The sequence below is a fragment of the Malania oleifera genome, chromosome 1 (genome assembly GCF_029873635.1).
Source record: "Malania oleifera isolate guangnan ecotype guangnan chromosome 1, ASM2987363v1, whole genome shotgun sequence".
Lineage (NCBI taxonomy): Eukaryota > Viridiplantae > Streptophyta > Magnoliopsida > Santalales > Ximeniaceae > Malania > Malania oleifera.
The window spans coordinates 43,342,764-43,414,852 of record NC_080417.1 but is presented as its reverse complement, the minus strand read 5'-3'; the positions used below and the strand labels follow the sequence as shown (position 1 = coordinate 43,414,852).

The 72,089-nt window shown below is 36.8% G+C and overlaps 3 protein-coding genes across 3 annotated transcripts; 2 read left to right on the top strand and 1 right to left on the bottom strand.

The window, feature by feature from the left end:
* Positions 1–40,450: 40,450 nt before the first annotated feature.
* Positions 40,451–60,513, top strand: LOC131152229 (uncharacterized). The gene is made up of 7 exons (XM_058103984.1): positions 40,451–40,875; positions 45,976–46,370; positions 46,443–46,473; positions 57,201–57,274; positions 57,376–57,563; positions 58,088–58,168; positions 60,226–60,513. Exons 1-7 carry the CDS (start codon positions 40,710–40,712, stop codon positions 60,278–60,280), a joined length of 990 nt encoding a protein of 329 aa, XP_057959967.1. The 5' UTR covers positions 40,451–40,709; the 3' UTR covers positions 60,281–60,513.
* A 1,392-nt stretch (positions 60,514–61,905) lies between these two features.
* LOC131152224 (uncharacterized) lies at positions 61,906–62,733 on the bottom strand. Its single transcript, XM_058103971.1, has one exon. It carries the CDS (start codon positions 62,525–62,527, stop codon positions 62,048–62,050), a length of 480 nt encoding a protein of 159 aa, XP_057959954.1. The 5' UTR covers positions 62,528–62,733; the 3' UTR covers positions 61,906–62,047.
* A 1,570-nt stretch (positions 62,734–64,303) lies between these two features.
* Positions 64,304–69,427, top strand: LOC131152775 (RNA demethylase ALKBH9B). Its single transcript, XM_058104634.1, has 6 exons — positions 64,304–64,643; positions 65,558–66,139; positions 67,767–67,852; positions 68,064–68,374; positions 68,523–68,594; positions 68,681–69,427. Exons 1-6 carry the CDS (start codon positions 64,397–64,399, stop codon positions 68,937–68,939), a joined length of 1,557 nt encoding a protein of 518 aa, XP_057960617.1. The 5' UTR covers positions 64,304–64,396; the 3' UTR covers positions 68,940–69,427.
* Positions 69,428–72,089: the final 2,662 nt, after the last annotated feature.

Here is a 72,089-nt window from a genome sequence, read left to right as displayed (position 1 = left end):
TCGACCATACTTCTATGTACAAATACACCCGGTCGACCGAACCTGAACCAGGTCAATAGTTTGACCACAATCCGGTTGACCGAACTTGTTAGTTCAAAAGTTGTTGGTCGACCGAACTCGGACCAGGTCAACAGTTTGACCACAGTACGGTCGACCAAACTCATATAGTTCATTTACATCCGGTCGAATGAACTCCCTTTGAGTCAACACTTTGACCTCCTAGTCGACCGAGCCCAAAATGAATGCCAATGCTCTAGTCGACTGAGGGTCCTTGGGAGATGCCCCAACGGTTTGGTCGACTGAACCATCTAGCTCATTTCTTCTCGGTCAACCAAACCGCGTTGTTTGGAAATTACCCTTCCCGGTCGACCGACCCTGTAGTTCAAATTTGGCCCGGTCGACCGAACCATATGAACTTCGGTCGATCGAAAATGTCTATGGTTGACTGGACCTCTTGGGTTGCCCCTAATTTTTACCGCGGTTAATATTTTTAAACGAGGTTAATTTGGTTAAAATATATTAAAACTTTCCTAATAATTCTATATGTGTCTTTAACAGTTATATTTTAGGGGTTGTCTATATATACCCCCTCATTTGGAATAATTCATAAGAGATTAGCAAATATAATTAACCAATATCCTCTCAATCTCACAAAGCCTATATTTCATATTCAAGCTTTAAACTCTCACTCTTACTCATTCATATTGCAAATACCTCTTTGTAAGAGTATTCTTGTGCTTATCTCACCAAACTTAAACTCTCTCTTAGTTGCTCTATTTGAGATTTATATTTCATAGAGAGTAAGCTGCAAGTTCTCCAATGGGGCTTCATAAATAAGCCTTCCGTAGGAAAACTTCTTTGGGCTTCTGAGTTTTGCATTCTCATTGCAATACTCAAGAGTTCATATTGTGTTTTGGTTGCAAAAATATTATATATCATTTTCAAAAATATCTCTTGTGCATAATTTGAGAAATCTATTTTGAGATATTTTATTAAGTGCTAAAAGATCTTTGTTGCTACACCTTTGATTGATTATATTATCTTGAAACAAAGATCAAATATTTTATAAACAAATTTCAAGTATCTCTTGTGATTTATCTTGAGAAAAATATTTTGAGATATTTGTTAGCATATTGAAGATCTTTGTTGCTATATCTTTTTATCTTGATGCAAAGATCAAATAAATTTGGCAAACCATTTTTGAATATCTCTTGTGGTTTATATTGACAAAAATATTGGTTGAGATATTTGAAGTGTGCTTGTGATCTTTCCTTGTGCATTGTGACTAAATATATTATGTGATACAAAGATTATATCATTTGTACTCTCACGCACTAATTACATCGCTCATATAATTATTTGAGAGTAAACACTTAGACTACACTGAGCTTGTCAAATCCTATCTTTTGGTAGTGTATTGATTATACTGTGCGTATTGTTGTACATATTTTCTTTACATGAAAACATAATCACTGTACCATTTGATTTTATTGAGAAATCTATTGTATTCCAAGCGTGGCCTGAGGGGGCGATAATCCAGCCCGGAAGGATTGTGTAGGTTGAGGTCAGTTCTGTGTTAATTGACCTAGTTGTAAAGGTTGAGGTCAGCCCTGTGCTAATTGACCTAGTTCTTTAGGTGTCGCTCCACCCGTTAAGTGAGCCTATAGTGGTAATCCTTGTGCTTGTTGGCCAAGGCGGGGATGTAGGCAATTTGGCTGAACCTCGATAACATTTCTGGGTGTCGTCTCCTTTACTGCTTTATTGTGCATGCTTGGTTAAACGTTTATTGCAGTTTAAATTCCATTGTATATAATTTATTTTACATGCACTAGATTGACCTTAGGATTGTGTAATACTGTTGTTAGTGGATTGACCTAAGGCAATAAATTTTTAAATACCAATTCACCCCCCCCCCCTCTTGGGATTGCACCAAAGCTAACAAATTTTCATTTTTAGCTTTTATGAAGAGTGTGGTATCAATCTTTCCTTTAGTAAATCCATTTTCCAGTAGAAAACAGCTTAACCTTTCATACCAAGCTCTAGGAGCTTGTTTTAAACCATACAAGGCTTTAGTTAGTCTACAAACGTGATTTGAATACCTATGGTTTTCAAAACCTGGGGGTTGTTCTAAATATACTTCTTTACTTATGTAGCCATTTAGAAATGCGCTTTTGACATTTATTTGATACAGCTTGAAATCCTTAAATGTAGCATAAGCTAAAAGCATTCAAATGGCTTCCATTCTAGCTATAGATGCGAAAGTTTCCTCAAAATCTATTCCTTCCTCCTGATTATATCCCTGAGCTACTAGTCTTGCCTCATTTCTAAGAACTATTCCATGTTCATCTTTCTTGTTCTTATATATATTTATTTTGTTCCAATGACTGTCTTATCCTTAGGTCTAGGAACTAATGTCCAGAATTTATTTCTCTCAAACTGATTTAATTCTTCTTGCAAAGATATAACCCATGATTCATCCTCAATTGCTTCACTCACATTTTTTGGTTCTTCTTGTGATAAGAAGGCAAAATGACTAATCATATTTCTAATTGAGGATCGTGTAGTTACTCCATAAGACAGTTCTCCTATAATTTGATCTATAGGATGATTCTTTATGTACTTCCATTCTCTAGGAGGTTCATTAATTTTTTTTCTACTTGAATATCTTCAGTGGATGTTTCCTTAACTTCAGTGTTCTTATCAGAATTATCTTCAATAGATAATTTTTCAAATTCCTTAATAATCTCAAGTTCATCCTCATCAGTCTTTTAAGAAAATGGATTGGATTCATCGAATACAACGTGAATGGATTCTACAATGGTTAATGTTCGTTTGTTATATACACTGTAGGCTTTACTATCTAAGGCATATCCTAGAAAAATACATTCATCAAATTTCACATCAAACTTTCCTAATTGTCCATTGTCTCTAAGTACAAAGCATTTGCAACCAAAGACATGGAAATATGTGATGTTTGGTCTATGGCCATTCCATAATTCATATGGAGTATTATTTAGGGTTGGTCTAATCAAGACTCTATTTAGAACATAACACGCGGTATTAACTGCCTCTACCCAGAAGTAATTAGGTCGTTTGTGTTCGTTAAGCATAGTTCTGGTCATTTTTTGTATAAACCTATTCTTTCTTTCAACTGCACCATTATGTTGTGATGTTCTAGGAGTTGAAAATTTATGAGATATTCCTAATGAATCACAGTATTCTTCCATACCGTGATTTTTAAATTCTCTACCCCTATCACTTCGGATTTTAGTGATAGTATTTCCCTTTTCTCTTTGAAATTGTTCATATGCTTCATCTTTGTGACCTAAAAATAGTACCCATGTAAATCTAAAATAATCATCAATAATGACAAATGCGTATGATTTTCCTCCTAAACTCTGAATTGGGTTTGGACCAAATAAATCTAAGTGCAGCATTTGGAGTGGCCTATTAGTAAAGATTACTTTTTTCTTCTTAAAACTAGATCTTGCTTGTTTTCCTAGTTGACATGCATCACAAATTTTGTCTTTTACGAATTTTGTTTTAGGCAATCCCTTAACTAAGTCTCCCTTAACTAGTTGAGATATTAAGTCCACGTTTGTGTGTCCTAGTCTCCTATGTCAAATCCAACTAATTTCATTTATAGCAGAGAAACATGTCACACGTTAAGAAGTTAAGTTATCAAAATTGGTGGTATAGACATTTTCATGACGATCAGCAGTAAATAATATTTTGTTTTCAGATTTGTTCTCTACAATGCATTTGTCATGTTTAAATGAAACTTTATAACCTTTATCACACAGTTGACTTATGCTTAATAGATTATGTTTCAATCCATCAACTAATAACAGTTTATCAATAACAAAGGAGGGCCCCTTATTGACCTTACCAACTCTAATGGTTTTACCCTTTGAGTTATCCCCAAATGTAATGAATCCTCCATATTTGAATATAATATATGCAAATTTATCTTTATCTCCTATCATATATCGCGAGCATCTGCTATCCATATACCACTTGTCCTTCGAAGAGGATAATCTCAAGCACATCTACAAGACATAATCAGATAACTACTATTGGTACCCAGATTTTCTTGGGTCCATGGAGGTTAATACTAGACTGTCCTTTGACTTTCCAGACTTTCTTAATTTTGACATCTTTGTTTTTAAAAGGACAATCAAATTTTATAAGACCTAACCTCTTACATTTAAAACACGAAACATATCTATAAGAATCTTTAGTTAGAACATAAGATTTGGACTCTCTTATAAAATATCTCATGTAAAGATGTCTCTGTTTTAGGTTTTCCTTTCCATTAAAACCAAAACCTTCCTTTTCTAGGGAATTTCTTTGAGCTCCAAGGAGTTTTTTAAAATATTTTGTCCTTTTGTAAATTTACAGATAATCTTAGATTTATCTTTCAAATTCTTTTCTAACTCCTCAATTTTCAAATCCTTGTCTCTTATTAGGGATGCATGAGATTCATTTTGACTTTCTACTAGTTTCAAAAATTCTTTCAATTTTAATTTCAAATCTGAATTTTTCTTATTCATTTTCTCAAGCATTTAAGGGTATACAAATATTCTTGTTACAGTTCATCATAAGAAGGCATGCAATTTTCATTTTCTGAATCACTGAAATAATAAGATGACGCAGAACAAAAGGATTGTACCTTGTGATCTTCGTGAGCCATTAGACACAGATTTGCAGTCTCGTCATCACTGGATTCAGATTCTGAACTATTGGTATTGTGAGTATCCTAACCAACCTTTAGTGCCTTCTTCTTCTTCTTGGACACTTTCTTCAACTGGGGACAATCTGGCTTGATATGCCCAACTTCTCCACAGTTATAACATGTAGGAAGGTCATCCTTTTGCTTCCTTCTGCTTGACTCTCCCTTTTTTTTATTTTTGAGCCCTTGAATTTTCTAGTGTATTTCTTGTTCTTTCTCATGAACTTTCCAATTCTTAGTGAGAAGAGTCATGTTATTATTCGATTCTGAATCACTTCCTTCATTAGAGTTGTTAGATGATGCCTTAAGTGCTGTAACTTTCTTTGCTTTATTTTACTCATTCTTCCTTTCATTTATTGCTAGTTCATAAGTAATGAGTGATCCGATCCATTTATCAACTGACATCTCCTTCAGATTCCTTCCTTCTACTATTGCAGTAGCCTTAGCTTCCCAAACTGGCGGTAGTCCCCTAAGTAATTTCTTGATCAACTCATACGTAGGGTAAGATTTATCGAGAGCATTTAAAGAATTTGTGATGTGTAAGAATTTAGTGTACATAGATTGAATAGATTCATCAGCAATCATTTGAAATGCCTTATATTCACTAGTAAGCATGTCTATCCTACTATCTTTTACTTTCTTAGTACCTTCATATGTGACTTCTAATTTTTCCCAAATCTTTTTAGCAGTGTTACAGGTCATCGCCCTATTAAACTCATTTACATCTAGTGCACAGAATAGCAAGTTCATTGCAGTAGCATTTATTTGCACAGATTTGCAATCTTCCTTTGTATACTCATCTTCAGTCTTTGGAACATTTACCCTGTCAACTACTTTCATAGGAACATGATTTCCTTTAGATACAATTTTCCACACTTTCCAATCAACATTTAAAAGATATATGCTCATTCTTATTTTCCAGTAGGTGTAATTTACACTACAGAAAATTGGTGGTCTAGTGGACAAGTGTCCCTTACTGAATGGGATTACACTGATGTGTGACATGTGATCTTTTTTCAAAAATAATGGTTAAGTCTATATAACCTCACTCTGATACCAAATGTTGATTTAGGTGTACTCCCAAAGGGGGGGGTGAATCAGGTATTTCAAAATTATTTAAATTTATTTTACTACTTAATCCCTATTTCAATATTTAACTAAATAATCACAAGGGTCTGAAATTAATTCAAATTATTATTTCAATAAACTCAATTATACCCAATTAATTTTCAAGTAAGTGTAATATTAATCAACATACAAACATACAAAATTGACAATAAAATGCAAGCGAAAATTAAAACGAGTTAAGGGAATAGAGAAGGCAAACACGATTTTATGAGGTTCGGCCTACCCCAACCTATGTCCTCACCTTGAGTAACACGCTCAAGGATTCCACTAAAAAAAATAGCTCCTTTAACTGGGACAGAGCTTCCCGTACAATCCGCTGCTTACAAGAGGCGTAGCTACCTCCTCAATCCTGGTTCACAACCCGAACTGTGAATACAATATAAAATTACAATTTTTACAAAAACTCAAATGCTTCTACACAAAGCTCATGAGTACAATAGAAATCTAATACATACTCATATGATAAAAGTTGAAGCTCAGTGTGTCAGTATGATATTCAATGATATTTCTTGAATTAAGTGATGAATGATCGTTATATAAAATATGTAGGACAAAGATGCTCCAACAATCTAATCAACTATATGATTTTTATAAAATTATTTGAATAGTAGGTATAGTTTGAAAATCTAAATCAGATTTATGATCTTCACAAAAATTACTCAAACAATTGATTTTCAGTACAAATCAAAACTATAGTCTTTATCAAAATACTTAGTCAATAAGTTTTCTATAGAATATTAAATCAGATATTTGTATAAATATGCTAAGATGAAATCTTTGAATAAATAATAAGCTTGATAGTTTTTCAAAGATTTGAAGCCTTAACAAAAATATGCAAAAAAAGTGAGGCACTAGGGTTTTTAGGCTACTTTTATAAGTGTTCTCAACCCTAGATTTAATCCTGGTCGTTAGATCAAATAAAAATAATGGTTTTCATCCGTGTTCACGCTGACTCGCATTTCAGCGTCCGATATTTGTCGACAAATGGGTAATTTCATCGACAAGTGTATAACACTCGTTCGTCGACGAGAGCAATGTCTGAACTTTTTGGGCTCTCGATATTTGTTCGTCTACGAAACAACACTGTTCATCGCCGAGTGGCCTTCATACGTTCGTTGACAAGGCCATTGAGTTCATCGACGAGGCCTCGAAAAATTTATTCAACCTAGACTAATGTAAATGAATTTTTCATGAAATGCATGAGTCCTAAGGTCTGTCTAGGGTATATTTGAGTTACAAATTATATCATATGAAATATATAAATACATTCAGTTCTAAATATCCATTCCCAATGAATATTTTGAACATGAAACTTGTTTCTTCATCCTTTTATTCTTCTAGATCTATGGATTGAGCCAAGTGGTATGTTCTCTAGATTCCCCGCGACTTCCATATCAAAATTACTGTTTGTGCATTCTTAATCATAATTGTAAGAACCTGAACCGTGAAAAATGAGTTTAATTAAATAAGAGAAGGGTAAAATTAGAATTTGAGTAGGCTTCGTCAACGCAGCCAGATTTCATCGACGAAGGCTTTGTTATGCTCGTCGACGAAGTTCAGAGGCTCGTCGACGAGGAGAAGCCGAGAGATTTTGGGAAATCGGGGACCTCAGGCTCGTCGACGAGGTCACCATCTCTTCGACGAGCTAACTGTATGGCCTCATCGATGAGGACGCCATTCATCGATGAGGACGCCTGAGTCAAAGGGTAATAAATATTCATTCTTTTGCTTCCAAGTTAAGAAATCTAAATATCATCTCTCCTTCTCTCGCTAAAACTCGAAGGGCACTCTCTCTCTCTAGATTTCTTTGTCATTCGTCACTGAAATCATAGATCCAACGTTACCACGAGGATCACGAAAGGATTCTCTACAAAACTTATGGATCGGAATCTCGTTTCAGAGATTTTTGTGTTTCGGCTTAAATTCGAGGTAAGACTCGGTTTTCTTTTCTGATCTGGTAGTTTGGTAAAGGATGGAGTTATGAGTATATTCTATACTGTGTTTTGTAGATTTTGAGAACTCAGTTCGTTGTTTAGGAGCCGTAGAGTTCGGGATCGGTCTTTTGGGGGAAAGGTAAGGGAATACAGTTTATATTAGTTATTTTTGAAATCGGACTCGATGGAACTGTGGTCCACGGTCCTGTGTGTGTTTTGACTACTCATTTGGGGGAATCTGACGGGTAAAATTATGGGTTTTTCATGTTACAATTTTGGGAAAAAAGGGGTATTGAGTTGCTTCCCTGGTTTTGTTGAAAACCGTTGGTATATTGCGATTTATACTGTGTATTAGGGATGGTCCTGCCTTAACTTTGTTTTAAACTATATGTGATTGGAAAACATGATTTTTGGATTACCAAATGGGTGTAGTATGTTTGGTTATATGAGCATGTGTGAATGTGTTATGTTGAAATGCAATAGGAACTGGGTTCCAAATTGTTCTAGGTACGAAAAAATGTCTGGCTCTATATCCGAGGGCTTGTGTTTATCGCCTACCATGTATGTAAGAGTGTCCGGCTCTATATCCGAGGGCGTGAGCCTATACCGGTTGATCACCAAAGGGTGTGAATCCACCAGTTAGCGTCGATATGATGCCATGGGAGTCTAGGACTAGCCATGTGCTGATAGCACCGTATTCATGGGTTGGCAATGAGCCAACGCCATATGTTGTAGACTGGCTTCAGGCTGAGGGGTGTGACGACACCGTGTAGATCATGGGCATGCGTATGCGTGTGTGTGCGTGTATGCACTGTACTGGAACTGTATTGTGAGAATACTGGAATTGCATTAACTATGTTTATTTACTGTCATGATAACACTCGAATGCCACACACTAATATAACCCGTGTTTGCCTTACTGAGATGTGTCTCACCCTTGCTGTACGTACATTTTTATAGGTCCTTCGAGTAACCAGAACTAGTGTCCTAGAGTTGGGAGCGTAGTGGTCGGTGTACTGCGGGTAGCACTTGGTAAGTGCTAGGACCTTAGTTTTTTGGGTTGCCATTTTGGGTTATTTTGGCACCCGGATGTATGATTTTATATGTATGTAAGGAGCCTGGACTCCATTTTGTTGGTATGGTACAATACATGTATAGAATGACCTTTTTCGCTGTGTATATATTTTGTGTATGGACGCGCATAGGGTTTCTGGTAACCCCACAGGGTCAGACCCTCATTCATTATGATGTATCATTGTCATTTGTATGATACAGGGACAGGTTAGGTTACTAATTCACCCCTAGGTCCCATTTTCGGGTTCGGAGCGTGACAGCTTGGTATCAGAGGTAATCAGGTTGTTAGGCCTTGTAGACTTGGTTAGGCTTAGTTGTGAGTACATACCAGAGTATAGGATGTTGGAAATGGGTAGAGTAGGTCGAGAGTTGTTCCGCTGCTAGACCGGGATTTGTCGGCAGTATTCTGTGCATTTCCTAGAGTGACGATTTTAGTAAAGGCAGGGCAGATCATTGATGACTTTCGTGTCAGTGTGATAGGATAGACCTGGACCTGACTGGTGGTAGTTAACATGATTATGTGTGTTAATTATTGTGTTAAATGTTTGTGATATAGGAGTCCTTACCAATTCCTATTCTGTTTCAGAATGGAGCCCAAGGATAATAACTTAGGAAGTGGTTCTAAGGAGACTGCCAGCGATGAGTCTCCGTTAGTGCCACGGGGTTGACGAGGCAGGTTATGCGGTAAATCGGGCGGAGTGTTAGGGGACGCAAACGCTCTCCTACTGCTACGAGGTGTACCATCGAGAGGTTCACACGTATGCACCCGCTGGCGTTTGTAGGGGGACCCGACCCGATAATAGTGGAGGACTAGGTTGAGAAGACCGAGAGGATTCTAGAAGTCCTCCACTGTACAGATGAGCAGAGAGTTCTATACACTACCTTCCAGTTGTCTGAGGAGGCGGGGCTTTGGGGGACTGCCATGAATCTATTGGAGAAGTAGAGAGCCGATTTTTCATGGATGTCTTGGAGTCGTTTCAAGGAGGTGTTCTTTGAGAGATACTTCCTGGCCTCCACTCGTGATGCGAAGGCAAATGAGTTTTCTACTCTGTCGCAAGGAGATATGACGGTGCAAGGGTATGTTGCTTGGTATATAGAGTTGTCCCGCTTTACATCGTGTCTGATCTTGAGCGAATATAAGAAGACTCGGAGGTTCAAGAAGGGTTTGAGGAAGGATATCGGCAGGTTGGTGGGTATGCTTTCGGTTTTGGTAGACAAGGCCACGGTGATCGAGAGCGGCATCCGAGAGGATGAGGTGGATCAGGAATCGAGGAAAAGGACAATACGTTCTGGTTCTTAGTCGGGATCTCATCAAGGATCGTGGAAGAAGAGGAACAAGGGCTCGGGTTATCATCAAAATACCAAGCGCCAAATTACTCAGGCGAGTCAGACGCAGGATCGTTGTACCAAATGCCTCAGATGGCACGAGGGCGAGTGCTGGTCATTTAGGGGTAACTGCTATAACTATGGTCGGTCAAGCCACATAGCTCGCGACTGTCATGCACCAAAAATAGATATGCCTGCATCTAGTAAGAACGGGGGAAGTAATTTGATACCTTGGAGCGGATGTTGAACATGTAGGGAACGTAGTGACAGGTACCTTATCATTGCTTTCAAATAAAGCTTCTATTTTGTTTGATTCTGGTGTGACCCATTCTTTTGTATCTGTGAGTTTTGTTAAATTGTGTGGGGTTGAGACCCAAGTCATGAACGAGGTATTTTTTATTGCTACACCATCTGGGAGTATATCATTTTGTATTAGGATGTTAGCAAATTGCCCAGTGATAATTCAAGGAAGGCTGCTACCGGTGAAGGTTATGGTATACGACATGTCGAGGTTTGATTTCATTCTAGAGATGAATTGGTTGTTCTCCAATTATGCTGTAATCGACTATCGTAGGAAGGTAGTAGTATTCAGACCTTTTGGGGAGCAGGAGTATGAATTTTTGGGATCGTGTGTGCGTTCGACGCCACAGATTCTATTAGCATTGCAGGCGAGGAGACTACTCTTGGACGGATGTCAAGGGTACTTAGCTTGTGTGAAGGAACCGCCACGGGATAAGTTGAGACTCGAGGATATTCGAGTAGTCAACGAGTTCTCGGATGTGTTTCCAGATGATTTACCCGGTTTACCTCCGGATCGTGAGGTGGAGTTTGCGATAGAGTTGCTTCCTAGCAAGGCACCGATCTTTAAGGCTCCGTACTGGATGGCTCCAGCAGAACTTCGAGAATTGAAGGAGCAATTTCTGGAATTACTGGACAGGGGATTCATTCGACTTAGTGTTTTGCCCTGGGGAGCTCCAGTACTGTTTGTGAAGAAGGACGGGTCAATGCGGATGTGCATTAATTACCGTGATATTAATAAGAAGACTGTGAAGAATCGTTATCCTTTGCCTCATATTGATGATCTCTTTGACCAGTTGCAGGGGACGCGGGTCTTTCAAAGATTGACTTACAGTCAGGATATCATCAAGTGAGGGTCAGATCTGAGGATGTAGTGAAGACTGCTTTCCGAACCAGATATGGTCACTACAAGTTTTTGGTCATGCCTTTTGGGTTGACGAATGCTCCAGATGTGTTCATGGATCTGATGAACAAAGTTTTCCATGAGTAACTGGATTGATTCGTGGTGGTGTTCATTGACGACATTCTGGTATACTCGAGGAGTTCGGAAGAGTATGAGGACCATTTGAGGTTGGTGCTACAGATTCTGCGAGAAAGGAAGTTCTATACCAAGCTGAAGAAGTGTGAGTTCCAGTTGAATCAGGTTGCGTTCTTAGGTCATGTGGGGTCTAAGGGCAGCATCTCAATTGATCCTAGTAAGATTGAAGTGGTGGTCGACTGGTAAGATCGAAGAGTGTGGAGGAGGTTCGGAGATTTCTAGGACTGGCAGGTTACTATCGTCGGTTCATAGAGGGTTTCTCTAGATTGTTTGGACCTCTGACACAATTAAACAGGAAGGGAGTGAAGTTTGACTCGACTAGTGATTGCGAGCAGTGTTTTCAGGAGTTGAAGCACCGGCTGGTTACTGCTCCGGTTTTGACCATTCCTTCAGGAGATGGTGAGTTTGTGATTTATAGCGACACGTCTCTGAAAGGTTTGAGATGTGTGCTTATACAGTAGGGTAAGGTAGTAGCGTATGCTTCTCGGCAACTTAAAGAGTATGAGAAGAATTACCCTACGTATGACCTAGAGTTAGCTATTATTGTTTATACCCTGAAGATTTGGTGACACTACCTGTACGATGTTCAGTATGAGGTTTTCACTGACCACAAAAGTCTCAGGTACTTTTTCACATAGAAAGAGTTGAATATGAGACAAAGGCGGTTGCTAGAGTTGATCAAGGACTATGATTACACGATCAGTTATCACCCGGGGAAGGCTAATATGGTAGTTGATGCATTGAGTCAGAAGTCAGAGCATGCAACAGTATCAATAGCTGTAGCTCAGCATCACATCAGACAAGATCTGGAGAGTTCAGGTGTAGAGTTGGTGCATGGTGATCATCAGGTTTTCATTGCTAGCTTGGTGGTCCAGTCGACCTTGTTTGAGCGTATAAAAGTCGCACCGGCTAGTCATGCATAGTTGGTAGAGGTTATGGAAAAGATATAGCAGGGATTAGCTACAGAGTTTAACATCTCTAAGGGAGGTGTTCTAAGGTTTGGGACCAGGTTATGTGTTTGGAATGACGATGAGATCAGAAGGATGATTATGGAGGAAGCGCATCGTTCATTATATACGTTACATCCTGGTAGTACGAAGATGTATCGTGACCTGCGTGAAACCTTCTGGTGGTTTGGTATGAAGAAGCAGATTACTCAGTTCGTGGAGCAATGTCTGACAAGTTAGCAGGTGACAGTTGAAAATCAGAGGCTGACAAAGCTATTGCAACCTTTGCCTATTCTAGTGTGGAAATGGGAGCATATTTCCATGGATGTTGCTGCCGGATTGCCACCAGCACTTCACGGGCAGAATGTCATTTGGGTGATCGTGGACAGATTGACAAAATCTACTCATTTCATATGCATGAGATTGTGAGAATGCACGGGGTACCGGTATCCATTGTATCAAATCGAGACCCAAGGTTTACTTCTCGATTCTGGACGAGTTTGTAGGAGGTATTAGGGACGAAGCTTACTTTCAGTACAGCATTCAACCCCCAGATTGATGGACAGTCAGAGAGGACGATATAGATCTTGGAGGATATGTTACGGGCGTGCGTGTTAAACTTTGGTGGTAGCTGGTTATAGTTTATGCCACTAAAAGTGTTTGCCTATAACAATAGCTTCCAGGCTAGTATCGGGATAGCACCGTTCAAGGCTTTGTATGGTTGGAGGTGTCGATCTCCTTTGTGTTGGGATGAGGTTGGTGAACGTCAGGTGTTGGGACCTGAACTTGTGCAACAGGCATCTAAAAAAGTGGGTTTGATCCAGGAGAGGATTAAATCAGCTCAGAATCAGTAGAAAAGTTATGCAAATGTTCGCCGCTGTGAGTTAGAGTTCGAGGTGGGGGGTAAGGTATTTCTACGTATCGCTCCAATGAAAGAGGTGATGAAATTTGGGAGGAAGAGCAAGATGAGCTCGAGGTATATCGGACCATTTGAGGTTCTTGAGCGAGTGGGTCCAGTAGCCTACAGGATTGCAATACCTCCAGTACTCTCGAGGGTCCATGATGTATTTCACGTGTCCATATTGAGGAAATACGTACTGGATCCATCACATGTTATCAGTTATGATGAGTTGGAAATTGGGGATACTTTAGCATATAAGGAGATACCTATTCAGGTTCTGGACCGTAAAGTTTAGAAGCTTCGTACCAAAGATATACCGTTAGTGAAGGTATTGTGCCAAAACCATGAGGTTAAGGAAGCTTCTTGGGAGCTGGAAACGAAAATATGTCGGAAGTATCCACAGTTGTTTTGAGTACTTGTACGTCATCCTGCTTTAGCTTGGGATAGGTGGTTAGTTGTCGGGAGTGTGTATATTATGAACTCCTGAGACAGTTTATGTTGTAATCATGGTATTCCTCCACCATAAGTGAGGGTATGTATGTATGTGTTATATTCGGGTTGCACTATAGTAGTTGCCAGTGTTTCTCTAGAGTTGAGTATGTGTGAGTGTCAATTATATGTATGAGTTCGTGAATGAGAGATTGCAAATTTTGAGAATGAAATTTTTGTAAGGAGGGGAGGTTGTAAGAACCTGAACCATGAAATATGGGTTTAATTAAATAAGAGAAGGGTAAAATTTGAATTTGAGCAGGCTTTGTCGATGAAGCCAGATTTTGTCAAAGAAGGCTTTGTTATGCTCAACGACGAAGTTCAGAAGCTCGTCGACAAGGAGACGCCAAGAGATGTCGAAAAATCGGGGATCTCAGGCTCGTCGACGAGGTCACTTCTCGTCAACGAGGATGGCATTCGTCGACAAGGACGCTCGAGTCAAAGGGCTATGAATATCCATTCTTTTTCTTCCAAGCTAAGAAATCTAAATATTCTCTCTCCCTCTCTCTCTAGAACTCGAAGGGCACTCTTTCTCTCTAGATTTCTTCGTCGTTCGTCACTGAAATCATAGATCCAACGTTACCATGAGGATCACGGAAGGATTCTCTACAAAACCTACGGATCGGAATCCCGTTTGAGATTTTTGAGTTTCGGCGTAAAATCAAGGTAAGGCTTACTTTTCTTTTCTGATCTGGTAGTTGGGTAGAGGATGGAGTTTTGAGTATATTCTGTACTGTGTTTTGTAGATTTTGAGAACTCGATTCGCTGTTTAGGAGCCATAGAATTCGAGATCGGTCTTTTGGGGGAAAGGTAAGGGAATACAGTTTATATTAGTTATTTTTTAAATTGGACTCAGTGGAACTGTGGTTCACGGTCCTTTGTGTGTTTTGACTACTCATTTGGGGGAATTTAACAGGTAAAATTATGGGTTTTTCATGTTACAGTTTTGGGAAAAAAGGGGTATTGGGTTGCATCCCTGGTTTTGTTGAAAACTGTTGGTATATTGTGATTTATACTGTGTATTAGGGATGGTCCTGCCTTGACTTTGTTTTAAACTGTATGTGATTGGAAAACATGATTTTCGGATTACCAAATGGGTGTGGTATGTTTGGTTATATGAGCATGTGTGAATGTGTTATGTTGAAATGCAATAGGAACTGGGTTCCAAATTGTTCCAGGTACGAAAGAATGTCTGGCTCTATATCCGAGGGCGTGAGCCTATACCGGTTGATCACCAAAGGGTGTGGATCCACCAGTTGGCGTCAATACGATGCCATGGGAGTCTGGGACTAGCCATATGCTGGTGGCATGGTATTCGCGGGTTGGCAATGAGCCAACGTCGTATGTTGCGGACCGGCTTCAGTACGAGGGATGTGACGACACCGTGTAGATCATGGGCATGCATATGCGTGTGTATGCGTGTATACACTGTATTGGAACTGTATTGTGAGAATACTAAAATTGCATTAACTATGTTTATTTGCTGTCATGATAACACTCGAATGCCACACACTAATATAACCTGTGTTTGCCTTACTGAGATGTGTCTCACCCTTGCTGTACGTACATTTTTACAGGTCCTTCGAGTAACCGAAACTATCGTCCTAGAGTTGGGAGCGTAGTGGCTGGTGTACTGCGGGTAGCGCTTAGGTAAGTGCTAAGACCTTGGTTTTGCGGGTTGCCGTTTTCGGTTATGTTGGTACCCAGATGTATGATTTTGTAAGTATGTAAGGAGCCTAGACTCCGTTTTGTTTTGTATAGACTCTGGTATGGTACAGTACATGTATAGAATAACCTTTTCCGCTGTGAATATGATTTTTGTATGGATGCGTATAGGGTGCCTGGTAACCCTATGGAGTTGAACCCTCATTCATTATGTTGTATCGTTGTTATTTGTATGATACAGGGACAAGCTAGGTTACTAATTCACCCCTGGGTCCCATTTCCGGGTTCGGGGCGTGACAATAATCCTTTTCACAAACTCAATTACACAGGTCAAATACCAAGTGATTTGTCATTATCAAAACAGGATTGGACTAGTAGAGTCAACAAATTAATTTCATTAGCTACAAATAAAGCACAACAACAAAAGAGATTACTTAATTTAGAAGATCTTGCAATGTTTAAATCAAATTATGATAGAATCCATATAGGAATGGTTCAAGTAGGACTTTTTCCCTTAACAAGAGCCGGTCTTAATGAGTCGATATGTGTATTATTAAGAGATGATAGACATCATGAATTCAATTATTCTTTATTAGGAATGTTAGAATCAAATATAGCTAAAGAACCAATTTATTTTGAATGTTATCCAAATATAATAGTTGATCTTCATGATGAATCTTTATATAAGCTTTTAACTCTTGATATTCAAACAAAAAATTACAATATGAATAGTAGATCAGCTAATCTAGAAATGATTTACAGAGTCTACTATAAAGTTACAACTTCAACTGTTTTTCCAAATGCAATCAAATAAAGTCCAAAAGGATCTACCCTCTTATTACAAGCAAATAATGATAGGACATCGTTAGTATCTCAACCAAAGAAACTTCTTTGGCATGAGATTCAAACTAGGGGGGATGGGACTTTGAAGAATTAAATGAGAATGAAGAAGATAAAGCAATAGGAATTCAAAAGACAGTAGCAACAAGTATAATTCAAGACCCAAACGGAAATGTCAAAATAAATTTTTAAGCACCATTATCTAGAAGTATGAGTCTAGGATCTTCGAGATAAATTAGACAACCTGACGAATTGAGTAGAAAAAGTATTTCAAGTGTTTACACCAAGCCTAATAAGTATTACAAGCTTAAAGGAGTAAATTTTGAATCTGGAATTCCTTATGGTTATTATCAAGAAGAATCTGAAGGATCGTTTTCTCCAACCACAACCCAAATGTTAGATGAAGATCAAAGGAAAAATTTTGTAGTCATTAATAAAGAAGTTGAAATTGACATAGAAACCTTAAGAAAAGACTACATGTAGAGACCCGGAAAAATAATAGCAATTAAATAATAATAAGGAAAAGGGAGTTAATAGGAGAAAAGAAATTCAAAAGAAGGGCAGAATCAGGGTTCGTCGACGAACCCGTAGGTTTCGTCGACAAACTGACATGTATGGTTCGTGGACGAGTACCTGAGTTTCGTCAACGAAGAGATACTAAGAGGGGAATTTCAGACCTTAATAATTTGTCGACGATTTCGCTACCTTCGGCAACGAAATCCCTTCTTGGGTTCGTTGACAATGCCACGTGTCTCGTCGATGAAGCCACGTGGCCAGCCATCTATATGTGGTGAAAAATCAGATTTCAATGAGAGAAATCTCTCCCTCTCTGTTTTCTCTCTCTATATTTTGGTTCTTCCTCCTTCTCTCTTTCAATCCGGCTCCGTTTTTCCACGTTTCGACGATCAAAAGTTACCACGATGATCCCAAGGAGATTCTCTAGAACTTAGTCGAAGTGGATTGCTAATTTGGGGTGCTTGGGTTCCATCCCAAAATCAGGGAAAGTGGGTTATTTTAAGGTTTTCATGATTATTAGGTATTTTTAGACCCAAGATTTGTGTTAGACAAAAATATATTGAAGTTTAAATTGACTAAAATGGGGTTGATGTGAAATACAGGGTTTAGTGCAAACACCATTGGCACGAGATAAGGATCCTAGTGGATACTTCCTCAGGAACTCAGGTAAATATGATAATAGTTTATAGTCTAGGAAATTATGAATATGCGATTCGGAAAAGATGTGAATTGGATATTTATTCTAGGAAATTCTATTGATTGACGAGGAAAAATATATATGTATAATTTCAGGGTTTTGGAATCATGAACACCGTAGGCGTGAATTAGTAAATAATAAACGAGTCTAAGTTAGTCAAGTAAAGGAAATATGTTATGTTAGTTAAATTAGAGATTTTTACCAGTAAATATAATATATGGTTATAGGTTTCCAGAGTAAGATTTTGAATAATTCATAGTAAGAAATTATACAGTTTTACAGATTATATTTAATGTATTTTAATTATTGTGTGGCATGAGAATATTGGTATAGTATAGAATTCTACACAGCTTTTACAGAACTACAACTATATAGTTTTTATAAAATCATGATATATTGATTATGCAGTTTTATTTACAGAGCTATGGCTATACAATGTTTTACAGATTTATAGTTTACATGGTTATATAGAACTATAATATACAGTTTTCATAGTACCATGATATTTAGATTATAGAACCATGATATACAGACATTACAGAACCATAACATATAGATATTATAGCTTACACAAATCAATTTATTACAGTGTTATGGTTAACACAGTTTTACAGAATCATGGTTATTACAGTTGAAACAAAATCATGGTAAAACAGTAGGATATATTAAATAGTATTATATAATATCAGACCCTGATGGACCAGATCAAATTATAGAGCACGATACCGTAGCTATTATAGTTCAGAGTGCAACCACACATCTAAAATAGAGTGTGGAATTTATGAGTAGTCGATTGCGCCTTGGGAGAGACAAAGACTCCCTGTTACCTCAGTTGTAGCTTAATTAATAAATATAATGCTTACATAAACTCATATGCCACATATTGGTAATAACATATTTTGTCTTACTGAGAGCTGTCTCATCCCAGTATTTATAAATATTTTAGGTGATCCAATTAGGCGAGCATATCAGGCTTAGAGATAGAGGAGAAACTTGTACTACCCTATCTAAAGGGTAAGTGATTTTGGGAGACATATTTTAAGTAGTTCCTAAGGGATCTGGTGGATGATTTTGGAAAGATGTGTATGTATGTTTGGAAGTTACTAAAACTCTGGTATTGTAATTATGGTGATGTAATTTATGTTTTCCGCTGCATAGGTATTTTGTTTCTATGTACAGGAATTCTCGGTGTCCACTTTGGGACAGAGACATTATAGTAGATTTAATAAGGGATATCAAAGTAATATAATTTTACAGTCTATATATATATATATATATATATATAATAGTAGGAATTTTTTTGTCGTTACAATTTGGTATCAGAGCCTAGGTTGTTAGGTTTTGTAGGCTATAGTGTACAGTGGAGAACGATACTAGAGTATAGGAATAGATCTGGGAGAGGATGGAAATTGGGATAGATAAGAATTTCGGTGAGTTAATGTTGGGAAGTTAAGGTGAGAATTTAGGGTTTTGTCTCGCTGTTTGGAGACAGGAATTTCGAGGTGGTTTCTGTGATTTTCCTAGGGTGACGATTCCAAGAAAACCATAGTAAGCTATCATCGGTTTCTATTTTCAAATGGTAGGACTAAACCTTAAATTAGAAATAAGTGGTATGAGGATAACTTAGTTAGATTAATGTAAGAATAGTGTTATAAGGTATAGATTCTTAGATTATTTTGGTGTTATTGTAGGATGGATGTAGGAAATAGCAATGCTCACGCTAGCGGTGACGATGGTGTTGGGCCTTCTAAAATAGGCAACGGGGATTTTGATGCCATTTTGCGCGGCGTAACTTAGCAGGTTATGACTCAAATTACACAAAGCTCCAGGGAGCGGGGAGGCTCATCTACAGATCAGGGTTGTACGATAGAAAAATTCACCAAAATGAATCCTCTGGCATTATCAAGGAGAGCCAACCCTGCAGTTAATGAAAACTAGGTGCAAGAGATGGAGAAAATACTAGAGGGTCCTGTATGCCACCTATAGATTGACGGGTGAGGCCAAGAGATGATGGACAGCTATGAAATTGCTAGAGGAATAGAGACCTATACCGGCGATCATAACATGGAGCCGATTTAAAGAAATTTTCTTTGATCCCTATTTTTATGCCATTGTTAGAGAGGCTAAGGTAGCAGAATTTCTAAATTTGACTCGGGAAAATCTCACGGTTCAGCAGTAGGCGGCGAACTTCATCGAGCTGTCATGTTTTGTTCCTTACATTGTACCGGATGAGGCTAAGAAGGTAAGAATGTTTGAGAGGGGCTTAAGGCGGGAAATCTTTAAACAAGTGGCAGCTCTAAAGGTGCAGGATTTCTCTTAACTAGTAGATAGGGTCACAGTAGCAGAGGAGAGCAATCAAAGGGATGTGGGAACACCGAGCCAGAGAAAGAGGCCCGCGCCTCTGGGATTTCAAATGGGTTCCAGCCGGAGCCCATGGAGGGGAGATCGATATAGTGGAGGCCAGAGGCAGATGACGGGACACCGCGATTTTCAGGGTAAGCAGACTTATCCCATTTGCCCTAGGTGTGGCGGGAGACATATGGGTGAATGTTGGATGGGAGAGAACGTTTTCTATCTGTGTGGGAAACCCAGTCATATAGCACGAGCATGCGAGGGACCGTCGAATCATGCACCAGCTCCTAGACCTTTCTGAGAAGGTTACCTGGCACCCAGTGGAGGCCAGGAGAGGAACATAGTCTTGGCGAGGGTTTATGCATTGACGCCAAAAGACGCTGAGCCTGCAAGTGACGTTGTGACAGGTATTTTTATTACTTTATCTTATTAAGTTGTTGTTTGATTTGACTCAGGTGCCACTCATTCTTTCGTATCATTGGGGTATGTCAAATTATCTAGGGTTGAGACACAATTGTTAGATGTTAAGTTGTCAGTAGCCACGCTGACTGGATCAGTAATGAGGTGTAAAAGGGTGCTTAAAAACTAACTAGTGAACATTCAGGAGAAAACATTATTAGCCGATCTCGTGATATTAGACATGCAGGGGTTCAATATAACATTGGGTATGGACTGGCTAGCAACTACCTACGCCAACATTGATTGCCATAAAAAATATGTGATCTTCAGACCACCGGGAGAGCAGGAATTCAAATTTGTGGGATCGCGTGTACGTGCCTCGCCACAGTTAGTGTCGGCTATTCAAGCGAGGAGACTGCTTCAGAATGGTTGCCAAGGGTATATAGCTTATGTAAAGGAGATGCTAGAGATAGAATTAAAGGTTATTGATATTCCAGTAGTCAGAGAATTTCTAAATGTATTCCTGGAAGAGTTACCTGGTTTACCACTAGATCAGGAGATTAAGTTTACCGTTGATCTACTTCTAGAGTCGGCACCGATATCTAAAGCACCCTATAGGATGGCTCCAACTGAACTGAAAGAATTGAAAGACCAGTTGCAGGAGTTGTTAAATAAAGGGTTTATTAGGCCTAGCGTGTCGCCTTGGGGAGCACCAGTTCTATTTGTGAAGAAGACGGACGGAACTATGAGGATGTGCATTGACTATAGGGAGATAAATAAAGTGATGATCAAGAATATGTACCCTCTTCCTAGAATCGATGACTTATTTGATCAGCTCCAGGGGACCCAGGTCTACTCCAAGATTGATTTTCGATTGGGATACCATCAGTTGAAAATTAAAGCTGAGGATATTCCAAAAACAACATTCAGGACCAGATATGGTCACTACGAGTTTCTAGTTATGCCATTTGGTCTGATTAATGCACCCATAGCATTTATGGATCTGATGAATCAGGTATTCCATCAGTACTTGGAGCAGTTTGTTGTGGTCTTTATAAATGATATATTGGTTTATTCAAAGATTTTTGAGGAGCATGAGGATTATCTAAGGTTGGAATTGTAGGTGTTGAGAGAAAAGAAACTATTCACGAAGTTTAAGAAATGTGAATTCTGGCTAAGGCAGGTCACTTTCCTCAGGCATGTGATCTCCAAGGATAGCGTATCAGTGATCCAAGAAAGATAGAAGTGGTGGTGAATTGGGTGAGACCGGGGAACGTAAAGGACATTATGAGTTTCCTAGGTCTGACAGGGTACTATCGGCATTTTGTGGATAGGTTTTTTAGATTATCGGGTCCACTGACATGACTCACGAGGACAATTGTAAAGTTTGAATGGACTAATGATTGTGAGTAGAGCTTCCAGGAGTTGAAGCAGTGGCTGGTCACAGCACCAGTATTATCTGTTCCATTAGGAGATGATGGATTTGTGATATACAGTGACGCGTCCTAGAGTGGATTTGGGTGTGTGTTGATGCAGCATGGGAGAGTTATTGCATACACTTCTTGGCAACTTAAGGAATATGAAAAGAACTACCCGGTACATGATTTGGAGTTAGCTGTAGTGGTCTATGCCCTAAAGATCTGGAGGCATTATCTGTATGATGGGAAGTGTGAGATCTTCACTAACCATAAAAGTTTTAAGTATTTCTTCACCCAAAAAGAATTGAATATGAGGCAAAGGAGATGGTTAGAGCTCATTAAAGACTATGATTACACTATCATCTACCACCTAGGGAAAGCAAACGTGGTGGCTGATGCTCTAAGCCAGAAATCAATGGAAGCAGCATTGTCAACAGTGACGATCCAGCATCCGATCCAGATGGATTTGGAGAGGCTCGGTGTGGAGCTGGTATAGGGTGATCACCAGGCATTCATTGCCAATAGGGTACTACAGTCTACCCTGCAAGAAAAGATTAAAGCTACTAAGAGGAATGATGCAGAATTAGTAGAGCTGATGGATAAAGTGCAGCACGGATAGGGAGAGGAGTATAGTATTTCAAATGATGGAGCTTTAAGGTTTCATACCAAATTGTGTGTACCTACAGATGCTGAGATTAATAAGGCTACCCTAGAGGAGGCACACAGATCCCTTTACACAGTGCATCTTGGTAGCACTAAGATGTATCGAGACCTCCAAGATGAAGAAGGAGATAGCTGAGTTTGTGGAGCAGTGTTTCACATGCCAGCAAGTAAAGGCTGAGCACTAGAGACTGGCGGGACAGTTGCAGCCACTTCACATCCTTGAATGGAAGTGGGATCATATATCTATGGATTTCGTTACGGGGTTGCCGCCAGCATTGCATGGGCAAAACATCATTTGGGTGATTATAGACCGGTTGACGAAGACCGCTCATTTTCTCCCTATTAAAGTCAACTACTCTATGAACAGGTTGGTAAGGTTATACATTCAAGAGGTAGTTTGACTCCATGGAGTGCTAGTATTTATAGTTTTAGACCGAGACTCACATTTCACGTCATGGTTTTGGAGGAGTTTGCAAGAAACTTTGGGGTCCCAGTTATCATTCAGCACAACCTTTCATCCTCAAACTGATGGGCAGACGAAGAGGACAATCCAGATACTTAAGGACATGTTACGAGCATGTGTGCTGGACTTCGGGGGTAGCTGGACTTAGTTTATGCCGTTAGTTCAGTTTGCTTATAATAACAGCTACTAGGTCAGCATTGGGATGGCACCTTACAAGGCATTATATGGTAGAAGGTGCTGTTCTTTGTTATACTGGAATGAAATGGGTGAAAGGCGAGTTCTAGGGCCAGAGTTGGTGTAGTGGGCATATGATAAAGTCTGACTTATTAGAGATAGAATCAATGCAGTCCAAAGTTGGCAGAAAAGTTATGCAGATACTTTCTATCAGAAGTTGGAATTTGATGTGGGAGACCATGTGTTTTTTAGAGTAGCAACGTTGAGAGAAGCTACGAGGTTTGGGAGGAAAGGTAAATTGAGCCCTAGGTACATTGGTCCATTCGAAATACTTAAGAGAGTGGGTCCAGTTGCCTATAGATTAGTTTTACCACCAACATTATCCAAGATTCATGACGTATTCTATGTCTCTATGTTGAGGAAATACGTCCCAAATCCCTCACACGTGATCATCTATGAGGAGTTAGAGTTTAGAGATACTTTATTATATGAAGAAATACCAGTGCAGATTCTAGATAGTAAAGAACAGGAGTTGCGCACCAAGAAAATACCACTAGTAAAAGTCTTGTGGAGAAATTATGTAATAGCGGAAGCTTCGTGGGAGCTAGAGGAGGAGATACGACAAAAGTACCCACATCTGTTCAATAGGAATCAGTATTAGTAAGAAAAGAAAAGTAACAGTTCAGATAAGGTAAGTTTTGTTTCAATTTCATTTTATACAGTGTAGGGTAATTGATGTATTAAGCTGTGTTTTGGGTTTATAGGACATAGTTGGTTTGGGGGATATTTTGGTTAGTTATTGTAATCTCCTAGAACCATAAATGTAACTACAATATTCCTCCGCCATAAGTGAGGATAATTAATAAAATAAGTAGCAAATTCTTCCTTAAGGGATGGTGTATAACATAGATAGCAAATTTCGATGATGAAATTTTTATAAGAAGAGGGGAATGTAGAGACCCGAAAAAATAATAGCAATTAAATAATAATAAGGAAAAGGGAGTTAATGGGAGAAAAGAAATTCAAAAGAAGGGTAGAATCAGGGTTTGTCGACGAACCCCTAGGTTTCGTCGACGAACTTACATGTATGGTTCATGGACAAGTACTTGAGTTTCGTTGACGAAGAGATACCGAGAAGGTAATTTCAGACCTTAATAGTTCATCGATGATCTCGCTACTTTCGTCGATGAAATCCCTTCTTGGGTTCATCGACGAGGCCACGTGTCTCGTCGATGAATCCATGTGGCCAGCCCTCTATATATAGTGAAAAATCAAATTTCAGCAAGAAAAATCTCTCCCTCTTAATTTTCTCTCTCTACATTTCAGTTCCTCCTCCTTCTCTCCTCTGATTTTTCGTTTTTCCTCGTTTCAACGATCAGAAGTTACCACGATGACCCCGGGGAGATTCTCTATAACTTAGTCAAAGCGGATTTCTAATTTAGGGTGTTTGGGCTCCATCCCAAAATCAGGGTAAGTGGGTTATTTTAAGGTTTTCATGATTATTAGGTATTTTTAGACCCAGGATTTGTGTTAGAAAAAAATATACTGAAGTTTAAATTTATTAAACTGGGGTCAATGTGAAATATAGTGTTTGGTGCAAACACCGCAGGCACGAGATAAGGATCCTAGTGGATACTTCCTTAGGAACTCAGGTAAATATGATAAGAGTTTATAGTCTAGGAAATTATGAATATGCAGTTTGGAAAAGATGTGAATTGGATAATTATTCTAGGAAATTATGTTGATTGACTAGGAAAAATATATATATGTATAATTTTAGGGTTTTGGAATCATGAACGCCGTAGGTGTGAATTAGTAAAAAATAAACAAGTCTCGGTTAGTCAAGTAAAGGAAATATGTTATGTCAGTTAAATTATAGATTTTTACCAGTAAATATAGTATATGATTATAGGTTTTGAGAGTAAGATTTTGAATAATTCAGAGTAAGAAATTATACAGTTTTACATATTATATTTAATGTATTTTAATTATTGTGTGGCATGAGAATATTGGTATAGTATAGAATTCTACACAGTTTTTACAGTACTACAACTATATAGTTTTTATAGAATCATGATACATAGATTATACAGTTTTATTTACAGAGTTATGGCTATACAGTGTTTTACAAAATTATAGTTTACATGGTTATATAGAACTATGATATACAGTTTTCACAGTACCATGATATTTAGATTATAGAACCATGATATACAAATATTACAGAACCATAACATACAGATATTACAGCTTACACAGATTAGTTTATTACAATGTTATGGTTACACAATTTTACAAAATCATGGTTATTACAGTTGGAATAGAATCATGGTAAAACAATAGGATATATTAAATAGTATTATATAATATCAGACCCTGATGGACCAGATCAGATTACAAAGCACGGTACTGTAGTTATTACAGTTCAAAGTGTAACCATACATCTCAGATAGAGTGTGGAATTTATGAGTAGTCGATTGTGCCTTGGGAGAGATGAAGACTCTCTCGTTGTCTAGGTTGAGAGGTCAATCTAACAACAGAGGTTTACAGTTGGCTTGTCCTGGTAGGCTAGCTAGTGTTAAGTCCAGCCCACGAGCCGCACAACCTTGCCATTAGGGGTTAAATCATGACATACAATTATTCATCCAAGGAAGTTTTTACAGTTATAGATATGTATATAGATTTTCAAAAAACAGAAAGTATATATATATATATATATATATATATATATATATATATAGTAGCTAAAAGTATGATTAAGTAAAAAGTTAATAAACACTTGTGCTTTAAGTGACATAAGTGTGAGTTATGATTTATCTTATCTTTATATGCTATCTCGGTTGTAGCTTGATTAATAAATATAATGCTTATATAAACTCATATGCCACACACTGGTAATAATATATTTCGTCTTGGTGAGAGTTGTCTCATCCCAGTATTTATAAATATTTAAGGTGATCCAATTAGATAAGCAGATCAGACTCGGAGATAAAGGGGACCCTTATACTGCCTTGTCTGAAGGGTAAGTGATTTTGGGAAACGCATTTTGAGTAGTTCCTAGGGGATTTGGTGGATGATTTTGGAGAGATGTGTATGTATGTTTGAAAATTACTAAAACTCTGGTATTTGTAATTATAATGATGTAATTTATGTTTTTCTCTGCATAGGTGTTTTGTTTCTATGTACAAGAATTCTCGGTGTCCACTTTGGGATCAAGGCATTATAGTAGATTTTATAAGGGGTATCAGAGTAATATAATTTTACAGTATATATATAATGGTAAAAAATTTTGGGTCGTTACACTACAAGCATAAGTCTAATAAAAAAAATAGGGATGGATTCTTTAAAAAGCATAATAAAGAAGAAAGAGAAAAATCAAATCAAAATGGATGAAAGAAATGAATAAGAATCAAAAGAATATTCCATTTTTTAAATATTATAAAGATGGTTACACGGTTTGTACTATTCAAGATAATAAAAAGAATTGGAAAATAGCTGATAAAAACCCTGGAAGTTTCCTCTGTACATCCACCATTAGATCAATTAAAAGTAGAATACAAAGGAGTAAAAACTCTAGCTTCACCATTTAAAGAAGTAAAAGGAGGTAATAATGCTACGGATCAAATTATTAGTCAAAATAATTACGCTAATCAATTACTTTACACAATGGCAAATCAATCTACTAGAATTGAAAATCTTCTAGAAAAAACATTTGATCCAAAGCTAAGTAAGAGCTTTGAAACAAGAGAACCAAGTGACGTAAAGAAACAAAAACCTATATATGAGCCTTTTACATTAAAAGATGATTTCAAATTTAATCTAGAATCCAAAAATGAAGAAAAAAAATTAGAAATACTTAAAAAAGATTATCAAAATAAAGAGAAAAATGTAAATATTTTATCAAAAGAAGAAGTCATTTACAATATTGAGAAAAACTTTAATAATCAAAGCGATCGTGAATTTGAGATTAGCAAATTAAGAAATTTTTGGAAAAATAAAAGTAAGCAAACTTATTATAAAAGGTCAAGTCCTCCAACTTTATTATTTGAAGAAGAAATTCTAAAGTCTAGTAGAATATTTAATGGAACTGCTCTCTATGAGTGGAATTTAGATGATTTTACAAAATATCAAATTGTTACTTTAATCTAACAAATGGCTATGGCCGCTACAACCAACAAATTAAAGGGTAATCAAGAATTAACAGTAGCTCCTTTTCTTAAACAAGGATTTACTGGATCCCTCAAAGTTTGGTGGGATAATTATCTTACTCAATATGAAAGAGATGGAAATTTCTCTGCTATCAAAGTTAAAATAGAAGATGGTCAAGAAACTCAAGTTAGTGATGTTTTTTCTTCTCTTATTTGGGCAATCCTTAGAGCCTTTATAGGAGAACCTGAATGTGTTAGAAAAAAATAGTATAATATTAGTAAACTTAACTTGTCTAAAATTATCAAATTTTACATGGTATAAAGATGTGTTCCTTGCAAAAGTTCTTTGGAGAATAGACGGAAGAAGTGATTTTGGAAAGAAAAATTTATAGGAAGATTACCAAAATTATTTGCTCAAAGAGTTCGTGAAAGAATTAATGATACTCTAGGAATAAATTACACAAATATAACATATAGTCAAATAATAAATGTAATCAATCATGAGGCCTTAAATTGATTAATAATAATGATAAGATTATTATTAATTATCATTTGAAGTTGATTTAAATTTAATTAATAATATTATTTTTGTACTATAATTTAATATAATAATAACATGTTATAAGTATATATTAATGATAAGATTATTATTAATTAAAAATAATAATTACATATTAGTTTTTACTAGAAAATATATAATTTTTAATTATAAATAATTAAAAAATTATTAATAAAACTATTAATTAAAAAATATTACTATTTTTTATAATATTATATTATTTTTACTTAATAAAAATATTTAAATATTAGTTAAAATAATAGTTCACATAATTATTAATTCAAATATCAATTAAAATTAATCATATGTTATTTTATTATGCATTATAAACTATTAATTATTATTAAAATATAATTAAATTTTGGAATGAATAAAAAGAACCACATATAAATTTAAATTAATATTAAATAAATTTAAATTTTTAATATATTTATTAATACTATTTTTAACATAAATTAATGTAATAATCATATGTTAGCTTTACCGTGATCCCAAGAGGAGGGTAAATTGGTATTTTTAAAATTTAAGTCCTAAGTCAATCTCCTAACACCAGTATATTCACAACCCTATGGTTAATCTAGTGCAAATAATATAAATGTATACCAAAAAGTAAATAAGGCAATTAAATCAAACATGCATGCACAAAAAAGCAGTAAAGTAAGGGTGACACGCAAAAATGTTATCGAGGTTCGGCCAATTGCCTACGTCCCCACCGTGGCTAATAAGCACAAGAATTACCACAATAACTTGCTCACTTAAATGGGTGGAGCGGCACCTATACAAATCAAGTCAATTAGCACAGGGCTGACCTCAACCTTTGCACCAATCCTTATAGGACTGAATTACCGCCCCCTCATGCCATGCCTGGAAACACTCAAATTTTGCAATCAAATGGTACAGAAATAGTGTTTTCACGTAAAGCATATTTGTACCCTAATACGCACAATCACATACACATCAATAGCATGGATATAGTGTAAGCTCAGTGATGCAAGATTTGTTCAATCAATACTCTACACAGTATAATCAATATGATGCACATGAGTAATCAACACAAGCAATATCTAGGAATCTAAACAGGATATTTCAGTTGCGCATCAATATTTCAAGCATACCAAATAGATAATCAAACTAGTTTCAAAATGATTTTCCTTAATGAAATAAACACAATACTAGTTTGAAAAGATTACTTGCTTGTTTGAAAAATCTTTGCACACCAAAAACAAAGCTATTGGATACTTGCAATGGAGTGCAAATATCCTAAGCTTCCTTGGGTTAATCCCACACAAGATTTATAATGGAGAAATCCATGGGAAAAACCTAAGCTAAGCTCCCAAAGAAATAATCTCAAGTACACATGCAAGTGGGAGTATTAGCAAGGAACAACAATCACATAAACATAAGAGAGACTCTCACAATCTCAGATTTTATCAAATAGATGCAAGTTTGAGAGTATTTTGAGCAAAGGATGATTTTTCAGTAGAGAGAGTTTTTGACTTAATCACTTTTCTAATCCACCAACTAATCATGCAAATGAAAGCATATTTATAGTCAGGTGAAAAATTATAACCGTTCAGGATAAAATGGGTATTATTAAAAAAGTCCCAAAAGATTAAAACCTAGTTAGCCCGACTTAACCCAATTTTACTGCGGTAAAATTTAATTTTAACCGACTGGGCTTCGAGTGGCTAAACCTAGGTTCGGTCGCCCGACAAGACTCAGTTCAAAAAGTTTTTCCAAATGAGTTCGGTCGCCCGGATAGAGGTTCGGCAGCCTGAATCAAAGTCAGTAGCAAAACTACGTAACTTCGAGTGCCCGATCAAACATTCGGTGGCCCAAATCCCTGTGTTCGGTCGCCCAGGGGTTTTTTTGAACTAAAAGCATCGGTCGCTCGAGTTGGTGAACAGTCCCTTTTGAGAGGTTCGAGCACCCGTAGAAGATACGTGTATTTGAGGTTCAATCACCCAAGGGCTGGTCAACATTTTGACTTGTCTAAGTTCGGGCGCCTAAGGAGTATTGTACTCCAAGGGTTCGGTCGCCCAAACCCTCTTAACTTGCTTAGATTTGTTCAATTCTAAGCACAATTTTAACACACTCATATATTTTATTCTATGCGTGTGAGTGTTGGAGCCTAGGGTCTTGCTATGGTCTAATTGAGCTTACGTGTTGACCTGATTGGTCACACCCAGTTTTGATTATGACAAATGCTGTTGGTACTAATGGTTGTACTGAGAATTGCATACAGGTTCACCTTGTGCGCGCTTCAGGACTAAAAGACTTATTATGATGGCGTGCGGTGTTCGTGCCAATGAATGAAGAATCTTGTGCTACATTTGTATTTATTTTTCAGTTTCTTCATTCTGGGATGTAATTTTATTATGGACTGTGCACTCATATGGCTTGTAATAATTTGCATCATGCATGAGGTAGGTATGCTCAAATTGACCTTAAATTGACCATAGGACCTCCAAATAACATGAAAAACTTGTGTCATAAAATGCCTAACTTATACAAAGGTTTTTAAATGGTTTTAAAGTTAAAAGAAGGCAAAAACTAAAATTTTCAAAGGGGTCGGTCAACCGGCCAGTCGACCGAATGTTAGAAATGAACAATTTTCTTACACAATTGGATGTCATATCAAATCATGTTCAAAATGAAAATTATGGCATTTTACCATAGCTTGAGTTTGATACCAAAAACGTCCAAACCGGAGTTACACAAAAAAAGTTATGGCCAAAACACTAAAACGTGTCCGTAAGAGAAAAACTCCCTTCATGTTTCTTTTGTCTCATTGATGGACATTTTTCTCAAGCCAAAAGTCATTATCTTAAAATGTGGTCAACTTGAAAGTTGTGGGATTTTCTCTTACCTTTCTATTGGTATCAAGAACGTCCAATTTCTAGTTGTATAGGAAAAGTTATGGCTAAAACACTGAATCATGTCTGTGTAGAAAAGTAGAGGCCGGTCGACCGAGCCTTCACTACGGTCGACCGAAACTCGTTAATTTCAGCCCCGATTGACCGAGCCTTCACTACGGTCGACTGAGCCTTCACTACGGTCGACTGAAACTCCTTTTTGTCAACATTTTAACTACCCGATCGAACGAAACTTGTAGTTCAAAAGGCCCTGGTCGACCGAAACCCTCCTAGGTCAACAGTTGACCATCCGGTCGACCGAGAGCTTTTGAACTACAACTACCTGGTTGACCGGAAGGTACTCGGGAGAATTTCCAGTGGTCTGGTCGACCGAACTAGGCAGTTCAAAATGCCCTGGTTGACTGAAACTCGGAAAATTGGGAAATGGCCCTCTCCGGTCGACCGAGCCATTTGAGTCCTGGTCGACCGAACCATTTCTGGTCGACCGGACCTCTCGGGTTGCCCTGATTTTTACCGTGGATAAACATATTTTAAATAGGGTTAATTATTTTAAAATGATTTAAAACTTTCTTAATAATGCCCAATAGGTCCCCAACGGTCAAAAATACCTCCTTGCCTATATATACCCATTCATTTATCATTATTAGCTGGGATTAGCAAACTTGATTAGGGCAAAACTCTATCAACTCTTGATACCCTATATTAGCCAAAAACTTCTTTCAAACAATCACATACTCTTCAATCTTTATTTCTCTAAGCATTGTGAGTATTTCTATAAGGCTATTGTGCGTAATCTTTCTAGCTAATACTCTCTTTTGGTATAAAGGTTGATTGATTTTATTTGAGAGTATAGCCTAAAGTTCTTCCACGGATTTCATTTGATAAATCTTGTGTGGGAAGACTTTGAGGGTTGTGGTTCTTGCATTGTTGTTGCAAGATACCTAAACCTAGATTTTGTGTGCAAAATCCTATTGTGAAAAGCTAATCTTTCAAACAACTCCATTGTGCTTTAGAAATTGAAATATCATATTAAGTTTGTTTGATCTATCTTGCTTAGCATATTTGAAACCCTAATATGATTTTGTGATATTCGAATATTGTGTTTCAAATCTTGCTTAGATACACACTCTAGATCTTGATTGATTATCATACTTGATTGAGTGTTTAGCACACATTAGAGCACTGAGCATATCTACATATCATTCGTGCTTGCTTTATTGATTGAGCTGTATTGGTGGACACATCTGCTTTTCTAGAAGCATATTTCCGTGTACAAATTTTATACACTTTGGTTGTATTTCCAGGCACGGGCCTGAAGAGGGAGACTAGCCTTAGAATAGTCCCGGATTGGCTTAGACCCGGTTAGGAAAGCTAGGTGCGTCGTCCTGTTAAGGCGTGTAGGTTGAGGTCAGCCCCGCTAATTGACCTGGTTAAGGTTGAGGTCAGCCCTGTGTTAATTTGACCTGGTTGTAAAAGGTGCTGCTCCACCCTTAAGTGAGCTGTTAGTGGAATCCTCCTGCTTGCGAGCTAGAGGCGGGGACGTAGGCACAGTTGGCCGAACCCCGATAACATATCGTGCATGTTCTTTACATTTCCGCAATTTACTTACTGCACGTGTATGTTATATTGTAAATGATTAGATTTACATTTGCATAGATAGACCCTAGGTTAAGTAATACTGCTTATTTGGTTTAACCTAGGTGATAAATTTTAAATACCCAATTCACCCCCCTCTTGGGATTGCACCAAAGCTAACATTACGCTATATCTTGTATGCAAGATGTGCAAGTAAGAACCATACAAACCACATCCTAGGTTACTATTACAGACCCATATAATAGACATTAAATTTACAATTACAAATTACAACAAATTATAGGTCTTCGGGGTCTTTGAATTTCTTCAAGTGTCCTTCCTTGGGATATTTATTTGAGCCTGCACAAGCACTTGACAATCATCAAATATCAGTATTTTTCATTATCAAAATCGGGTGCGACTTATAAGGTCAACATTCTTCCCCTTTTTCATGATGACAAATACACCTTGCAAAAAATTGGGTATAGCCTTAAAGAGCTCCCCCTAACAGTATGCATCATGTGTATTTAACCCAAATTTTATTTGACCCATATTTCCAAATTTTTGCCCTACATCTCTCCCTTTTGGCAATAGAAAAAAGAGCCATAGGAGTTAATACTCTAGGCAATGGGTAAGTGTTACGTTTATACATCAGATATTTTGGAAAGATTTTGAAAAAATTCGGCAGAGTGTCATTTGTAAATCGGACTTTCCAAAAAAAATCTTGTGTAAATAGTAACTTGTTTGAGTTTATATAACCTAGTAGTGTATCTACAACTACTCAAACAATTCAGTATGGTCCAACAATTAAGCAAGAGTTTCAATATCATCATAAAGTGGACAAAGGAGTTGGGCATGACAAGTAACAAGCAATGTGCATTACATTCAATGTGATCATGCTATAGATGTAAGATAGGTGCACATAAACAGTAATCAACATTCACAAAGTCTAAGGAAAGTAAATAGATCAACAATAATATTGGTTGCTAAGACTTAGTAGTTTTCACTTGAGAGCTCCCCCTAAATTTATGCAAACTATGAAACATCTAAGAAGCCTCTCTATTGTGCATTAGACCTAACTCATGTCTAATTTGTATGAATCTATCCTCGGGAAGTGGTTTAGTGAAAATATCCACCCATTGTTCATTTGTGCATACAAACTCAAGAGCCACATCTCCTTTTTGCACATGATCACGAAGGAAATGATGTCTAATCTCAATATGTTTAGTTCGTGAATGTGAGATAGGATTTTTAAAGATGTTGATTGCACTAGTATTATCACATTTAATCGATATTGTTTCATAGTGCAATCCAAAATCCGCAAGTTTTTGTTTCATATAAAGAGTTTGGGCACAACAACTTCCAGCTGCAATATATTCTGCTTCGGCTGTGGATAAGGTAACTGAGTTTTGCTTCTTGGAGAACCAAGAAACAAGAGATTGTCCTAAATAATGACAAGTACCGCTAGTGCTTTTTCTATCAACCTTACTACCGGCAAAGTCAGCATCAGTATAACTAACAATCTCAACTGTAGTATGCTTAGGGTACCACAAGCCTAACTCTGTAGTTCTAACCAGATACCTAAGGATTCGTTTAACAACTTTTAAGTGAGATTCCTTAGGGGCAGCCTGAAACCTAGCACACATACATACACTAAATATAATATCGCACCTACTAGCAGTGAGATATAGGAGACTCCCAATCATGCCACGATACAATTTTATGTCAATAGGGATTCCTTACTCATCTTTATCAAGTTTAATGGAAGAGTTCATAGGAGTACAAAGAATTTTGCAATCTTCCATATTAAATTTCCTTAGCAAGTCCCTAATATATTTAGATTGGCATATGAAAGTTCCATGTTTAGCTTGTTTGATTTGCAACCCTAAGAAGAAACTAAGTTCACCCATTATGCTCATTTCAAATTCACTTTGCATGCATTTGGAAAACTCATTACACAACTCATCATAGTTGCTCCAAAAATGATATCATCCACATAAATTTGAACAAGGAGCATATCATTATTTTTGGATTTGATGAAGAGTGTAGTGTCAATTTTGCCACGGGTAAACCCATTTTCTAATAGAAAACCTCTAAGCCTCTCATACCAAGCTCAAGGAGTTTGTTTCAATCCATACAAGGCTTTAGATAACCGGTAAACATGATCAGGATATTTATGATTTTCAAAATCGGGTGGTTGTTTTACATATACTTCTTCATTAATAAAGCAATTTAGAAAGGCGCTTTTAACATCTATTTGAAACAATTTAAAGTTTTTAAAAGCGGCAAAGGCAAGTAGCATATGAATGGCTTCTAACCTAATAACAGGAGCATATGTTTCATCAAAGTCAATCCCTTCCTGCTAGTTATACCCTTGGGCAACTAGTTTAACTTTATTCCTATTTACTACCCCATTCTCATCTTTCTTATTTCTATACACCCATTTAGTTCCAATAATTGTGTGATCATTTGGCCTAGGAACTAAAGTTCACACTTTGCTTCTTTCAAATTGGTTAAGTTTTTCTTGCATGGACATCACCCAAGACTCATCCTCTATGGCTTCTTTAATGTTTTTAGGTTCTTCTTGGGATAAGAAAGCGGAATGATTCACTAGATTTCTTAAGGAGGATCTTGTGACTACACCGCGGGATGGTTCACCTAAGATTTGATCAATGGGATGATTTCTAATGAATTTCCAATCTCTAGGAAACTCCTGATTTTCATTTCCCTCATATGATTTTTCATTTTGTTCTGGGTTTTCACTTGCATTGTTTTTAATTGATAATTTATCTAAGCATTTTCTAATATCAATATCATCTTCATCATCTTTATTAGAAAATGGATTAGATTCATCAAACACAACATGAATAGATTCAATTACGGTCAATGTTCGTTTATTGAAAACCCTATATGCTTTACTATTGAGTGCATAACCTAGGAAAATGCCTTCATCATATTTAGAATCAAATTTTCCTAAGTGTTTATTATCCCTAAGCACAAAGCATTTACAACCAAACACATGAAAATAGGAAATATTTGGCTTATGGTTGTTCCACAATTCATAAGGGGTTTTATTAATTAACGGTCTAATCAACACCCTATTCATAACATAACATGCAATAATAATGGTCTCGGCTCAAAAATATTTAGGTAAGTTATGTTCATTCAGCATAGTTCTACCCATTTCTTATAGTGACCTATTCTTTCTTTCTACCACACCGTTTTGTTGAGGTGTCCTAGGTGTAGAAAAGTTATGTGATATGCCCTCTAAGTCACAATATTTTTCTATGCTCACATTTTTGAATTCAGTGCCTCTATCACTTCTTATGTGGGTTATCTTATATCCTTTTTCATTCTGAATTCTCCTACAAAGTTTGGTGAACTGTTCACGTGATTTATTTTTGTGTGCAAGAAATAATACCCATGTGAATCTAGAAAGTCTTCCACAATTACAAAAGCATAAGATTTACCACTAAGACTTTGCACAGAATTAGGACCAAACAGATCTAAATGAAGCATCTCAAGTGGTCTAGTAGTAGATATTAATTTCTTTTTCTTGAAACTAGATTTTGTTTGTTTACCCATTTGACATGCATCACAAATTTTATCTTTTACAAAAGAAATTTTAGGCAAGCCCTTCACTAATTCCTTTCTAACAAGTTTTGACAATAAATCAATGCTTGCGTGTCCTAAGCACCTATGTCGTAACCAACTAGCTTTATTTACAACAGAATAACATGTTACTTGTTGTGAAGCTAAATTATCAAGAGAAGTGGTGTAAACATTTTCATGGCGATCGACAGTGAAAAGCACTTTGTGATCTGATTTATTTTCTACTATACATTTATCATTTTCAAAAAATACTTTATATCCTATGTCACACAACTGACTTATGCTAAGTAGATTATGCTTCAGCCCATCAACCAACAAAACATTATCAATAGTAAGAGAGGAATCCTTACCAACCTTACCTACCCCGATGATGCATCCTTTGGCATTGTCGCCAAATGTCACATAACCTTCATCCTTGGGAACAATTGATGTGAATTTTCCCTTATCGTCGGTCATGTGCCATGAGCACCCGCTATCCAAGTACCACCGGTCCTTGGAAGAGGACAATCTTAGGCATACCTGCAAAATAAGTTAAGTGATAGATGTTGGTCCCCAAATTTTGTTGGGTCCACGGGGGTTAGTAGCAAGATCTCCCTTAACTACCCATACTTTCCTAATTTTAGCACGCTTACCCCTAAGTGGACAATCAAATTGAATGTGGTCAATTTGTTTACATTTAAAGCATCTTATTCTACACTTAGTATCTTTAGGAGGAATATAGGACTTTGACTCAATTGTAAAATGTCCTGAGTAAAGATCAGACCGACTTACATTTTCAATACCATTAAAACCAAGACCCTCTTTACTTAAGGAGTTTCTTGGGACACTAAGTAGTTTTTCAAAATTGTGTTTGCCCTCGGTGAATTTAAAAATGATTTTGGAGCTATCCTCCAATTTCCTCTCAAGCTCAACAATGGTAACATCTTTTTCTTTTAAAATAAAAGCATGAGAGGTTTTTGCAATATTAAATAATTTTGACCAATTTTCATATTTCTTTTTCAAATCATTATTTTCTTTAATCATTTTGCCCAACACTTTAGATACACGAATATATTCCAGTTGCAACTCTCTAAATGTAGGCATGCAATTAGAATCACAATCATGAGATGAATAAAATTGAAGAGAATGAGCTAGAAGATGATACCTCATCATCGTGTGCCATCAAGCACATATTGGCGACCTTCGAGTCACTATGGTCTGAATCTGAATCGCTGTTGCTAAGCTTATCCCATGATGTTTCAGCCTTCATGGTTTTCTTCTTTTTCTTAGCCTCCTTTTTCAATAGTGGGCAATTTGGTTTGATATGCCCGACCTTGTTGCAGTTGTTGCACGTGGGAGCATTTGATTTCTCTTTTCTTTTACTTGACTCTCCCTTTTTAGTTGTAAACTCCCTATATTTTTTATATGGCTTCTTGTTCCTTTTGAAAAATCTGCTAAATTTTCTGGTCAACATGGTCATATCCTCATTAATGTCAGATTCACTGCACTCACTAGATGTGTTCATGGAGATTTTTAATGCAGTCACTTTCTTAGCCCTATTATGCTCATTAAGTCTCTCATTTATGACTAATTCATAAGTGATCAGGGAACCTATCAATTCATATATAGTCATGTCCTTAAGGTCTCTACCCTCTGCAGTGGTCGTAGCCTTAACTTCCCAAATAGGAGGTAAGCCTCTAAGAATCTTCCTAATCATTTCATATATGGGATAGGTCTTTCCAAATGCATACAGTGAGTTTATGATGTGTGTGAATCTAGTGTACAAGCTCTGAATGGACTCACCTACATTCATCCTAAATGCCTCATATTCACTGGTCAACATATCTATCCTACTGTCCTTCACATCTCTAGTACCTTCATATATGACTTTTAACTTATCTCATATTTCTTTAGCAGTAGAGCATGCGATAATTCTGTTAAATTCATTTACATCAAGACTACATTACAAAATATTCATGGTCGTAGCATTTAAACTAACAACTTTCATATCATCATCATTATATTCTTCTTCAGTCTTAGGAACCCTAGTTGTACCCACAGTTTTCATAAGGACATAGTTTCCCTCATAAACAATCCTCCACACCTTCCAATCAGTATTCTGAAGGTAGATGCGCATCCTCTGTTTCCATAAGGTGTAACTAACACCACTGAAAATAGGAAGTCGTATGGAAGATGGTCCTTCAGGGAAAAGGGTCATGGAACTATGAGCCATATGCAATCTTTTTGAAAAATAACAGCTAGTCTATGTTACGTAGCTCTGATACCAAATGTTAGCTTTACCGTGATCTCAAGAGGGGGGGTGAATTGGTATTTTTAAAATTTAAGCCCTAGGTCAATCTCCTGACACCAGTATATTCACAACTCTATGGTCAATCTTGTACAAATAATGTAAATGTATACTAGAAGGTAAATAAGGCAATTAAATCAAACATGCATACACCAGAAAGCAGTAAAGTAAGGGTGACACGCAGAAATGTTATCGAAGTTCGGCCAATTCCCTACGTCCCCACCTTGGCTAACAAGCACAAGGATTACCACGATAACTTGCTCACTTAAACAGGTGGAGCGGCACTTATATAAATCAGGTCAATTAGCAAAGGGCTGACCTCAACCTTTACACCAATCATTATCAGGCTAGATTACCGTCTCCTCTGGCCACGCCTGGAAACACTCAGATTTTACAATCAAATGGTATAGAAATAGTGCTTTCATGTAAGGAAGATTTGTACCCTAATACGCACAATCACATACAGATCAATAACATGGATATATTGTAAGCTCAGTGATAAAAGATTTTGTTCAATCAATACTCTACATAGTATACTCAATATGATGCACATGAGTAATCAACACAAGTAATATCTTGGAATCTAAACAAGATATTTCAGTAGCGCATCAATATTCCAAGCATACTAAACAGATAATCAAACTAGTTTCAAAATGATTTTCCTCAATGAAATATGCACAATACTAGTTTGAAAAGATTACTTGATTGTTTGAAAAATCTTTGCACACCAAAAACAAAGCTATTGGATACTTGCAATGGAGTGCAAAAATCCTAAGCTTCCTTAGGTTAATCCCACATAAGATTTATAATGGAGAAATTTGTGGGAAAAACCTAAGCTAAGCTCCCAAAGAAATAATCTCAAGTACACATACAAGTGGGAGTATTAGCAAGGAACAACAATTCACATAAACATAAGAGAGACTCTCACAATCTCAGATTTTATAAAATAGATGCAAGTTTGAGAGTATTTTGAGCAAAAGATGATTTTTCAGTAAAGAGAGTTTTTGGCTTAATCACTTTTCTAATCCACCAACTAATCATGTAAATGAAGGCATATTTATAGTCAGAGGTGAACAATTATAACCGTTCGTGATAAAATGAGTATTATTAAAAAAATCCCAAAAGATTAAAACCCAATTAGCCCGACTTAACCCAATTTTACTGCTGTTAAATTAATTTTAACTGGTTGGGCTTCGAGTGGCTGAACCTAGGTTCAGTCGCCCGACAAGACTCAGTTTAAAAAGTTTTTCAAATGAGTTCGGTCGCCCGGATAGAGGTTCGGCAGCCTGAATCAAAGTCAGTAGCAAAGTTACGTAACTTTGGGTGCCCAATCAAACATTCGGTGGCCCGAATCCCTGTATTCAGTCACCCTAGGGTCTTTTTGAACTGAAAGCATCGGTCGCCCAAGTTGGTGAACAGTTCCTTTCGAGGGGTTCGGGCGCCCGTAGAAGATACGTGCATTTGAGGTTCGGTCACCCAAGGGATAGTCAACATTTTGACTTGTCTAAGTTTGGGCGCCCGAGGAGTATTGTACTCCAAGGGTTCGATTGCCCAAGCCCTCTTAACTTGCTTAGATTTGTTCAATTTTAAGCATAATTTTAACACTCATATATTTTATTCTATGTGTGTGAGTGTTGGAGCCTAGGATTTTGCTATGGTTTAATTGAGTTTACGCTATATCTTGTATGCAAGATGTGCAAGTAAAAACCATATAAACCACATCCTAGGTTACTATTACAGACTCATATTATAGACATTAAATTTACAATTACAAATTAAAGGTCTTCGAGGTCTTTGAGTTTCTTCAAGTGTCCTTCCTTGGGATATTTATTTGAGTCTGCACAAGTACTTGACAATTATCAAATATCAGTATTTGTCATTATCAAAACCGGGTGTGACCTATAAAGTCAACATTATATGTTATAAATATAAATTAATAATAGATTGTTATTAATTAGTAAATAATATTATATTATTTTAGCTCATAGAAAGCATTTAAATTTTAATTAGAAAATTGATATTAATTATAAAATATTCATATTTTTCTTTAACATATATAAAAAATACATATTAGTTATTATAATTCAATTCTAGAACAATAACTATTTATTAATTTAAATTATAATTAAAGAAATTAAAATTAAAATTTAATTAATAATATTATTTTTTTATTATAATTTAATATAATAATATGTTATATGTATATATTAATAATAAGAATGATATATTAATTTTAATAACAAAATTTTAAATTTTAAATATAGATAATTAAAATATTTAAAAATAATTATATTATAAATAAATATTTAAATATCACTTATTTTAAATAAAATCAAAACATCATTCATAATTTCGCGAGGGCGACTGAGGCACGTGCGAAAATGTCTAGGTCATATTAAGCCGATCCTTTCCCTCCTCGCTCCCCCTCGCTGCATCCTGCATCGCTTTTGATTAATGCGTGACGCTTTGACTAGTATAAGCCCCTCACGTCGCCTCTCCCCGTTGGCGCATCGCCGTCCGATCTCTCTCTCTCTCTCTCTCTCTCATCAGCATCTTGGTAGCTGAAATTCGCCGGGAGAGGAGGGGGAAAATCCAGAAATGGGGGAAGGAAGGGAAGGTGATTGGGAGTGCGGAGGTTGCAGGAACAGAAACTACGCCTTCAGATCCTTTTGCAACAGATGTAAACAGCCCCGTCTTCTCGTCGACACCAAAACCCCCGCCGATTCCAAGTGGCTCCCCCGTATCGGCGATTGGATCTGCACCGGTTAGCGCCCCCCACACCAACCTCTGTGTTTTAATCTGTATTATGTATATGTGTGTAGATTTTGTTTTTAATGTTTCTAATCTTGCTTTTCGGGTATCTGTTGTTTATATTTTTTATCGCAAGCTGTGCGTTTTGGATTGATGGGTAAATTTGAAAAAAATACTTTGCTTTGGCGTAAATGATGCTTACTAGTTGATCTATTTGATCGACAAGTGCTCTGATCCAGTCTAGTTAATCGGGTCATAACCAGTTAATTGAGAGAGTTTCGTTCTATTGCCAGACCCCGTACATATCTTCGTCCTTCCAGTTTTATACAAATTCTTTAAGTAAAGTCAAGAATTATGTAATTACCAACTTTAACTAGACTGAGAGAATTGGGAGAAACTCACACTAAACTTCTCAATTCAAACTATTTCTTACATGGCTTTTCACACCCTATTTATAAGAAGGCCTAAATGACAAGAATTAAACATAAACCTCTAAAGATACATGGAATTACAAATAAGCACCTAGAACACACAGATTACAAACAAAATCCAAAATACACATAATACTACTATTAATTGAACTAAATAATATGATAAGCTAATTAAATAAGCACAAAAATCTCTTGATCGAATTCGTATGAATTAGTCTCCAACAAGGTTACCCTAGTTCAACTTCTTGTTCTACATCAAATCTCAGCTAGTTGGAAAAAATTCAGCCTTGCATTTGGAAATGTTGAAGGATCCAAATTAAGAAGCAATGAACTTGGATTGTTTGAAAGCGGATGCCTTGTTACTTTGGTAGCACTAAAGATAGAGAAGAGCTTAATTGAGAATCAACATCAATAAACATATCAAGAACAACAAACTCCACAATAGGAATGTTTTGAAGACTTTGGATGTCTTCGAGCACACGCATGCCTTGCTTGTGGTGTCTTCAAATAGAGTACTTTGACATGATCAATATTGCCATTTTCTTTTTATTGGTTGATTGGTAGAGTCTGTAGACTTCAAAATAATCTTCTTATCATTATAGTGAAAGAAATGTGTTCTCATGTACTTGCGTCATACTTGAATCATCTTCCCTAGGAGAACCAAGGATTGCATGCCCAATATTCATGGGTACAATATGATAACAAACATTATCAAAATAGACACTCATTTGGATAGGAATCGAACATTTTTCATAAATATGTAAGGTAGTGCTATCAACCTAAGATATCTTTTAAGGCTCTAGGTGGGGTTCTAGACGAAAGTACATACGAGTGACACTATTTCTAGAAGCTACATTCATAGGACATCTTTCGTCAATGAAAATTTTGCAAATATTTTCTCCACACTTGATAAAGGTGTGAAATAGCTTGATATTGTGCCCAAAGTATGACAAAATCCATTTCTTTCCAATAATTTGTCACCATGTTGCTGGATTTATATATGTATACTGCAACTATATATCATCAAAGGCCGTTAACTCAATTTGCCCTCAATTCTCAATCCACCATGTAAAACCACAAATCAGATTCCCGATTTCTTATCATCAATTCGCTTTTAATCTTGAATATCATGCAGAATTGAAACAACGTCATTAAGAAAACTCACCTAGAGAGTTTGGAGATCCTTGATCCAAATGAGGGAAAAACCAAAATGTATAGAAAATCAATGAACTAAAATTGTATTATAAATTTAAGATAAAGTAAATATACTAGTGAAAACTAATTTCCTTATTTTTTTTCCTTCAGGAATTCCTTGATCCAAATGGAGTGTAAAGAAACCTGAAGCAAAAGCTTGGTACTGAAACTTAACAATAAACCTTATACATAGATAACTGAGTGTTTTGCTTATCATACTTTTGGTTCTTGCAATTCTTCAGTCGTGCTTTGCTCAATTGATGAAATGTTTTAACTTGCCATCATCAAGCTGATTTAGCGGCGTCCATTAAGTAATAAGTTAATAACTTTCAAATTCTTAAACATGATAACGATTTCAACACCAACAATTACTAGGTGTTATGACCCACTAGGCAAGCTTGGCCACATGTCCTTTTTATTTTTTGGTATTCTGCCTGATCTAGGGCTATATTCTCAGTAAGTTGAGTGTTGTTAAATCTTTCCTTATATACTGTGGAATTTGTATAGATTGCTACTTGACAATCAAGAAATTTTTTTTGAATGTTTTGTGAGTGAAAAATGATTCAGAACATGCGATCCATACAAGCATATAGTACAAACAACAATTATAAAAAATATTGGAAGCTCTTAAACTATGTTTAAAGTCATGAAAGTTCCGAGATGCTTATTGCAGCGGTCTATTGTTATTTAAAAAGGTAAGGAGTATATAGAATGGTTGCATTCCTTTTGCATTTGATTTTTATGACATTGGAACCATTGTGGGAGTAGTTTCCTGCACTAATTGTTGGGTATGTGTTAGTTGGAGATTATAGATCAAATTATATGATAAAGCTCCATTGTAAAATGTGACTTCTTGTCATGTAATTTATTGTTTCATCAGTTTGGGAGGCCTGACTTGTCTTGATTCATGATTGTACCTTTTTGTGCATTGCTAAAAACGTACACCATTGAATTTCACCTTTCATATAAAGCTTCATTGATTTGAGCTCATTGTTTTTATGTAATGATTGGGTTGAATTGATTTTGATGCTATGGGCCAATGACATCAATTTTAGATAAGTCCCTTTATTCACGTCCGTTAAAGCTTGTGAGTTGTTGACCAATTTATAAAATAAGGTTCTTACATTTCTTTTATTATACCTGTTGGGTAAATAACTACATCTGTGTCCTGCTTCAGCTTGACCATTATATGCCATAACATAGTGATAGAGGGCCACCAGTGTCGCTTAGGTTGTCCATTCATCGCACTTATTTTAGGTACAGGCTTAGGAATCTAGGAATTATGTGTCAAATTTAAAAACTATGTTTTTTATTTTTATAGTTATTTTGGGGGTGGGGGGTGGGGGTTATGTAGTTATGTGTTCTAAGTGTCAAACTTAAAAACTATGTTTGTTTTGTATTTTATATTTATAGGAAATGTGGTGGGGTTATATAGTTGTGTTTTATGTAGCTGTAGGGTCTTAAGTGTATTACAACTCCTTGTGTGGATTGCATTTTGAATTCAATCAGAAACTTCCTGATGTTTCTCTTTTTCTCCTTAGGTTAAGTTCTTCGACTCTTTTCTCCTCTTCCTCTTTTCTCCTTAGGTTCAGTTCTTTGACTCTTTCTCTTCGTCTTCAGCTTCTCTCTTCTTCTTCTTTTCATCCTTGTTTCTTCTTTCCTGCTTTCTTCCTTTTCTCCTATATTCCTTTCTCTTTGTCCTATGTCAAGTTTGCTGACAACAATCTTCCTCTGCTGTAAAATGAAGCATCCACAAAATTTGTGAGAATTGGGGTTTGCAGCACTGTTGATTGCACTGCAGCCCTTCTTTTCAAACATCACTTTGTGGGAAGGTTTTTGTGACACTACTGCCACCATTGAAAGACGAATGGTCCATTGTAAGATGACAGAGAATCATTCAGTTAATCTTCATCAGTTTTGTCACTCTTGAGGAAGCTTGATACTGTTTGGCAGCTTATTGCACAAGCACTTATAGCACTCATCACTTAAAATTAGTCAATGAGCAAAAAGTGGTGTTTGGTATGTTCCCGAAAACGTGTTCTTTTAAAAAAATTGCTGAAAAAGTGGCATTTGTAGTCAATTTTGAGAAGGTATGGTGGACGGCTTTTGGGATCTTACACGTGGTTACTTTTCATACTTCATTTGCAGTGGTATGTGTGAATTTTAAACATTCTGTGGCACGATTATAATTTTCCTTTCCTCTATCTGTCTCTCTTAGCCACTCCTTGCATTTCTCTTCCTCTCTCACTCTCTTTCCTGCTCAATGCACAAGCACAGTGCAAGTCCGATGCCCCTCACTGTTGCGCCTCCTCAATTGTTGGATATGGCCACTTTGAAATGCTAGCTTGAATCTGAAATCCAGGACAAATCTGAAATTGAACCACTACTCTCAAACTCGGTCTGGAATCTGAAATTGAATAAGTGTGAGACACCCTTACCACCACTGCCTCACGCTGCCTCCTCCACCGTCACTTTCACTTTTGCCTCAATCTGAAGTCTAGAATCTGAAATTATTATTATTATTTAATAATTCATCATATATTCTAATTAGTATTAATATAATATTGTTAATTAGGAAATAATAATGATAAATTATATTAATTGAAAATGTTGATTTACTTAATAATATTATAACAAAAATTAGTAATTATATGTTATTTTATTTTTGTGTTATAATATATAAATTTTATTAGGAACTCATAATAATATTGTTTATATGACAATAATAGTACATGTTTAAATGACACTTGTAATAAAAGTGAGTATCCAAACAACACTTATTTTGTATGTACTTATAATCAGCACTCTTTTTTTTTAGACAAAATCGAACGGCACTCGTGACTTTTACACTTTTTCAGTTCAACAGTTATTATAAGCACTTATCAAATTCAACACTTTTTTTTAAGAAAGTAATTCTCCATAACTAGTTCCAACAATTCCAAGTTGTATGAAAAAAGTGCACCTTTTTGCAGCTTAGTGTGCTCTTTCTTGGTTTTGTTGTTTCTTCATGGTGTATAGTGGATAATCGTGACAAGTTTAGTGCACTCTTTGTTGCTTCTCTCTCTCTCCCCCCCCCCCAGGCCCCCAACATCACTAGTCATTAAGTTTTTTTAGTGTTATAGTTCTCTATTGATTGCATCAGTAAATTGTTATCATACCATAACTTTTTTGCTTTATGCGGTATTGTAGTAATCTTTCCATGCACATATTTCTTTGTCCTAATTGTTTCTTATTGATAATACTTATTTTGCTTGGTAGTATTCTTTGTCATCTTGTTGATTTGCATCTACACCATAAAAATGAATCATTCGTCATATATATATTTTCTATTTGATATATTTTTTCTCAAAGTTGAGATTAGGAGTGGTTTGTGTTTTTTGTATGTGTAATTTTGTCTGGGATGGGCTGGTTGGTGTGCGTATGCTTGGCTTCCTTTACCTCTCCCTGGCTGCGTTGTGGGTTGGGTGTGTGTGGCAATGGAACAATAGGTTGCACTAACAACAATTATGCATCAAGAGAAAAGTGCAAAAAGTGCGGGCAACCAAAGGAAGTCGCAGCAATGCCAGCAATTGCAATGCCTGGAGCTTCCCTCCCGACTTATGCACATTATTTTGCCAGGGCACAAGGAGGACCAGAGCAAAAGATGAATATCAATCTGTTAGGCAGTGGTGCTCTCCAACAGCCACTTCCTTTGAGCCCTAGCTGGTCTCTTGGAGGGGCTGATAAGTTTGCGATTCAGTCAGCCTCTGCTTGGCCTTTGGTTGGAAACCAAACTTCTGGACTTCCATTTGCAAACCAGTCAACTCAACTTGTTCCAAAAGGATGGCGCAGTGGTGACTGGATATGCAACTGTGGCTTTCACAACTACTCTTCTCGTACACAGGTATGATCTTGCTATGTGGATTAGGTTGTTTGTGGCTCACTTGTCTGATCTGGTATTTGGATATTTTTGCAGTGTAAGAAGTGCAATGCTTCTATGCTACCAGGTGCACCCTTTTCCTTCCTGAGCACATTTGATAGACAGTTATAAATTTTACATAAGCAGTGGTACATGGATTTTTTTGCCATTAAGAGAAAAGACAAAATTGCTTCTAAATTGCAGACAAAGCATATGGAGCATTTACTAGGCTTCTTGGTTCTATTCTAAATAAAATCCCATTCTTAGTCTAGTTTGGTCCTTGGATAATTTGAGATGCGTTATTTTATTAGGGAATCATGCATTACTAGCTGTCATTGGTGGTATGTTTGTGTTCAAAATGGGTTTGATACATGTCCAATATCACAGGCAAATACAATGCCTGCAGTGGAAGTATGAATTGAGGGCATTCCCTAATAAGTATTTATTTTGAAAATCAGAATCATATTGTAATTTATCCTTTACTTTTTTTTGTGAGAAAAAATTCTTGATGATTTCTAGAACTCCCTTATTTTCCCTCTTATAGTTATTTCTAAATTGTTCCCAACATTGAATAATTTTCATAATTGTGATGTTTGCCTTTGTGACAAAGCATGAACGCCATACTGCATATGAGACATTATGTGCAATTGTCTTCTGGTTATCTACAAGCATAGGAAACTCACTTGATGGACATTTAGTATGTGGATGATTTAGCTGTTGCCATTACCAAGAGACTTGCAATGGAGGCAGTTGGAGTTATGTAACTAGCTGGTCACTTTTCTCATATTCTATTATTGCACTAAAATATATTTTGAATTGTTACGCGTAGATGGCAGTTTAAAACTATGGATTTAGGTTCCCAAGTAGTGACTTACCTATTATTAATTGTGAAGAGATAGGTTGAATCACTTGAACTTATTCCAAAGTTCAAACATTGATTGTGCTGGGGTAGCTTTTTAAACTTTAAGAATCAACTTTGGTCGCTACAATTGATATTTTTGCCATCCTTTGTGTGTGCGTGCGCATGCGTGTGTGTCTTTCCTTTTTTTTTTTAATTATCTTCTCAATTTTTTGCTATTTTTATAATGTTAGGATTTCCAAATCAATTAGGATTTCTAGTTTGTGTTAGGATTCTCAAATCAATTGGAATTTCTATTTAAATGTTATCATTCCCCAATCAGTTGGGAATGCTATGATTCCCAAATTAATTAGGATTTCTAATTAATGTGTTATGATTCCCAATTCAATTGGGATTGAATCTATTAATGACTTGGATTGAAATATTTTACATTCCTAATAGGAGTAGGGTTCCTTACCCTATATATATGTTACACCATGGGGCCTTTTCATTCAAGCAATAACATTATTCATAGCGTTCGGCTAATTTGGAGGCAAATCCCCTCTAAGCGATCAACCCTATTTTCTCTTGCTAATTCCTTTCTTTCAATTTCCCCAATTTCTCTATGATAAACCCTAGGGTCTAATCATTTGGTATCAGAGCTAGCGTTTTTGTGAATATTGTTACCCGCTGACAAAATCAAGATCTTGGAATTCTTTGCCTTAGAAAATCTGGTAGTCCCCGATGGAAGCTAGGCTAACGAATGAACTTAGCAATAGGTTTAAGCCTTGATTTGAAGAGATCCATGTGTCTCTCTCTAAACTACTCATTACATTGTCCCATAGAGAGAAGATGATGCCTCTATGTCAGCTAATCGTAGGGAGCAGCCATACATGCATGAAGGAGGTTACCAAGGAAAGTGTGATCATGATCTTTCTTGTATGAAGATGGAATTTCCTCGGTGGGATAGTGATGATCCTACAAGTTGGGTTTAAAGGGCTGAAAAATACTTTCGCTTTCACCATACTCTAGAAACATCTAAAGTTAAGGCTTGAGATTGCTACTATTAGTCTGGATGGTGATGCTATTTAATGTTATGATTGGTTTGAAGCTTGTTATGGAATGCCTTCATGGACAGATTTTGTTTTTGGATTACTTGTCTGATTTGGGCCCACTGAATGAGATAATATTGATGTAGAGCTGGCCAAAATACGCCAAGCTAGCACTATCTTGGACTACTAGATATGATTTGAGTGGCTATCAAATAGGACTAAAGATTGGGACGAAAGCCAATTCATTGTTACTTTTATTGAAGGCCTCCTACGTAACATTCGACGTGAGGTCAAAGTGTGTTGGCCACGGACTATGACTGTTGCAATTTCCTTTGCACAGTTAGAAGAAGATAAGTTAGTAGAAGAACGACGTTTCTCTAGCAAGACTATTAGCAAGTATAATGTTAGAAGAACTAGCAAACCACTTGCTCCTCCCAAACCTTTTGCCAAATGATTGACTCAGGAGGAACTTAAAGAGTGAACAACAAAGGGTTTGTATTGACATTATGATAAGAAATGGCATAGAGGGCACTGTTGCAAAGAGGGACGACTCCTGATGATTGAACCAATGGAGGAGCCAAAAAAGGTTGAGGATGACTCCTGTTACTCAGATCAAGGAGGTAAAATCTGATGAAAATAATGAATCTATCATTTCTTCAGTTCATGCTTTAGCTGGGGATGCTAATCCTCAAACCATGAAAATTAGTGGCTTCCCGAAACGCCAACTTCTTGTTGGCTTAATTGATGTGTGTAGCACTAATAATTTCATGCACACTAAAATTGCTAAATGGCTAACCTATCCTGTGGAGCAATGTGAAAAGTTTGATGCAAAGGTTGCAGATGGAAGGACCTTGACATGTCAGAGCAAGTGTTTGAAGGCTAAACTTGCTACGCAAAATCATGGGTTGTATGCTGATTTCTTTTTGCTACCACTAGAAGACAATACAGTGGTTTTGGGTATTGAATGGTTAAGGATTTTAGGTGATATAGCTTAGAGTTATTTTTAATTGGTAAAGAAGTTTGTGATGAACGGCTAGAGAGAGAGAGGCAAACATTGTGGTAATGTCACTACACTTTCAAGTCATCGTATGGAGAAGTTCCTTAGAAAGGAGCGACATGGCTGCCTGGTACAACTTTGAGCAGCAGAGGAGTTACAACATCAATCTGGCCATCATGAAGGGCTAGAATCTCTTATTTTAGAATTTTTTGACCTATTTGTGGAGCCACAAGGATTGCTAGGTAGTGTCCACCTCAGCGAACACATGAACACCGCATTCCTCTATTGCTAGGTAGTGTCCCTACTAATGTCTGCCCTTATCTCTATCCTTTATTTTAGAAAGCAGAAATAGAAAAGATAGTGATGTAGGACAGCAAGACCTTGGAAAGATCCTTGCTACAGAATAATTGAGAATTGGTTTAGGGAATTATTGAGTTTAGTTAGTAATTTATTATGTGTTTAGTATTAGTTAGTATAGGATTATGTGTATTTGGGGGTTGTTTGTAATATTTGTGTAATGTTGAAATTTCTTTGTAATTCATATAGTTTTAGGGGTATTTGTGTAATTTTATGTGTTTAGGCTTTCTTGTAAATGAAGTGTGAAAGCCATGTTGTAAGTAGTTGTTGATGAATTTGAATTGAAGTGAATGTGAGCTTCCCCCTTGTATCTCCTCTCTCCGCCTTCTCCCTTCCTCTCTTCTATTCTTCTAATTTTCCCATGGCTGCAGAACCTTGATGCTGCCCCTGCATCATTTGGTATCAGAGCCCAATCACGGTCTCCATTCTTCCATATCAATGCACCCATTCTTCCCTCACTCTTCTCTTCTCTTCGTCTTCCCCTCACTTTATCTTCTCTCTTCTTTTTATTTTTCTGCTCTGTTATCTGTTCTATTTTGCCCTGCTGCTGCTGCTTCTTCCCCGAAAGCAGTTTCTGAACAAATCCCAAAATTCTAGTTGTCCCCAAATTTCAGATTACCACTTTCCAGAAACCATCGCACAACACCACCCACACCCTCGAAAACAGAATAGCTGAACGCCTCCTCTCCTACGATTTCATCGCCTTCCGATCACCGGAAAGGGCCCATGCACTGGCATAAGGTTGACCAGCCAATGGCTCTTAGAAAACCCTAATTTCTTGTGCTTTTTTTTTTTTCATCACACCACCAACAGCATTGAACTCCCCATTCCTTGATCTCCGTTGACCCAAGTTTCATCGCTGGAGACTTGCCCGGCGAGTCACACACCCTATGTTCCGGTGACCTGCGAGTGAGACTATGCCTGAGTCTTCTCCTGCTTCTAGAATCATGAGAAATTGATTCCAGTCATGACAATTTGGTGTTTTCTCTTGAGATTTTGATTTGCAGCGAGGTATTTGGGTTCCAAACTTAATATTGTGCAAGTAAACACAATAAATTGCTATGAGAAGCAATGAATTGCCACTGGCAGCATTGGAAATCAGGTTTTGTTGCTGCATTTGTGAGTTCTCTGATTGAATTTGTTTCATTTCTACGTGATACTCAAGATTAAAGGTGACTTGGAGAAGGTTCTTTACAAATTAAAAGTCAATTTGGTAGGTTTGCACGATTTTATTGAGAATTTAGGGCAAATTGTGTTAAAGGGATGTTGGTGATATAAAGCTGCAGCATATACATGCATAAATTCAGCAACATGGTGACAAGTTATAGGAAAAAGGAATGCCATTTGTCAAACTTTGGGCACAATTTCAAGCTTTTCCACACCTTTCTCAAGTGTGGAAGAAATGTTTGCAAAATCATCATTGATGTAAGATGTCCTTTGAATATGGTTTCTAGAAATTAAGTCACTCAAATGCAACTTCTTGCAAAACCTTATGCAGAGTGTTATGAGTTGTCTTGGATTGGTAACACTACCTTACCTGTTTGTGAAAGATGTTTGGTTCCTATCCAAATGGTTGTCTATTTTGATAATGTTTGGTGTGATATCATACCTATAAAGATTAGCCATGTACTCCTTGGTTCTCCTTGGTTGAATGATTGGGGTGTGACTTAAGGACATGTGAACACATATGTCTTCAAGTATAATGGTAAGATCATCCTGGAGCCTGCGCTACCAAATAACCAAGACAAAGAATCTGTTGGAGTTCAACTTGAAGAAATTGCATGGAAAAAAATGCATGTATTTGAAGACATCCAATGTCTTTTAAACATTCCTATTGTTGAGTTTGTCATTTTCAATGTGTTTATTGGTGTTAACTCTCAATTCAGGTCTATGATGCTGCCAAAGGATCGTGGTTTCTTGGATCGCTCGAGTGCTGGCTTTCAAAAAATCCAATTTTGCTTCTTAATTCTGTCCTCCAACATTTCAAAATTTGAGTCCAAATTTTTTCCTGATTGGGGGGAGAGTTGATGTAGGACAAGAAGCAAGACCTTGAGAAGATCCTTGCTGCAGAATAATTAAGAAGAGTTTTTATTTTTTAAAGAATTGTTAAATTTAGTTAGTAGTTCATTATGTGTTTAGTATTAATTAGTGTAGGATTATCTGTATTTGGGGGTTGTTTGTAATACTTGTGTAATGTTGGGGTTTATTTGTAATTCATATAGTTTTAGGGGTATGTGTGTGCTTTTGTGTGTTTAGGGTTTCTTATAAATAGTGTATGAAAGCCATGTTGTAGGCAATTGTTGAGGAGTTTGAATTGAACTGAACGTGAGTTTCTCCCTTGCATCTCTTCTCTCCTCCCTTCCCTTTCCTTCCTTCCTCTTGTCTATTTCTTCTAATTCTCCTATGGCTGTAGAACCTTGACGCTGCCCCTGCATTAGATTGTGAAAGAAATGTTAGATGTTGGCATAATTCAACCAAGTGTCTGTCTATATTCTTCTCTTGTCTTATTGGTGAAGAAAAAGGATGATTATTGGTGGATGTCTGTTGATTAGCGAGCATTGAACAACCCTTGTTGATTATCGTGCATTGAACAAGAACACTATGAAGGATAAATATCCTATACATGTGTGGATGAATTGTTAGATGAGTTGGGAGGTGCCCAATAGTTCACCAGACTTGACTTGAGATCAGGCTATTGCTAGATTTGGGTACATGAGGATGACATTCAAACTTACGATGGCCATTACGAGTTTTTGGTTATGCCTTTTGGGTTAACCAATGCGCCTTTGACCTTCCAAAGTCTCATTAAAGACATTTTCCGACCTTACCTACATAAGTTTGTTCTCATATTTTTTGATGATATCCTACTATATATCTCATCTCTTGAAGATCATTCATGTTATTTGTGAACTGTACACACCACTTGTAACGCCCCGACCCGTCACGTGGGCCCAGGGTGCTACTTTAGTGACGTCTGTGTACCTAATACCATCTCAGTAATACTAGATATGTAGCGGAATAATGAAACAATCTCAACATACTATTACCAGAGTCTAAATCAACATATATATACCAAGGTTCTTTCCATACTCATATTACATCTCAATCTAATAAGTCCACAAACTCGGTCCACACGGCCATAAATACAAGCCCGAAGGCATACTAAAATAACTACTCACATCCGAGTTCTTGAGGACACTCACAAAAAGTAGCTAAACTAGTCTCCACCCCCTGGATCCCGCTAAACTCGATCTTTGGGATTCCTTGAAAAGATATATTGTACAATGAGGTGAGACACCTCTTAGTAAGGAAGATTAAGTTAATGACAGCGTGTGGCAGCATGCTTTTCAGTGTATGCTAGAATCATACCTCTCTCTCTTACTGAACATAGTATGTATACTCATTTCTCATTTCACATAACATATATCAATACTGGAAAACATTTACATCATTACATAAATATACAAATATGCATAAAAGATACACCTTAGAACTACTCGCCATGTATAAACCCTCGTGGTCAGCGTTGTGTGGCCCGAAGGCTGGACAAAAACCCAAGGGATCAACCCAAGCCGAGTCAACTCCCTGCTATATATGTCAGTAGGCTTCCACAAGCTCGCTTACGGTCCGATTGCATTTAGGTCAATCAGCTAAGACTACCCAACACGACACGCTCGTAGATGTGGGCGCACATGGTCAACTGGTGAAACTCTCTCTAGCAATGGTACTGTGCTCGCAACACTAGGTTCACAGGTTTCCTAAAGCATGTCGTGCAATTTAAGTAAAAAAAACTGTATTTTAAAAATCATTTCATAAAACCCGACCTCGGCCTTTTAATACAATCTTGGGCCTCGGACCTCACATAAAGTACAAACTCGGGCCTCGGCTCCTCTATTACAACTCGGCTCTCAGCCTCTGGATACAATTCTGTTATTTTATAAATCTCGGCCTCGGCCGTTTAATACACACTCGGGCCTTGGCCCTTTTTGTTACAAACTTGGGCCTTGGCCCTCTCATAAAAATCCCTGCATTTTTCAAACAGTTCCAGTATATTTCGCAAACAGTTTAGTATTACACAAACATCTCATCTCTGGTGTTTCCATAACTCACAAAATAACATTCACCTGCCACACAGTTCTCTATATTAAAACATAGCCCGTAGGCAACCATGAAAACACTGTATAAATGGTTTGTAGAAACAAACTGATCTTTTCACCGTTCACTTCTACTCAAAATATCATATAGTATATCCTAGGCTCGAAAACGAGCCTTTTGAACGGTTGGTTTTTAGAAATCTCAACTGAAAACATAACATACTCACCCCACAAGCATTTCTATTGGTTCAAAAACGATACAACACTGCATTAAACATAATCCCCTTACTTGATTTCGAAATCGAAACCGAAACCGAAACGCTCGGAAACCAAATCCCAACCTTTTTCACCAAATCGAAAATCTAATCCGCTAGAACTGTAGATCCTTGCTCCCTGATCTTCGCAATATCTTTCGATCGTCAAAACGGGCGATGAATGGTGAAGAATTGTAGAGAGAGAGAGAGTGAACTCACCAGTTCTAGAGAGAGAGAGAGAGAGTTTTGGGTTTCTTAACCCTTAAGCAATGAAAAATGATATTTATAGGCCTTTTGACTCGGTCAAACTTGTCAACGAATTGGTCCCTCGTCGACGAGACATAGAAGGCTATTCGTCACCGAACCTCCTCCCTCGTCGGCGAACCCAAGCTTGATATTTTTCATGTCGGTCGGGATCTCTTCGTCGACGAGACTCTAAATTTCGGCGACGAAGCACTGAAAGGCATTCGTCGACGAAGCCTGCAAAATCCCCTTTTTTATATTTTTCTTATTTTTACAAGTTCGGGTCTCTACACCACTCTCCATAAACATCATTTGTTTGTCAAGAAATCTAAATGTAGCTTTGCTTGACCGCATGGGGAATACTTTGGGCATATTGTTTCCCAAGAAGGTGTTTCAGTTGACCCTTCTAAAATACAAGTGATGACAGATTGGCCCATTCCACGAACAAGCAAAATGCTGCGAGGTTTTTTGGGGTTAATTGGATATTACCGCAAGTTTGTTAAGGATTATGGAAAGACTAGTGCTCCATTGACTGCTCTATTGAAAAAGGATGCGTTCAAATGGAGTGAGGAAGTTGAACTAGACTTTGTCAAGCTTAAGCACGCAATGTATACCACACTACTTATTGCCTTGCTAGATTTCAACAAGGTGTTTATCATTGAGTCTAATGCATCAAGAGTTGGCATTGGTGCGCAATTTTAATGCAAGACGGACGCCCCATTGCTTTTACTAGTAAGGTTCTTTCTCCATTCCATATCAGCATGTCTATTTATGACAAAAAGATGATAGCTATTGTGCATGTAGTTACAAAGTGGAGACTGTATTTAATTAGCTGGAATTTCCAATTCGAACTGATCACAAGAGCTTGAAGTATTTTTTAGAGTAACAAATCTCTTCCATGGAACAACAGAAGTGGGTCACTAAGTTGTTGGACAATGACTGAGATTATTTACAAGAAAGGGGTTGTGAATGTAGTGGTAGGACTCACAACTTCTTGAACAAGTTGAACTTGTAGCTATTTCTGTACCTGCATGTGCTACTCTTGAACTAATTAGGGAGGAATGGACTCTTTAAACTTGCTGTATGAGGGGAGGATTTTATTTGTGCCTAATTCTATTCACAAGCAAACCATACTCCAAGAATAACACACATCACCTGTTGCAGGTCTCTTTGGTTTTTATAGAACCTACAAGGACATTTTTCAAGAATTTTACTAGAAGGGAATGAAGGGTGAAATCAAAAAGCTTGTGGCAGAATTGTGATGGTCAATGACAGAACTGTGGTAAGTCCAAGCCTTCAACAGCCTCTTCCTATTCCAAAAGAAACTTGGACTGATATCTCCATTGATATCATTGAGAAAGTACCATCTCCTTATGGTAAATCTACTACTTTTGTTGTTGTGGACCGTCTCACAAAATATGCTCATTTTTGTGCTATAACTTGCCCTTATACTGCTATAAGTGTTGCTCGTTCTTTTTGTTGAGAATGTTGCCAAGTTGCATGGAATTCCTTTGTCTATTGTCAATGATCGTGATAAAGTCTTGACTAGCAACTTATGGGAGGAGCTTTTGTATTTGCAAGGGAATACAATTGAATATGAACACTTCATATCATCCACAATTAGATGGGCAAACTAAGGTTGTTAGTAGGTGCTTGGAGACTTATCTTTGGCCGAATGATGGTACAATACCACTTATCATTCCTCCATCAAGTTGACTCCATTCAAGGCTGTTTGTGGTTGAGCTCCTCCTATTCTTGCTAGGCATTCAGTTGGATCATCCAAAATTGATCAAGTTGACAAGGAGTTACATGATCGAGACAAAGTGCTTCAGCTCTTCAAGAAAAATCTTGTTGCAGCTCAAGCTCGTATGAAACAAGAAGCTGATAAGCAGCATAGTGAAATGGAATCCTTGGTGGGAGATTAGATATTTCTTAGGCTACAGCCTTATAGACATATATTCGTGACTTTTTGTTCTTCAATGAAGTGGTCTTCTCAGTTCTATGGGCCTTATAAGATCTTGGAACAGATAGACTTTGTTGCTTATTGTCTTGACTTACCCACATGTTCTAAGTTTCACTCACTTTTTTATGTCTCTTGCCTCAAAAAGAAGTTAGGGGAGCAAGTTAATGTGTAGTGCCACTTGCCTAATATTGCACCTACAAGTGAGGTTCAAGTGCAGACACAAGCAATTTTGGATCGCTGAGTGGTCAAACATAGAATTCGAAACATCAAAGAAGTTATAGTTCATTGATCTTGCTTACGAGCTGAAGATGCAACTTGGGAAATTTATCAATCCTTGGAGGAGAGATTCAGAGAGTTTATTGCTGCTTAACCTTGAGGGCAAGGCTGATTTGATGAAGGTGGGAATGTTAGGATTTCCAAATCAGTTGGGATTTCTAATTAATGTGTTAGGATTTCTAAATCAATTGGGATTTCTAATTAATGTGTTATGATTCCCAAAATTGGGATTCTTTTTTATGTTAGGATTTCTTAATTGATTAGGATTGAGTACATTAGGGACTTGGATAGGGATGTTTTACATTCCTAATAGGAGTAGGTTCCCTAGCCTACATATATTTTTAACCCTGGGGGTTTTTTCATTCAAGTACGAACATAATTCATAGCCTTTGGCTAATTTAAGGGCAGATCCTTTGGTTGTGATCAACCCTATTTTCTCTTTCAATTTTCCTTCCTTTCAATTTCCCCAATTTCTCTGTGATAAACCCTAGGATCTTATCATATAATATATGTGACCAAATGCATCCACCTGCTATTAATATCCACTATATTTTAGGTTGTACTGTTTGCCAGGTATTAAATTTGCAATATTATGTGATGGTTCCATTGTCCTGGTTCTTTAGAAGCCATTCTATTTCCTTTGAATTGCAAATTATTGAGGGAAATTTTCCTGGTGTTATTTTATAGAATGAGTTTCAAAGTTATAACTGATCAAATGATCTTTGACCTTTTGTTATGAAGCACTTGGAACAAAGCGATTAGCATCTGAAGACTTAGTTCACGACTGGGATAACAAGAGGCTGAATGCTGGACAAGTAAGGGTTGTTTTCCTGTTTTATTTTGTTAGATGATTTGTCACCATTTGACACCTGGTTTGACAAATTCTATTTACTTGTTTTTCTTCTTGAATGTACAGACAAATGGGCATCATCCATCATATCTGGGACTTGAGCAGATGGCAGGGTCTGTTTCTGATCAAAAAACTGGAATATATGATCCCTTTCCTGCTGGAAGCTCAGCAGGGGCATCAAGTTTGCAAGTGAATATGCAGTTGCCTGTGCAGGTTCCGCAGTTGGCACCGGCACCTACACTTCTTGGGAAAGGGTAAAATATTCTCCCTTAAAATTGTGCATGTGTTTAATCAATTTAGAACTAAAAAAGCTGATTTATTTTGAAAATGCATATTTAATTTGGTCATGATGTCCAATTTTGGGGGTATGGATGATTTTTCCCCTGGATTTTTGAACCGTGTGTTTGGGAGATTAAGTTTGAACCATGGACTTGGATTTATGTGAATTTGGACAAAATACAAAACAATATTGATTTCTATCCAAATCTATACAAATCCAAATCAAGGCCCGAAATCAATGGTCCCAAAATGCAACCTTAGATTGCAGCATGTAAAAATTAATTTTATGTTATAGATAAACAGGATCAGAATAGTCAATAAAAACCGCAATTATGAGACTTTGATGGTTCTTGTAGATTGGGTTTAAATGTCTTCTAATTTTAACATTTATAGAGATTAGCATAAATAAAGCAAGTTATGAACATATCTTCTATTGCTGTGAGGATTCAGACAATTTTTTTTTGTGATTCATGTACTTTTTACTTTTTGTATTTGTCAGAGCTAAGCAATGGCGTGATGGGGATTGGATGTGCTCAAATTGCAACAACCATAATTTTGCGTCTCGATCACAGTGCAATAGGTTTGTATATGTTCCTCCTCCAATTTATTGTAGGAAACAGCCTTGCAAAACTCTCTTCATGGACTAAAACTATCATGATTGTCATCTGATTCGTTGGCCTAGAAGCACCCAAGAGAGGGGTGGTTTGAATTGGCCGTTCATAAAAAACTTAAAAGAATTTATTTCACCTATAAAAATAATAAGCGATCCACACACAAGCTCATGCAATAAGTAATATTAAGAAGAGTTGATATCGAGTGATAAGCTAAGTGAGCTGGCCTCCACTTGGCCTATTTCCACCCCCTAAGAGAACACAAAGGAATTTACTGTCAAATTGAATTGTACGACTGTGTACCATCTACACTTCAGTAGATGAACATATTTGTAGTAAGTTAGGTGTAGCTCATATAGAAAATAAGATAAGAGGGAGACGACTCAGATGGTATAGACACTTGCAACGTAGGTCACATAGTGCACCAGTGAAGGAAGAGTGAGTTAGTTACTCCAAGGGGCAATAGAAGGGGTGAAGGTAGATCTAAAATGACTTAGAAGGAAATAGTGAGTAAGGATTTAATATCCTTAAATCTGTCAAAAGAAATGGTATATGATCATATAAATTGGCAGGAAATGACTCATATAGCCGACCCGACCTAGTGGGACTTAAGGCTTAGTTTTGTTGTTGTTGTTCAAGCCTCTCTTATAGTATTTGAAAAGGTTGAAGTACAAGAAGTCATTTAAGCACACTTAATATAACTCAAAAACAGTTCAGAGAGAGAGAGGGAGGGAGGGGTGGGGAGAGTCTCAAGGTTGTAAGACATTGAAGTCACAGCAACCATGCATAAGATGCCTCAAAAGGTTGTAAGGCATCTCAGAGTCTAAACATATTTTTTGCAATGTTGAGATAGTATTCAGTAATCAATATCACAGAAGTATAGATTTTGAGAAATGAGGAAAAGAGAGTATTCATACGCATGCGCGCGTGCGGGTGTGTGTGTGTGTGTGAGAGAGAGAGAGAGAGAGAGAATGTTGGATACTATGAATGGAAAGCTTTGCTTGAGAATTTAAGTGAGCTTTGCACATGAAAAATTTAAGCGAGCCTACATACACAAATAGCATATAATTGCTTCAGCATGTAAATGCTTCATGACTTCATGCTTACAATATTTATGCACATATTATATCAACTGAAGACTAGTTATTCAAGTCATTAACTTTTCACAAATTAAACTCTAGTTTTATCAATAATCAAAATCATCTAACAGGGTCAACATGGTTGATGGTTGTGATTTCTCCAACTACTCTGGAATGACTTGTAAGCTTGAACTGAATGGGATTTTGGAACAAGAATTGGTATATTAGGCAAATTGTTTGGAGCATGGATAATGAAATGAAGACTGCAGACGTCAAATTTAATACTAGGATTTTTCACAAGCCTTATTTGAGTTATTGATTGTCACTTTTTGAAAGCAAACATAATTAGGACTTTGAAATTTTAGCTGCTAAGAACACTATTTATATGAGATGGGTTGCCAGGAAACCTCGAATACACAAGCAAAGTACTTTGTCACAAGCATGAGCAACTATCTAATTGAATTAGTAATGTAGAATTACTGTTCTTCTTGTCACGATTTTTCTTAATTTAGTCATGAACTTCCCTTTTGACAAGTCAGTGTGGTTTTTCTAGATAAAATCAGTTTCCAGCCTTCATCCTTCGCCCAGGAAAAACCTAAATTATGATTGAAATTGACCTGTTAAGGCCAAAGTGATTTAAAACCCTCGTCCCTCTAGTTGTTATCCCTGGGTGCTGTGTGTGTGTGTGTGTGTGTATGCATGTGTGCCTATGTTGAATTTTATAATTTTTTTGCATAGGTTTGCTGGATGGGTGTCATAAGCAGTGGAGGTTTATAAGTAGTTCCACTGTGAAACCAATCTAAGGTCTTAGGAATTTTTGCCAGATTATTAGAATTTAGTAATATTGGTGGCAAGAGATGTTATTTCTGCTTGTTAAAAATTATTTTGTGGCGTGCTGCTTCTGTCAGGTTGACTTTGGTGATCTGTGTTAAATTTGCCATTTGCAGGTGTAAGACTCAGAGAGCCCCAATAGCTCAGCTTCAGCCAGTTGGCGTAGCATAGCAGGAAATTAATTGGTGGGTGTGTTGTAGCTTTACTGGCACTTCGGTTGAAGTTTTTAATTTCTGTAATATGCTCGTGGGAGGAGGATGATATCTGTTGAATGATTATGATAAATTAGGGTTTTTTCCTTCAATCTGAGACAATGTATATTTAATAACTTCATCGCATAAGGTGGGAGTGAGTTTTATTTACTTAATTTCATGCTCAAGCTGGTTTTAGGACAGTTTATCAAACTCGTTATTCCATCTTTTCTTTTTCACTATTGAAGTGAGTTCCTTCCTTTAAGATTCATGCTAAGTTTAATTCTTTTAACCGTGTATTTTGGGAGCATTTATTTTGGTTCTTGAATTTAAATTTTTATGCGGATGCAGTTCAAGGGAGGAAAGAGCATATGGATGCATACAAAAATTTGGTTGCTAGTATAATAATTAAAATTCATTGAGAGTTTTTAAAAGGATCTGTTATGTTTTTATCCTTTGAATTATTTATAATGTGGCAAATGTCTTTTCTTAATTTTTACTAGTGCTCTTTGAATTATTTAGTGTTACAAATGCCTTCTCTTTTTAAAATGTGATGCTAAAACCTTTCAGTTGTCCTTTTTAGTAATAAAGAAACTCTTTTATTAATAATAAGTGTAAAGTAAAAAAACAACTAATGAATTGAGATCATCTTCATGTTTTATGAACACTATTAATGATTTAAATGAAAATGATCACTGATCGCAAATTCCAATAGGTTATATATTAATTATAAAATGCCCAAAAATTATACAAGAAATGCGTCAAAGTTCAAAGCATAATCAAATATAAGGAACAACAATGAAAAGTTTCTATACCCTCAAGCCGTAGGAAGCTAGATTGCTTTGGATTCCAGCCCGGGCAGTTCGTATGGAAGAGAATTTCTTCAGTGATTGCTTTGGCATCTCCATCGAAGATAGCATCCAAAAGAAAAAACAAAAATTTAGATAGTAGAGACTACCTAGAATTTTCAGGGTATCAACATTCTTTGGCTATGGATGGAATAAAGCAAACTGCGTATTCTTTCCCAAGCAAAAAATCTTAACCCACACTGGAATCGAATAACCAATCCTCAGCTATTTCTTACAATGCAAGCTGCAAAAGATCCACTTGTCGACTGCCCAAGGTTGTTTCTTGTAGGTGCAAATCCCATTGTTTCCTATTGGTTTTATTATTATTTTAAGTTGAAGATTTGTACGAAATTTGTGTATAATAGGAATAATGTCTGAACTATATGTTATTATTGTTTAAATAAAAAGTAAAAATAAAAAACTATTTGCATGTTTGATTAATAATTTGAAAACTACATAATTAAATTCATGTTCCTTTTTGTCTTTGATTTACTTAACTATTAAAAATATGATACAATAGTTAAAATGTAAAAGCGTACTATAACATATTGTTATATGAATGAATTGTAGTTAACCCATATTCAATTGATTGTAATGTGGTTTATACATAATTATAAAGAAAAATTATAGATAAAGATGATTTCCCTTTATTTTACTCTTGACTTTTTAATTTTCTAAAATACCCATTATCTACTGATAATTGCTTACATATTAAATTGGTTTTTTCATAAGTTAAAATATCAAAATTTCAATGACATATTCTGAACTTTAAACAATATTATTTGAATCGTATTGAACTTGCAGTAATCAATCTACTGGTAGAAAAGATGGAAGGCATCGAAATAGACTATTTCAATTTCTCTCCAAATTGTTGCTACAATCATGAATCAACGACGGGTTCATGATCCCTTGAACACGGAGGAAGGGGAGAGGGGAGGAGCATCCAGCTGGTACAGGTTCAGCGCAGGCCCTACGAATCGAAACACTATCCATCCTCCGATTATCGCGAAGATGGATGCGTACGCGAATTTGTTGAGCCAGAACAGCAGTCCCTTCTCTCCCACGTACATCTCCACTACCTTCTCCGCCGCGCTCATCTCCTTCCACTCCTTCTTCGCCGCCGCAGCTTCCGCCTCCTTCGCTCCTCCGCCGTCGCCCTCCTCCCTCACCCTCGACCGCCTTCTCGACCCCCTCCTGAACCTGATCTCCACGGTCTCCGTCGGAGTAACAGGGGTAGTCGCCGGCGGTGGCGCGCCGTCGTCCCCAGCGGGACCGGCTCTGATGGATCGGCGGCAGCGGCTAGGCCAGGGTTTTGGGAGGAGTAAGGTGGTTGGCCTTAGAGGATTAAGGGTTCGGATGAGGACGACGGTGTTGCTCATTTGGATTTGGGATTCGCAGACTGCGCAGCCTGTGCTTTTCAATTTTTTGATTTCCTGTTCTATCTTGTTGGTTGGCTTGTGTGGTTCTGCGAAATAAGGAGTTTAGATGTGGTGCGGACGAAGTGGCGCATGCACATTGGCAGTCCAATCAATTGGAGCCACGTCTGTACATTTATGCTTTGATTACGTGAAGAAAATCTATTTTTTCAAAACATTTTTTATATTCAACAAGCTTCGGACCCCCTGGTGCGGCACCAAACTTACGGATTAGCGTCCTCCCCCTAGGTCTCGCTGATCAGGTAATGTCCGTAATACGGACACGGTTTCCATGCATCAGTTGGACGTTCGGCCAACCCGACCCCCGAGACACATTTCCATATTACCATCCACGGTTCCCGCTGGCTCACAGAAAACTCTTACCATTCATGGTTCCCGTTGGCTCACAGAGTAAACTCTCATCATCCACGGTCTCTGCTGGTAGGGGTGAGCATAATTCGGGGAAACCCGAATTAACCGACCAATTTCGGTCGGTTCGGTTCGGTCAAGAAATAGGGTCGGTTCGGTTCGGTTACGATTTTACCAATTTTTGGTTAATCGGTTATCGGTTCGGTTAATATGAATTATCAATTCGGTTAACCGAATTAACCGAATTGATAAGTAATGATTCTAGTGATTCTACTCTTATAGTTTAACACCAAAATATCTTTTTTATTAATAAAATTAATAGATGAGATGCTTAATTAAGCTTGAATTAGTAAAAAAGTTATAATTATATTCTGTTTTTAATAATTAATTTCAAATTATTTTTGTTAAATTTAGTTAATCGAATTACCCGAAAAGGTAATTCGGTTGAGTTCGGTTCGGTGAGCTTCCTTTGTTCGGTCGGTTCGGCTATCATAAATCATTAATCAAAAATTTCGGTTAATTCAATTAATCAACCGAATTTGGCCGAACTGACCATTTGCTCACTCCTATCCGTTGGCTCACAGAATAAATTCTCACCATCCACAGGTATCGCTGGCTCCATGAGTGTATCTACTTGAAATTGAATTCCCGATACTCCTTACTTTCTGATACCTTTCTACCGCGCCATGTCCATGAGGCTGTTCCACACTCTTTATATTGATAATAAGTTGTTTTCAATTTTGGTAAAAATGAAAAGCGCGATTTACGATGACTTATTTGAACATAGTCTATTAAGTTATGAATGTAACAAAATAGGTTTAGAGAATAATTTTGGTGTTCATAATGAAAAAAAATATGAATTGAGATGGACCGTCATCATGGTTAAGGGACTCTAATTAAGGTGAATTTTCATTGAAAGAGTAGTTTTGATTAATTATAAGAGCATTTTGGGTTAGTTATAAATAATAATAGTGTTGTTTTGGATTGACCTGTATTTTATATTTAAAGATAATAGAAACAAGTTAGAATACAAAGATAATAGAAACAAGTTAGAAATGTATCTATTATTTTATATAAATACTTGACACAATTATTCATAAATATAAATATAAAATTATTAATAAATTAATAGTTGAATTAAATCCACACCAATTTAGTTCTAAAAATATTAATGAAAACTATCTATTCAAATTAAAAATCAGATTAAAATAAGCATCTCACTTCTTGGAGTTTTGAAGTTTTATATTAAAATTTTCAAATTTAAATTATGATTTTTTAAAAAAAAATTATATAATAATAATAATAATAATCTGTTAACAACAGCAACAACCATAATAATAATATTATTATTATTATTCCACCGCTATGCTTATATTTTTGCCACCACAAGGTTTTGTATTTGTGTATTTCCATATTTCCCCTTTCCAACGCCTCTCTCTCTCTCTCTCTCTCTCTCTCTCTCTCATGCATTCCATACATTTGTCTAGCCAATTGTTTCTATCATCTATGTCGACTCATTCCAGGGAGAGAGGAAGAGCAGACATGAGTGATCTGCGAGCTTGGGCCGGCGACTCGTTTCTTCTGGATTACCAGCCCTCCGAACTTCGAATCGCGTCGGAGTTCCTCACTAATTGGCTGCCTTTTCTCTCCAGAGATCTCTGCCACTCCTGCACTCGCGTTCTCTCCGATCGCATCCGCTCTCTCGCTCCAGGTACGGCCCCGCCACATTCTCTCCGTCCACTGAATCTTTTTTTTTTTTTTTTTCCAATAAAATCTTTCTTTTCTGATAGGAAGAGGCTAATTGCTCATAGACGATGATTTCACCAGGCAGTCGGAGCCTTATATTTTACTCCCCCCCCCCCCCCCCCCCCAAGTTTGATGGTATTCATTTCTTCTGTCGGAATTAGGGTTCTGGTGTTATTATTTGTCCCTTTTGTGTACCCTTTTTTGTTCAGGAAAATAACTGTTTTGAAGAGGCTTATTGCTCGTATACGATGATTTCGTCAGATAACGGGAAAAATTTTGCTTAAATTTCTTTTTTTTTTTTTTAACCCTTAATTTAGTGTTTTTCGCTTCGTTTATTGCAATTAGGGTTCTTCTAATATTTCATTCTTGTGTTTCCGGGAGACACACATTATTGTTCTTCCTTTACAATTTTTTTCTCGAGATAATTATTCAATTTTGGTAGGAAAGAGGCTAATTATTCATATTCATTGATTTCATCGGATGAACGGAGCCTTAACCTTCACTTTTAAGTCTTCTATTGAAATCACGGTTTATGTAATATTTGATTCGTCTATTATGTATGTGTGAGTGCCTCTTTATGTAATTAGGGTTCTTGAGATATTTTTCTGTTCTCAGTACACACACACATGCATGCACAAACATTTGCATTTGTACTCGGGGGGGCAAGGAATGGCCTTGATATATTATTAACTCAACCCACATTTGGGAACTGGGACATGAGAACTTGTATTTTGATTTATGTGGATTTGAATAAAATTCCTCACCAACCCAAATGTGATACTTAAAATCCATGCTCTCAAACCGACGTTATCTTTTCTTTGTTAGTCCTTCATAATACCTTTTGTTGGAATTGATGGTGATTCATTGTTTGGATTGTAGAAATTGAAGGCGATGCAGAACCCACTCACTCGGCCCCATCTACCCCAATTAACGTGGAAGTGCCTGATCATGATGACAGTTCTGATGCACATTCACTGGGAAGCTGGAAAGGTGGTGCAGAGGAAATAAATATTCTGGACACCTGGAAACATGGTGTGAACGGGTGTTCTGATCCTGTTACAAATGCATCCACAAGTGAAACATCTAGTGAGCCCGCATCTGGTGAATCTTCAAGAGTGCGAATGTCTTGGGCAGACATGGCACAGGAAGATGATGAGCTGGAGGAGGAACAAGAAGTGAACAAGCAGTTGGCCGGGTCAAATTCTTTGAGAGAAGAGGTGGGAGGGGTAGCGAAGGCTCAACAGAAGACACAATTGTCAAGGGATCAGAGAGAATATATTCGGTTTATGAATGTCATTAGGAAGAAGGATTTTATTTGTTTGGAGAGATTTAAAGGGAAAATTGTTAACATTCTTGATGGACTAGAGCTCCACTCTGGTATTTTTAGTGCTGCAGAACAGAAGAGGATTGTTGACTATATCTATGAACTTCAGGAAATGGGAAAGAATGGTAAACTAAAATGTTAGTATTCTCTCTCTCTCTCTCTCTCCCCCTCTCGCGTATAGATTTATGGTCTATTATTGCATCCTTCATGACTGTTGTGTACTGGATGATCATGTGAACTGATCATCCTGCTCGTTAATAACTGCTAGAAGCATTAGAATGGGAAAAAAGAACTGAGTAATATTAGCTCTAAACCTATCACTGATAATCAAGGATTAGCAAACAAAAAAGTCTTAGTTGTGCGACCTGGTAGTAGTTTAATAGATTTGTCTAATTTGACTAACCATGTCTTTGCCATCAATTGCTGAATTAGAATTGGTATTGTTGGTGATTATCCTGTGCATTCTGTTGACTGGTTATTTGTTTATAGATTTATTAATTTATTTATTTGGTTGGTAAACCTTTAAGCTCTTGTTGACTTTATATGTGTGCCTGCGTGCATTTGTCCCTGTGCATGTGTCTCTGTTCGACTGTGTAAGGTATATTTGGCTGTCTAAGTTCAGTAAGTGTTAGAAATTAATAGAGTGGCCATTAAAAATTCATTGTCATTGCTCATTTTGAATGAAAGTTGGGTTATTGTCTGAGTTGCTCTCTGTCCGGCCAGTTTCAAGTTTCTTGATTACTTCATTATGTTGCACCGGAGTCCCTCTCTGATGAATCCTTCGATTTGTTAATATGATGTCTCCATGTTTATCTGCTCATTTATGTTTTCCTCCATCTCTTGTATCTGCTCAACAAATTGAAGGATCCCTATCAAAGTTGTTGTTGATGATGTTTGCAATCAATTCTGTTTTTGGGTTTCTTTGTCTTGGCATTGCATTGGCCCCTTTCACTTTGGTTATTAACATGGTAGTTCTACTTTCTATTCTGTAGATAGTTCTTAACATTTTTTATTATGACAAAGTTGTACATTGTTACTTGCAGTGCAAGTTAATATAATATATATATATATATATATATATATTTGTCTATTTCTCATAATCATTTGAATCAACATGGTAAAAATATGCAATTGATTGCTTTTCATATATTTTCTGGTCTTTGATCAGAGGTCAAAATTTGACATATGCAAATTGAAATTCGTATTGTGCTTCTGCTTATTTACCTAAGGATTTATAATTTTTAGTCATCTGATTATTTATGCACAAATAGTACTTGTCTTCTGATATTATGGTAAGGTTATTTTATAGTCAATTAGAAACTTATGAAGTGTTAATCCTTTCAGTCTTAATTGATATTATGCTTCTATTTTTAATAAATTTATCATATATTACCGGCTACAGGATATCCAAATCATTGCCCTGCTGATGGATTTGACCTCATAAAAAATGCATTAACTTTTTTTTATTGATATTGTTGACCAGTTTTTTATATGGGCGAGCCAGCCAGGAATAATTTATGTATCTGTTTATTATTTGAAGTGGAAGATTGAAGTTTCTTATTTCAAGATCAAACGTTTTTCCTTTGAATCAGTGATTTGAACTGGGTAGAAATGTCTTTCCTTTGCTATTTGTTGAATGCACATTTCTCATTTCATACCTCTTTTTTATCAATTGGGAAATGGTTATGCTCTGCATGTTTGTGTTAGAAGGGGGAATGTTCATGCTGAAGTACTAAAAATTCTATGTACTTTTTATTCTTGTAGCGCGCACATATGCTGCACCTCAAAAGTGGATGAGGGGAAAGGGACGTGTGACTATTCAGTTTGGTTGCTGTTACAATTATGCCACTGTATGTCCTTTTTTCTTTTTTCCTCCCCCTGCTATGTTGCACACATCTTGTTAAGTTCTTTAAAAAATTTGTTTCGCTTTATTGCATGCATCTTTGTTCTGTTTAAATATATTTATAGTGAATAGAAAAATCATAATATTGTGGTGAGTGCCCTAGAATCTTAAGTGAAATTGCAGGATTTAAAGACCTCATAATTTGAGTCTGGTGGCAGGATAAAAACGGGAACCCACCAGGTATCCTCCAGACTGAAATTGTAGATCCTTTACCTAATCTTTTCAAGGTTATCATTAGAAGACTGGTCAGATGGCATGTTCTTCCCCCATCCTGTGTGCCTGACAGTTGTATTGTCAACATCTATGAGGAAGGGGATTGTATACCTCCTCACATCGACAATCATGATTTTGTTCGGCCCTTTTGTACCGTGTCGTTTCTCAGCGAGTGCAACATAGTTTTTGGAACAAACTTAAAGGCTGTGGCTGCTGGTGAATTTACTGGTTCCTTTCCAATTTCTCTGCCTGTGGGGTCAGTATAATGTGCTTATTTTTACTTTTCCTTCCATTGGTGTCCCTTTGGCTTGTCTTTTGCACTCACCAATGACCTGTACATGCATGGAAATTCATTTCCTTGTGAAAAGAAATCAAAATCTTAAAATTGGCCATTTTTCTTCCAGATCTGTTCTTGTCTTAAATGGTAATGGTGCTGACGTGGCTAAGCATTGTGTGCCAGCAGTGCCTGCAAAAAGGTGCAAAAAATTCTGTTTTGCTTTTCCTTCATGCGGTTGTCCTGTTTGAACAATGAACAACTTTGCTAACTTTCCTGTATGTCCAGGATATCAATCACATTCAGGAAAATGGATGAATCCAAAAGGCCAGTTGGGTTTGTTCCTGAACCTGATTTGCAGGGACTTCAACCGCTGTCCTATGAAGAAAACAAATCAAGGAGGCCAAATCCTCCAAATTCTCCCCGCCGTGGGAACAGGCGTGCAGCAGGCAGAAGGGAGCGTAATGCAGAAGAAGTAAGGCGAATTGTCGAGAGTCGAAGCCGACGAGGACCTCCAAGGCAGAGGATCAGGGTGAATTTGGGATAATGCTCTGACTTGTGCAAGCGCAATCATTGTTAAAGTCATTTTCAGCACCGGATCTCTTACTACTGGTTGGTTGATCAAGTGCTGCGGTTTCCTACTGGGGAATGAGCGTGCTTGAAAAAGCTGTGGAAAGATGAAGTTCCAACTCCGCCTGTAGTCTAGTTTAGAATTGAGGGTTACCCATTAATATTTTAGTTTGGCTGAGTTCAAAATGTCCAAGGAGATGGACAATTTGAGGAAGAGTTGGGCAGGTTGGCCAGAGTGGTATATATAGGTATGGACAATTTTCAGGTGTTTCCCTTCGGCATTGAGATGGTAGGAAGAACTAGGAAGTCCAATATTTTCCTATTTTTCCTTTCTTTTTTAAGGTTGTGATGTTGGCACTTGTATGAGTGCATATATGATTTTCTATTGGTTTGTCATGAGCTGTGATTGTAAAAAAGACCGATCTTGAATTTGAATTTGAATTTGTATGATTTAGTTTGTGTAAATTGTACTTTGATATAATGAGTTTCACCCCACTTCCCTCAGATCTGGTGTGGTCGCGTGTAGGCCCTAAAAGCATAATATTATTTTCCGGTTCTATTTTTCAAAAGCACGGAGAGTTCCAAGTCGTCCAAAAACTATATGGGCGTCCCTATTTGTTCATCCATTATTATAGCTTGTGGTTCATCTTTGGTTTGTAAAAGGATGAAAGGTTAGAAGGAAAGGTAATGACATTTTTTAAAGTTTTAAAAATTTTATAAATCTCTCTTGAAATTTTAAAATTTTTATATGTATATTTTTTATATTTAATCTTTGAGATATTTATATTTTTTAAAATTTTTGCTTTTTGAAAAATTTAAGGGAAGGTTAGTATAAATTTTTTATGTAATTGCAAAAATACAGTCTCTATATGGTAAGTGTATGGAGGGAGTTAAACAGTACAAAGATTTACATTTTTGCCCTTCGTAAGAGAAGTATATTTATCAAGCCAATAGCTGCAATCAATATGCCTTGGTTGGCGTCCCCTGTTCCCTCATGCCACTTCATCCTCGCGTCCCAGTCCTAACAAATAAATAAATTTATGCTCCATGATTATTTTCATTTTTCCTCTTCCTCAATAACTGTTCATTGCCTTCCACTAAATCCCCCCCCCCCCCTTATAATTTTAATTTTTTATTCATTCCTTAATAAATATACACCTCATTGTTGTATAATGTTTATAATATAATAATAGATAACTACTTATATATATCATGTATGTATTATATATATATATATATATATATATTTTAGATTACGCACCGAATATCCACGTGTCCGTTTTACGGTTCACGTGACTAATCCTGCACCCCTTGAAATTGACCCCACAACTCCAAAGGGAGGATAAATTCAGGAGTACAGGGGCGGAAATGATTCCGGGAGGGTTTGAACACCTGATCTCGTGAAAGGCACTCCCGCAATCCGCACTACCACCTGAACCACACCCTGGGGGTTTATGTATTATATTGATAGTACACTACTTCGTGTTATTTATTTTGTAAAATAAAATATATAAAAAAAAAACCAATCCTTATGAATATGTTATTTTGTCATAAATCACAGTATTAAACATTTCCCTATGTTTTTTCACCTATCTTGATTTATCCTCATGCATACTTCAACATTAGCGAACCTCCTTTAGCTTGTTTTATAGGCTACTTTTAACTTTCTCCTTCAATGGTTGCTTATTTACGATCCGTTGGAATTGGTGCATTCCCAAGAGGGAGTGAAATGGGTATTTAAAATTTTGTCCTAATTTAACTAATCCAACAGCAGTATTTTATAACCTAAGGTCTTTCTAATCCAACACATAAACTTAAATGCGCAGATAATATGCGAAAATTAAATCATGCGCAACATTCATAAAATAACATACATGAGGATATATCATCAGGCGACTGGCATGTTGCTAAGTTTTACAAGTTTAAAGCTAAGTTTTGAAATCAAAATTTGAAAAACAAAGGAGTAGCAAGCAGGACAGGCAACTGATGATTTATCATCAGGCGACTGACATGTTGCTTTAATTGTTTATAAGCAAATAGAACCGGAGTAGGAGACTAACCCCTTAAAGTGCAGTCGACTCACTCAGTACTAGTTTTCAAAATACGCTAAAGTTAAAAAGCTCAGGCAACTGACCCTCGGGCCTTAGTTAATTGAAGTACATGTTATAATTTTTAAATAGCAATGTTAAAGTTTTCAAAAATGATTTCTTGGCTTCCAAACTTAGAGAAAACTTGAGAAAAATGGTAAGAAACTTTATTACTCTATATATACTTAATATTTTCACAAATTATCAGAACATACAACACACATACGAATCATATTTCTGAAATCATATTGCTGAAAGTTTCTAAAAGAGTTGTTGTGCCCTTGCTGAAGTTTCAACTGAAATTCTGATTCAATCTCTCGATTTTTTCACTTTTAAATCAAAACCCTTGTTCTCATTAGAGAGAGATCTCCACCTTGAACGGAGAGAGACTTTACTTCACCTGGTAACGAAGTTGGGAAAGGGAATCCTCACGGCGTGTTGCTTGAGGTAAGGACGTAGGTTGCTGGCCAAACCTTATAAAAAATATGGTGTTCCTATTTTCTTCCCTTAATCTTTTTACATTCTTGCAAGTATATAAATTGTGTGTATGCTTATTTACTTATTGAGAACTTGTTGGATATTGAGGATTTGTTGGAATACTGATTTTTATCAAAAAACTATATTGATTGTCTTTGTTTGATTGAAAATTCAGATTAAGTTTAAATACTGAATTGTTGAATATCACAGTTGAGGGATATCTTGTGAAATAGATTATTTCATTGAAAGAAAATTGCAGGGCACTTAAGGTAAATTTTCTGAAAATTGATATTGTCTTTGATATTTATTGAAAAGAAAAACTTACCTTAAATATTATTTATTGAAGTACTGAGAGTTGAAAATATCATATATGCATTGGATTGTTGGTGGTTGATAAGAATTTGTGATTGTATCAAATTAAATTGAAATGGGTTATACTAAATTAAAGTTATTAAGAAAATTTTAAAATCGAATTCACCCCCCCTCTTGGGAGTACACCTTTAATCTCATGGGTGAAAGTTTATTGTAAGCAGTTAACCTTACATGAACTAAACATGCAGCAT

Excerpts from the sequence above, each read along its gene's own strand:
- LOC131152229 (XM_058103984.1), top strand. The coding sequence starts at position 40,710 with ATGGGGGAAGGAAGGGAAGGTGATTGGGAGTGCGGAGGTTGCAGGAAC. Across the intron at positions 57,564-58,087 it reads CCTACACTTCTTGGGAAAGG|AGCTAAGCAATGGCGTGATG; the intron begins GTAAAATATTCT and ends TGTATTTGTCAG. Across the intron at positions 58,169-60,225 it reads TCTCGATCACAGTGCAATAG|GTGTAAGACTCAGAGAGCCC; the intron begins GTTTGTATATGT and ends TGCCATTTGCAG.
- LOC131152224 (XM_058103971.1), bottom strand. The coding sequence starts at position 62,527 with ATGAGCAACACCGTCGTCCTCATCCGAACCCTTAATCCTCTAAGGCCA.
- LOC131152775 (XM_058104634.1), top strand. The coding sequence starts at position 64,397 with ATGCATTCCATACATTTGTCTAGCCAATTGTTTCTATCATCTATGTCG. Across the intron at positions 66,140-67,766 it reads AAAGAATGGTAAACTAAAAT|CGCGCACATATGCTGCACCT; the intron begins GTTAGTATTCTC and ends TTATTCTTGTAG. Across the intron at positions 67,853-68,063 it reads GCTGTTACAATTATGCCACT|GATAAAAACGGGAACCCACC; the intron begins GTATGTCCTTTT and ends GTCTGGTGGCAG.